General features: G+C 37.7%; 2 protein-coding genes and 1 long non-coding RNA gene across 3 annotated transcripts; 2 read left to right on the top strand and 1 right to left on the bottom strand.

The window, feature by feature from the left end:
• The first annotated feature begins 10439 nt into the window (after positions 1 to 10439).
• Positions 10440 to 53346, top strand: LOC105042803 (cold-responsive protein kinase 1). Its single transcript, XM_019850082.3, has 8 exons — positions 10440 to 10592; positions 17718 to 17865; positions 28253 to 28348; positions 28451 to 28566; positions 32275 to 32485; positions 32573 to 32810; positions 50151 to 50301; positions 52525 to 53346. Exons 2-8 carry the CDS (start codon positions 17793 to 17795, stop codon positions 52840 to 52842), a joined length of 1203 nt encoding a protein of 400 aa, XP_019705641.1. The 5' UTR covers positions 10440 to 10592; positions 17718 to 17792; the 3' UTR covers positions 52843 to 53346.
• On the top strand, positions 18864 to 24322 carry LOC109505782 (uncharacterized). Its single transcript, XR_002164548.3, has 3 exons — positions 18864 to 19504; positions 19860 to 19912; positions 24261 to 24322. It is a non-coding gene; the product is annotated as an uncharacterized lncRNA (long non-coding RNA).
• Positions 53347 to 60943: 7597 nt separating the features above from the next.
• On the bottom strand, positions 60944 to 65417 carry LOC105042804 (clathrin light chain 2). Its single transcript, XM_010920127.4, has 3 exons — positions 64919 to 65417; positions 61751 to 61904; positions 60944 to 61642 (listed from the first exon to the last, which is right to left on the bottom strand). The coding sequence occupies exons 1-3, from the start codon at positions 65320 to 65322 to the stop codon at positions 61205 to 61207; spliced, it is 996 nt and encodes a 331-aa protein (XP_010918429.1). The 5' UTR covers positions 65323 to 65417; the 3' UTR covers positions 60944 to 61204.
• Positions 65418 to 70353: the final 4936 nt, after the last annotated feature.

Genomic DNA, 70353 nt, shown 5'->3' on the forward strand with positions numbered 1-70353 from the left:
CAAATTGCACAAAGGTTTGGATGTCAGTCCTCAACTTGGCAATCTTAGCAGGTGGAAAGAATTTTGCCAAAAATTTTTGTGCTAAGTCATTCCAAGTGGTGATCGAGCCAGCAGGAAGAGACTGTAACCATGCTTTAGCCTTGTCTCTAAGTGAAAACGGGAACAATCTTAACCGAATTGTATCATCTGACACTCCATTATGCTTAAGGGTATCACATATCTCCAAGAAGTTTGCAATGTGCGCATTAGGGTCATCATTGGGCAATCCTCCAAACTGAACTGCTGTCTAGATCATTTGGATTAAAGCAGGCTTGATCTCAAAGTTGTTTGCTTGCACAGGTGGTCTTGTGATGCTAGATGAAGCTCCATTCATGGTAGGCATGGCATAATCCCGCAGTGCCCTGGGGTTTGCCTCTCTAGCAACCTCATTATTTCCTACTAGGATTACTTCTCTCCTTGAATCTTCAGCCATTTTTGGATCTACTTTTGCCTCAGATTTCTTCCCTTCTCTGACTGCTTTAATATTTTGTTTACAAGTGCGTTCAATTTCTTGACTTGAAATGGGGTTTGATTCAATTCTCACAAGTCGACCCGATTCTCTTTTCCAAGTTGTAATTTTGAAAGATTATTATCTTTTTTTTTTTTTAAGAAGAGAGAAGAGGAAAGAGAGAGAAAAGAGTTCTAGAGATGAGTCCTAAGGAGTCCTAAATCTAGAGATGAAAGAGAAGAGTGTTTTAATTAGGTTTAAATTTTAATGGCAAACAAGGTAGTACAAAATAGACTTTCTATCCTAGGGTTAACCTAGATCTAGACAGCTCCTAACTGTTCCAAGATCGTCTTTAAGCACTCCAAGCCCAAAACTGACTAACTATCTCAGCCAGATAAGTGTAAGATGTGGGAGGTTCCCTGCTTGTTGCTTTCCTTAGACACCAACTGAGTTGGCCAGGTCAGACAACGGAACCAATTGAAAACTACCTTCTTAAACCACTTGCCTTAGACACTGAACAATTAATCAATTCGAACCCGATCTAACTTTAGGGCTTTCTTGTCCTATTGAGCTCGAATATCCTAGGGCCAACGTTTAATTGATTTTAGATTAAGGTCTAGATTATGCAGGATGAAGGATGTGATTTTTTGGGCTAAGGAAGGGTGATCAAATCCCCACCTTATCTGATTAATGGGTTAAGTGCCCTTAAAGTTAATTATGGAGATGCAATGCAAAGAAACAAGATGTCCAATCAAGTTTGATTTTTTTTTTTATATATTTTTGGTTATACTATATTAGTTAAGCATTATGAAATGTCAGTGATTTTTTTTTAAAAATATCTAAGAAATAAAATATCTAGATTACTAGAAAATCAACTATTCTTGATATTAAAGCATCAGTCCCCGACAATGATGCCAAAAACTTGATAGCCTATTTCGCAAGTGCACGAAATCACTCAAGTAATATAATGATAAATAAGAGATCATTTTCACGAGGACTGAGTTTAATTACCAAAAATAAATGCTAATTTTACTAATATCTAAACGATCGAAACTGAATGATAATGAAAAATAAAATTAACTCTGAAGAACTCAATGAAAGCTGAATCAAAATTTGATTGATAAAGCACTAGGGTATATCTGATTTCACTTGGACCAATTATCAATTCCAGCTATTCCGATTAATAATCTAAATTTAATTATTAATGCAAGGATAAATAATCTTAAATTATTTAATAATCTCTCTCAAGTCTTATTAAATATACTAATTAAAACTTATAATCTATCTTTCAATAATAAAATAGATTTTAATTAGTTCAATAAGCACAGTGATTATTTTCAAAATCCCACAGGTCAAATCTTCTGCTCCCGCTCCAATTATTATTCCTATGATGTTTGTTATTAACTCCAATTTATAATCTTCCTTCCCAGTACCAATTATAAATCGAAATCAATCAAGTACCAAAGATAATAATACTTAAAAATATTAAATATAAATAATAAATAATTGCATTAACAAAAAAATTAATACAAGATTCTGGAATTGAAATTAAATCCAAGCTACATCAGGTACCCTAGCTAAAAATTTAGCTTTTCATCATATCAAAATCAAACTCAAGTTTACTTGAATAAAACTCCAAAATCATCCTAACAATGAGTTCTAGAAAATAAATTCAAAGTAAACAAGAGAAAGAATTAAAAATTCTAAAGGAATTGCAGAGCCGAATGAATCCTCTCTTCAAATCTTTCAGATACTCCAAACTCTCCTTGTTTGATTTCTAGCTTTCAAAGATGATTCTCCTCCCCTTCCTGCTAGTATTTTAGGATCCTTAAATAGGGTTAGGGCTAGGGTTAAGGTGGTATTTTTTCCATGATTTTATTCTATATATCATTCTTTTTATTTGGTATAGAATCTCTCCTCCTTTGGATAGGCTTTAAGCAACCACCAGCCATCTACTCCTTATGCTGTCCAAATTTTTTGATTTTATTATGATTTCCATAGTAAAAGAAGGAAAGGAGGCATGGTTAATTAGAGGAGAAGAATTTCTTCCTTTCTGGGTCCACAAAATCTGCAAAACAAAGTAAGATTTCGGCTGCCCAAATCAAATTTTTCAAGAATTGGTTTCAATTCTTTCTCAGTTTGCTCCTCATGCAGAATTAGTTTGGACTCTGATTTTCTTTCATTTAATTTTTTTCAAGATAGCTCTTTGCCACCCAAAATTGGTTGCCATATCAGATCTTTGTGCCAAGAAACACTAAGAAGAATCTGGGTGTATCGGGTGTTTCTTGTTGTGTCCAACATTGTTACCAACTTCAACCTACTGTAGCCACCTCATCTGGAATCCAAATTCAATTCTGTAAATTATGTTCCTTTCTTGCTTCTCTCAAAATTTTGTAGGATCTAATCTTGCTCAATTTGAAGTCCTGTAGCTTGTCTTTTAGGGGTCCTCACACCAAAATATCCAGAATTTAGATTGGTTGACTAGATGGGAGAGATTAACTGCTTGATTTATTTTCTGCACCTCTAGTTTCTTTTCTGACTGATGTTGCCAAAAAGGATAAGATGTGGGGTCCATTGATATCTTGATTTGGTTATTCTGCTTTGAGATGGACTCTGATTTTGATGCAAGACCTGATGACTCCGGATGACAAACCCTGCTGAATCGGACTCAACCAATTTCACTTAATTTGACCTTTAAAACATGGTTAAGCCCAATTAGGTGTGACCTGACTCAATTACCTACAATTAACATAAAACATATCAGGTTCTTATATTTATTTAGTTAATTATTATACCAATTTCATCAAAATCATTAAAAACTAATAATAATAATTACTATAAAAATGCAATACATCATGATCTCCTCTTATAAATTTTTTTTTCTCTTAGTGAAGCTTGCATGTCTCGTGGAAGCGAGCCTTTTGACGGATCCACGTATTTCATTATATTCTTATTTTATTTTTTTTTCTTCCGGCTACAACATGTGGTATCGGATCCTGCACAATAAGTAGTATCAGAACAAATGATATCACAACAGTTAATTCAAAGGCTCAATTGTGTCTATGTGTGTGTGTGTGTATGAGCTAGACAGCCTTACTAAATATTTAAAAAGGGATTTAACAACTCAAAATGAATGGCATAGTATCAAGACTAAAAATATAAACCATTGAATTGTTGATCTTTAGGATCAAATTAAAAATTTTTAAAAACTAAAATTCACTTATTGTAGATTAAATTGCCAGATTTATTGTCGAGCACTCTGGAGGAGCTCTATGAATGGTTGCTGCTACCTTGCCCCTCCCCATTCTTTTATTTTTTGATCTTGTAGATTGTATTCATATTTATGTGGTGTGAGTACTCCATCCTATCCAAAAAAAAAAAAACATAAACATGAAGCGAGTAAGAAAGTGAAAGGTTCTAATATTATGATATCATATTTTATCATGATCTGATAGTCAAACCCTAATGAACTTAATATATCCATATTTTAATATATGCAAATCATGATCATTGAAGTGAATTTTTAATTTATGTACCTTACTATATTAGTATATTGGTGTATTTGATACCATCCATCTTTGGGGTGCGGGTTATATCTTTCGCACGAAAAAATACTTGATCTTTTTTTGCTATGTCAATCACTGGATTGCATCTTGCACATATTTTAAAGTACTCTAATTCTTCTTCCATCCACCTACATAGATTTTGAAGTAGGCATTGGATGATTCAGTGATTAATAGTGCAAAAGAAGATGAATCATTCTTTCGTACGAAAGATACAACCCGGACCCTCATCTTTGCACCCACTTGATGCATTAATTAGAGACCACTAAAATAATTCAAGTTGGATTTTTAGACATATTTTATAGTATAGATCTACTTCAATAATATGGATTTTCGATTTGGATGATCAATCACTAATTTTAATATCATTAATCTTCTATTAAGATTTAACATAAAACATGTTCTCCAACTCTCAATCTGTACATGTAGTATATAGATACATAACTATATATATAACAATTATATATAAGAATATAATTATTATTTAACATCAATATTACTTATTGAATACTTATTTTTAAGAACAAAAATAGAGATATTTATGTAAATAGACACATAGATAATTTATTGTTAACATGCAACAAATATATTAATTTAATAATCAAAATAAGAAACTAAAGTATTGTAATTGTTGGAGTTTTAGAGAGAATTGAAAATTCAAAATTTCCTCCTATCAATTCTAACAAATCTCAATTTTTTGTTTTGTTTAATCCCACATTTTATTCTTTTTAAATAATTATTAGTACTATCCTTAGTAGATACTATATTTTAATGATTAATATTTTGTCCATTGGTTTTCTAGCCGTTAGACCAATTAATGCTTTTATACCTGTTAATATATGTTTAATGTATTTTAATGCTGCATTAGAAGCCCAAACGGGCCGGCTAGTCCTTAGGCCTATAAATTAGGCCGATGGTGGAGGGGTTGAGTATGCAAAAAAATACTCTCCCTTCTAATCTAAGATCTTCCTCTATTCTAAATCTTCTTTTTTAATCCTCTTCCAAGTTTTGTAATCTATTTCTTTGATCATTCATCTGCTACGTTGAAGCTCCATCATCTTCTCTACGGTCATGGCTGTAGGAGAGATTACTAGTTATATCTTGGGATAGAGTTTTTGAGTGTGATCTCACACGAGGGTCAAGAATCATCTTAGGACAATGCATTGTATATCTTTGATCTGTAAATTTTTAGATTAATTTTAATATTAATTTTATAATAATATTTGATTGTTAGTTCAACAAGATTGCAATCGGCTCTCGTGGAAGATGAAATTCATCAAATATTCCTAACAATCTAAGGTGATTCATTTGGATTGTGATTAAAAAGACAATCTTATGCATACTGCCTTTAGATTAGCAACGCTAACTGTCTATTTCCAATCCTATGTTTTTGATGGTATTATTGCAAATTTTTCTATTTGTGCAAGAATATTTTTGTTTTACATGTTTTATCTTGGTGGTTTATTAATACTGTTTGCAGCATGCCTCACCTCGTAGGGATATTTAATGTTGAAAATGCCTGATTCTCTTTATGGGGTTTATATTTATTAGTTATAGCAATTTTGTACATTTTTCTGTAACATTTATCTCTGCTCTTCTATTCTCTTCATGTTTTTGTGTGGTTCTTACATATGCACTTATTGTTGCATGCATGCACAGATGGACAGATGCTGCAAACACATGTGATGGCAATGATTCTCACATATTAACATCACATTTGTAATAATAAAAAAAAATCTTCTTATATGTGCATGAAGAAAGTAAAAGAAGACAATTTAGCATCAATTTCTTCTTATATACTCATTGTTTCAATGATTATTGTATCTACCTGTGCGCACGTGTGCATGCTATAGGTCCATTGAGAACACGGTAACTAATTCTGATTGTTCAATTATATGTACAATATTTCACTGGTTGTCATTGTTAAAAAAAAAAAAAAGGAAATACTTTAGTTGTTAGAAGGTTAACGGTGTAAATAAAATGAAGAAAGGAACTGAATACACATGCATATATTCCGACTATTTTAAGAGATGAAAGTGATCTTACAATAATGCACCTGAAACTTTATGTAGTTTATTTGCAGATATCTGACATCATTAGCTTATGATTAACCAGCAGCAAGAACTTTTGTTTTTGCAGATAACAGAAAAACAGTTCTTAGTCACTGTATAATTTATAATCAGATGTATAATGTTATGTAGATTTTGGTTTTGTATTGTCTTAAATATCCAATAAAACTCTTATCCTTTATTCATAGTAGGAAATAATCTTGATAGAGATATCTCCATTATAATTATTATTATAATTGCTTAAAAATCTCTAATGCAATGCTACTCTCACCGTTTAGAATATTCTTAATTTTATTTCCTGTGGATCTAGAGCTGTAAGTTATGCCCACTAGATTGTCATGCAAGCAATTAGCTGGAATAGGATGTTTTGAGTGGATATTTAGTTAAAGAACAATTTAGATCAGTTCAGAATCCCCATAAGTTTTTTCTTTTAATATTAAAATTCATATTAAATAATCCTATCATTCTATTTTATATGGTGTTAACATTTCAAATAATGTATATTACTGCAATATATTTCTGTTCCGACCAAAAAAGATGGATTTCCGTTGCATTGTAAATATTTTAGATTTGCTGTATTTTTGCACCGCTGCTTTTGTTGCTATAGACAACCACTTCTATGTTAATCGTCTCAGTCATTGTATGTTGAAATGGCAAAGCATGAAGAGATATCTTTTAAGTTTTTAAATTTTTGGGTAGTTTCTTTGCTACTTATTGATTATGTAAGCATGAGGGGGAGCAATATTTAGTACTGTGCATTGTCATGTTAATAAGAATTTTCAGATATAAAACTCCTACACAAAAGAGCATATATTCAAGTCAATCATTGTAGTAGCAGTTATTTCCTAATGTATGATGAAAATTTCAGCCATATAATCTATATCATGTGGCTTATGCATAATTTTTATTGGATCATGGGGGAAGAGATCCAGAAAACAATCTTCTGCACATCTATCAAGTGTCAAAATGTCCTAATTTTAACACTTCAACATTGGAAATACTTAACATGAAGACATATACATACATGCATGCGTCCATATGAATTGCTTGCACTTTGTTGGGTAGGTAGTTGTGTTTTGCATTAGAAAGGCAACAGTTAAAATAAATTGACTTGCAGGCAGTCCATTATGTGTGACCAACTAGTTCCCATCTTGTATGTTCCCACATGATTTTTCGGCCTGATCTTTTAGCTCTCCACAAGACCAAACTTTTACATCCTCATGCAACCGTGCTTGGCACTCTTCTGAATTTTGTATTGACTGTCAGAATGATTTAAATAAATAAATAAAAAAATAAAAATAAAAATAAAAAAATCTTAATAATAAATTCACACCGGTATCATGCTGTTGTCTATGATCAGTATCATATCTATGCTGAAATTTGTGGATCATTCACGGCAGAAATTTAATAAAGAATAATTTGTTGCAACTAACCTTTATTTTATAGGCTGCCTTACAAAAAATTTAAATGGAACTAATGTCTTAGAGTCGTCAAAGGAGATGGAGCTTAATTTATAAAGGATCTTCTAGTAGTGGAAACCCAACATTTGTGATAGGAGATCTTTTGAAGGAGATTGGTTGATCAGGGACTCTAGCCCATACTTATTGTGAATAATGCTCCTATATAGTGGTTAGGAAGGATTTATCTTTAATGAGATTCAAGAAATATTTCTCGAGATGTGATACTACACATATCCCTAGAGGGACTTACCTATGTGAGAGTATTCGTACTTGATCTCGATTAGAAACGTAGACAATCTCTAGAAACTCTCATAAAATAATTAAGATATTTACACACGGCCATTAATGCATAAACCTGTAATATGAGCTTCTGTATTGCATGTGTAACAGTAGAAATCTAAGTCAAAGGAATGTAATTCAAAATCTGATTCACTCCGCTTCCTTCAGTTTGATACTATTAATACTAAGTAAAGTTAAGTCATGAAAGATACTTCACCTATTGCATAGTATATATATCCAATAGAAAATTATTTATATTATTGAATTTTTAAGTTTTAGTTGTTTTGAAAATTTTGAATGTTGAGGGAGATTATTGGAGTTTTAGAGGAAATTGAAAACTCAAAATTTCCTCCAACTAATTCTAACCAAAATCCAAATTTTTTATTTTGTTTAGTCCCATATTTTATTCATTTTAAATAATTATTATCGTTTTCCTTAATAAATATCATATTGTAATGATTAATGTTTTGTCCGTTGGTTTTCTAGCCGTTAGATCAATTAATGCTTTTATATCTGTTACGTGCTTAATATGTTTTAATGCTGCATTAGGAGCCCAAACGGCTAGTCTTTAGATCTATAAATTGGGCTCATGATGGAGGGGTTGAGTGAGTAAAAAAAATATTCTCTCCCTTCTAATCTAAGATCTTCCTTTATTCTAAATCTTCTTCTTTCAATCATCTTTTAAGTTTTGTAATATGTTACTTTGATATTCATTTCTTGAGTTGAAGGTCCATCGTCCTCTCAACAATTATGTCTGCAAGAGAGGTTATCGATTGTATCTTGGGCAGAATTCTCAAGTCTGATTCCGTTCGAGGATCGTGAATCACCATAGAATAGTACACTGCACGTCTGTGTCGGTAAGTTTATAGATTAATTTTAATATAAATTTTATAATAATATTTGATTATTAGTTCAATTAGATTACAATCGACTCTAGTAAAAAATGAAATTCATCAACTATTCCTGATAGTAATAGCTATTTATTATGTTATTAGTTTTTATTTGTACGTGGCATTGAAGCTAATTGGAGAAGGCCAACCAAATCGAAGTATGATTGTTGTTGGGAACAATGGGGCTGTGGGGATGGTTGAGAGAATTGAGAACAAACATGTGGGATTTTGGGGTGGATGAGGAATGGAATCCCCAAGTCTTTAGATTCTATTCATGTATATTTTTAAATATACAAAAAGACATCTTCAATAATTTGCTTTGGAAGAAAATCAGGAAAAAATATCAAAATAGACTATAGCTAGTGTTTAAGACTCTATCAAAATTGACTATAGCTAGTGTTTAAGACTCAACGAGCTAGGCAAGTCAAGACTGATGCAACATACAAGTTTTAAACAAATCCAAATCTCTTACTATTCATCTCTAAAATATGCGCAGTTGAGCTTACCTGGCCAAGTTCCGAGCCGACACAATGAGTTTCCAAACTTTACAACATTGTATGGAAGCTTATCTGAGCTCAGCTTGACAAAAGCTCGAATAAAAATTTCCGTTAGTCAAGCTCGAACACTTGAAGTCAAGCTCGAACGCTTGCAGTCAAGCTTGACTCGAGCGGGAGCAACCAAAGTCTATAATCGAGCTGGAAAGTAGTCTAATACTCTCCTTTATACCCAAGAGTACCATACTTGTGCACATGATCCATGATGTAAACTCAGCAGTCAGCACATAACATCAGTAATCTTTGGGCAAAGGATTGATAAAGTTGACATTTTTTTTTTTTTTTTTCGGTACAAGTAAAGTTGACATCCTTGACTGGTAAAACTAGAACAGAGTATCGATAGCTTGGTCCGGTAGAGTAACAATTGTGGCGGTGGTTTGATAAAGTTGACGCATAAAAGCAACGATGTTGTCATCCACCACTAGCAATTTTGGCTCACATGGCATGTAATTATTGATTCAAGATTTGTTTCTTGGACTATATTCGCAAGAAAGAAGCGTGGAGGAGGTAGCGTAAAATGACAAAATGGGCTGATGGCGATGTTTTTTTTATTTTTTTTATTTTTGTTGGCACAATGGCGATGATGTGTTTAAGCTACGTAATTTGCCTACGGGTTTGGGTTACCGAGTGACCGTAAATATTTTAGGTAGCAAAAGCCACGTCTAAATGTTTAGCATTGGATCCATTTTCTCTCCTTGAATTTGTTCCAGAATTTATTCCTCCATTTATGTAACGTCCATTAATGTACCATATATGCAGGGAATCACAGCCGCTGATTTCCATGATGATGCATCACGATGCGCTGATGAACGAGGCCCACAGAAACCAGCCGCCGGTATTGGGCTCGTGCATGGCCGCTGTTGCATGCAGTGCGGGTAATGATTTCCCAAATTTGTGACTGCAAATTTGCTATACGGTCAGCTTCGGTGGCTGACCATGTTACCCGAAATAAAAAGCCTTAAATGCCGATGCCAACTGCCCCAGCTACGGATGAGCGGCTTCCAGATCGGCCGTGCATCAAAATGGACGGCAGATATTCGCCGCCGGATTCACACGCTCACGCCTCATTTGACTGCAACACAGACCATCAGCGACCGCTTGTTCTCTCGCCACCTGCATACCGTCAATTTCAGGAACATGGTGGAGACGGTGGCATTTATGTGGCCGCCGTGACGCCTCCAAGTTTCACTTCCTTCAGTCATCACCAGCAAGAGGGAATAAGAAGGGGGAGGGCATGGCTGTTGGTGTCCTTCGTCGGTGAAAAAACTCTGCAAAATATTTCTTTCATAGGTATGGTCTCTATCTCTCTCACACACATCCGCCCTTGCCTGTCTTCTTGTTTGGAAGTATTCCTTTTTGTTTTTATTTGAGCAAGAATATGTTGAAGGGTGGATATGTTATCGGATGAAACTGCTTCATCTGGGCTGCATGCAGAAAGAAAGAAGGAAATAGGAGGGTCAAATAGTTGTGGTTTCATGTCTAGCATCAAATTTCCATCTCCTTCATCTTTTCTTGATATGGATGCGAAGTTTCAGGCAATTTGCAACTACGAAATGCTGGACAAGCATTATGTATGGGGTTATAAATTTAGATTTTTATTTTTTTTGCTTTGCATGTATAGCCTTGTAAACATTTGAACTTGTGTATATACTGTTGCAGATTTTCTATTTATATGTATATATCCTTATAGATTATTTATTTTTACATGTATAATTGACTCAATCACGTGGATGTGCAAAAAGAAATAATATATGAGGGTATACATATATAAATAGTAAATTTTAATAGTATACATGCAAAAAGAAATTATTTATGAGGGTATATGTGCAAATAGTAAATTTGTAAGGGTGTATGTAAAATTTCAGATATTTATAAGGGTACATCTAAAAAATAATTATAAGGGTGAATATATATATATATATATATATATATGTGTGTGTGTGTGTGTGTGTGTGTGTGTAAATAGTAAATTTATGAGGGTATATATGTAATTTCAGATATTGATAAGAGTTCGCATGTTAAAAAAAAACTTCATAATTTTTCTGCACTTTTCATGTTATGTTTACAATTGATTTATTGTTGCCCAATGTAATGGAGGAAGAGGAGAAAATACTAATAATATTTAATTAATAATTTGAGAATAACAATGGTGTCCAAAAGGGTGGCTGTTGAGGCTCGATATTAGTTATGTTAGAGAACCAAGCATTCCCCTTCTATGAAATAGATCAAGGTGATAGTGGAAGCAAACCAATAAATAAAACAAGAACAACCAAGAGGAAGGCATAACCTCAACAAGGGAAAAATGGACTCTATGTTAGTCAAGCTTCGTCCACTATCTAGAATAATGGGATAAATATTTGCTCTAGCCAACACTAAAGGCATACATACTTCAAGGGATGCTTTTGGTTAACAATAATTTTTCACAAAAGATTTGGTTTACCATGCTTGCAGGAGAACCCTTTGAAAAGCATGTTGACTAACTAATTGAACACAAAAGCTTAAGCTTATTCGGAAAGATCAATAATGTATATCAAGCTTAACACCCCCCTCTTGTGGAACATAGAACACGCACATGGAGACTAGGCTGGGAGCAAAATAATAACTCAGAAAATTATTTCAATAAGTGGCATGGAGATGGTTTGAACCTGTGACCTCCTAAAAACCGAGCTTTAATATTATGTTGATTAACTAATTAACACCAAAAGCTTAAGCTTAGAGGGAAAGAGTCAATGTATATCAGGCTTAATAGAGCACAAGAGAACTTGGATAGGTAGATTTGATGACGAACCCAATGAAAATTCTTTTTACAAAGAGAGCAAGAACTTCTTCAAAGGCTTCCATATTCTTCTACCCTTATTCTCCAAGCAAGAGAAGAAACCCTTATCCCTTTCCATGCTTTCTCTTCTCTAGGATTTGTATTCACCTTCTCTCTAGAGAGATATCATAGAGATGAGATCATATATATAAATCTCAGGACGGAGGTGTCTTAGTTTCTCCATGGAATGGGACACCCCATTATCCTGTTCCATCCTGACAATTGTCCGATCATGCATCCCGATAGATATTTTTCATCTCTCTCTCCCTTCTTTTTTCCTTTCATTCTTTTTTTTCTTTCTTTCCTTCTTTTTTTTCTTTTTCTTCTACCTTCCTTTCTCTCCTTTCCTATTTCTTTCTTTTACTATTCCTTCCTTTCTTTCTTTTTTTCCATTTCCTTCTTCTTTCTCTTTCCTTTCTTTCTTCTTTCATTGCTTTCTTTTTCTTTTCCCTTCCTTTCTTTCTTTTATTTTTCTTTTTCTTCTTGCTTTTCACTTTTTTCTTTTCTTCATCTTTCCTTCCTTCCTTTCTTTCTCTTTTTTCTTCTCTCCCTATGTTGATGGGTTTTGGAGTTCTGATCCTGTTTGGATCCGATTTTCTCATAGGAACAAGACAAGATAACTGGGATACACCTTATCCTATCAGGATGTAAAACCTTGCTATAGATATCGTTGTTCTACTTATAACAATGTAGGACCGCGAGTGGGGGTATCAATGGGTTGGGTCAGGCTAGGATGGGATTAGACCTGAAGCAAGGCCGAAATTTTACACCCCAAGCATGAGCCCGGCTTGGACTAGTCTTAGGGGTGTCAAGCTTGAGCCCAACTGGGCTTAAAATGGGCTGCATTTTTTTAATTAAATTCACAGTCCGAGTTGAGCACTGAAATTATTTAGGTCTTTGTTTGTAGGATTGAGCCTGGCCAATGGCCTAGTTTTTTCAAGGTTAGTTCTTTGGGTTATTCAAGCTAGCCTGGTCCATGGACAACTCTACGAGGGACATGCCTATTTTTTAGGAGATGTGGAAGCTAGATAATGGTAGTTGTATTATTGGTGATAGAGTGATACTTAGATTCAATAATCAAGTAACACTTTGCTTCTTTGATGTGAAGAGAAAATCTAAAGAAAACGATAACAATTAGTATGAGATAGGGGTTTGTAACTTCAATAGCTAAATTGTCATAAGAATGTGCTTGGAGCTCAAGTGAAGCAGTGGGCAGAAGCAATAAAGAACATGAAATGGTTTTTGATGAAGGAAGTGTACTGATGCCACTGGTCACATCTCGATAACTACATGATCTAAGAATCTAAGGTGAATAGGTATATCATAGGACCCAAGGGTTGATATTTCTGACATGTACTTGCTACCTCACTTGGATAGAGGTCTTTCAATAAATAAGTTGTATTTGTGGATTTTTTCTTTGCTCTTATTTGAGTTGGATCTAACTTGATTCTGCTCTTTTGAACTTGATTAGAGTTAGCAATTTTTGATCCATATCCTCTAACCTACTTGAGCTTGCTTGAAATAGATGGGTTTGGTCAAATATTTTTATATAACTGAGTTGGACTTGGGTATTTCTTATTTTAATTTGATAATAATGAGAGATATTTTTGGTTGAGTTTTCTTTTTTGACCCAACACGTGATTTAAGTGCAACCCTCACATATCACCTCATTGTTAGCCTTGTCTTGAGGAGCTGCATATTATGGAAAGTGGAAACAATCTTGAAAGGACCATAATTGAGTTGGCCTAAAGCTTGGTAGAAAGGGTCATAGTGGATGTGGTAGGAGAATGAGGTGCATGCTTGGTTGTGTAAAAACATAATCACAAAAGAAGTGGTGTTGCTCTTGATGTCACTTCTTGGTAATGCCGTGGAAAACAGTTGACAACATGGCAACTCTTGTAAGTGGTTATGACACTAGAAGAGAATCACTAGAGGAGGGAGCAAGGTCTACAAAATGGTAGACAACAACAGCACCGTTGGTGGATGAATATCTCTTAATAGTGAAGTGGATGAAGGTGCATCTCCTTCCGATTTTACTTTGGATGCTAGGTGGCAATGAACTTAGAGGATGTCATTACATATACCCTCAAAGTCTTAGGCAGTTGCATTAGAAAGTAAAGGTGTTTCTATAGGTTAGGGTACCTTCATTGGCAACTGCATATTCAATGCAAAAGACATTGCGATGAGCTTAAAAGTATAGAGTTGTGATCAGCAAACTCATGGCTACTTCCATCTTCCTTCTGAGAGCAATAATTTTAAGTGAGGTAATGTTGGGAAAATAGGTATTGAAATAGAGTGGAAAGAATGAAAGAAGAAAGACATTAAGAGGAATGAATTTGGTGAGGCAAGATATTGATTTCTCCATGCCTAACAATTTTAAAATTTCTGAGGGCCACACTCAATAAGGATAGTGGGAACTAAAGCACCCAACTTGAAATGAGAAAGGAGAAAGATTAACTTGAAGTAGAAGAGAATCATGGTGGCTGGCTTGTGAAGAAGGGAAGAGAGTTTTTCTGTATGTGTACACTCTCTCACATAATACAACTCAATTTATAGATAACAAAGGATTGTGATCAAGATTTGCAATCTCGGTATTCCGTACCGTATCGATACCTTGTCGATATAGTACAGTACAATACCATACTCATCTTGTACCAAAATAGCTTTGTAAAAATTTTTCTAATTTTTCTCTTATTACATCTCAATATTGATCAGTACGCAATTTGGTACACCTCGATATAGGTCGATATGCCTCGGTATGGGATGGTATGGGGTTTGTACCAACTTGATGTTGAGTTGTATACTAGTTTCCTCCTAGCACGGTATGGTACACTCCGCACCGGATGGTTGGGGCGGTATGGCAAACCATGTTTGTGAGAGATATTTGTGCACTACCCAATAGGCACAACTCTACAAAAAGAAGTAATGGTTAAGCCAAAATTTGCATTCATATAAATTTTATTATTTGAAAATAATTCAAAGCAAGTGACTATTTGAAGTTTTATAGTTTCACAATATTTTATTTTAACTTTATTTTCAAAACCTTGAAACTACTTTTGACCAAAGATCAAAAGTAGAGACAAGAGGCCAAGCTTTGGAACCAAAAGATGGTTCCGATGATCAAAATTTTTGAAAGTAGATGGTAGCCATTGGGAAGCGGCCCTTGTTTGGTCCCAACGGTCATATTATTTTTTAATGAAAAATACCCTAGCAGCTGATACTCAAAATTATGGCTAGGTTGGGTGAGCGTGCTATAAAGATGATCTCATAGGACTTCCACAGAAAGAAGGTAGCAAGATAGTGGTGCATATAAAGAATAAGTGTTTTGTTGAGAACAACGTTGGAAGAAGTTTTATGAATTGCTATCTCTTGCTCAGAGCCTTTGCATCATCTCCTTCACTATCTGGAACAAAGAGTTGCATCGATACAGCCCCAAGCATCTCTTAGTAATTGGTCCTATCGAACTTCTCATAAACTCTGTTAAGAAATGCAAAGAAGCTTTAAAAAAATTTTTGCAACAAGACAAGCAAAAGAAAATGAAAATATGCCAAGTAACTGAGTCTTAGGAGTAGGGAGAATATATGACAGGAAAGGATGAACAAGAGATGGAAAAGGCTACAAAAGGAATATGAATGAAAAAAGGGAGAGAAAATGAAGGTGTTTTTCCAGTAAAGGAAAAATACAAAGGAAATAAGAAGAAAGATGGATAGGATAGGCAAATGCAGTTGTCTATAGCTTTTGATGGCTATGCACCGCCAACCTGAAATGGAGGTGAAGAAAAGAGACACAAGGGAAGAAATGGAGGGAAAGGGAATAAATTATGGGAGAGGATGAAGAGAAACTAGAGAAGATGGAATGGATCCACCTGGAATGTTTTGGAGCAATATTGGTCAAACTTGGACTAATTTGGGTTTGTTGGTGCACACAAGTGACTATGGGGATGAGATGTTTCTGGAAAAATAGTAGGAAGAAAAACATGGTGAGAAAGATAAGGAAAGGAAGGGCATGATAAATTTGAACAAACAAACCTTATTTGAGCCCATAAAGTTTGAGAGACCATGGAGGGCACTTCGAACAATAAGGGTCTGTTTGGATGTCTGGGCCCAAAACCCCATGGGATATGTGGGTACACCCAGACAACCAGCTAAATAAGACTGGCTTAGACCCATAATTATAAGAACCTAAAAAACTACTAGAGCAGGCCGGCCTGAATCACATAGGGAGAGAAAAAAAGACCTCAGCAGGTCCTAAGGATTTTTTTAGTGCCAAAGTCTGGAGATAGACAATAAACCTTTCAAATAACTGAACAAGGAATTCTCCAAAAGTCAAAATATATCCCAACTTGCCCTTGAAGAATGCATACAACCCTAAGGTTTTTCCTTGGTCCATGCTTAGTTCATCAGATTTGAGGATGCTCCTAGGAGAGCATTCTAGGGGGACATTCAGAAGGAAAACCTTTGCTTTATAGTTTAGTCCAACAAATCAGATGAAGATTCTTTGCAATTATAGACAATGCTCTCCTCAAGTTTTCGTGTGGAAGTTCCATTCTCTGGGCTTTCACAATACCTCTGTGAGGGTGTTGAGAATCCAATGTATGTCTTGTTTGGGGCTTTTTGAGTTTTGAAAATCTAATGTCCTTTTAGGGGCCTCAAGGCACAAGCTCAAACCCAAAAATATTATGTATATAGGAGGTGTTGTTGCCATATAGTGAGCATAAAACATGATCAAGAAATAATGTATGTAACGTGGACTCCATGCACATAGAAACCAGGCTCTGATGAAAATGATGCTTGTGATGATGCATATAATTGCAATATATGTCTCAATAAGTTGCAGGCCAAAAAATGTAAAGATAAGTATAATATATGTATTATGGAAGAGTACCAGTTGATGGATGAATTATAAAATGTAATGTGTATATTTATGAAGGCACCGTGCATGTAAAAAAACATTTTAAAACTTAGGATGTCAAGATCATACTACTGTGGTCTTGTTGAAAGGAGTATTGAATGAGTAGGAAACATGGAAGTGTCTCCAGAGGATAGAGTTGTCTATATCTGTGGTTAGGCAATTACCATGTTGATACTTACATGGAAGTGAATCACTCCACAAGACAACTATTTCTTTAAAGGCACCAATTCTGGATAAATTGTAAGCTGAAAATTGGATTTTTTGAGTTGTCGCTTAATCTGCTGCATTATGCTTCCTGAAGAGAAGTTCTTGGTTGATGGGGTTTGGTCAGTAAGGAGAGTGCCAAGACACTTTCAGTCCTTTTATCTAAAGAATTCTTGTTATATTTTATGATCCTTGGTGGTTTCTCTTGAAATATCTAAGGCACTAGTTATTTCCAATTCTTCATACACCTAACCATTAGTTTTCTATCTGAACATTAAGCTTGAAATTAGCATTTGCATATTTGAGCATGCGTGATGTCTGACAAGACTGGTCTGTCAAGCTTGTTGTTGTGGTTTCAATATTTGTATTTTGTGTCTTATGTACATAAAGGTCTTATTTCTTCATTTAATATTATTATGCTAAGCATTCATAGTGTTTTCATTTTTATAAAGCTTCTCATGAGAAAATGATGTATGCGATTACAGGTCGCATCCTTATTGTAGACTAAAGGCTGTGTGTGTAGCTGTTTAGAAGATTGAAGGTCCATTACATGAGTGGATATGAGTTGGTGTTGTTTTGATGCCCCGTTGGTGACAGAAAATGATCTTTCTAATCCTCAACAAGACTTAGGCAGTAAGGAATGCTTTTATTTCTCAACTTCTTTCACACTTATTGTTACAATAACAATAGTTGAGGTGCTTTATTCCTTAAAGATGACCCTCCTTTGACACTCATTATGTATTGTTGACAAGGATTTAAATGCCACTTGTTTAATGTGGTATTACCAGTACCATAGCATTTTGATGAGAAAATAGGATTGTGAAAGATGTGGGGCATTGCTTCTCTCTCGAACTGGTCTGTATTGATGAACCAGTTGTGCATCAACGGTTGGGACAAATTGGGACTATCAGGACAGACTGTTATGCATCATTAGTTTTTATTCTTGTTAATACTGATCGTTTTGGTTTGTCTCAACCATACTGTAATGGTTCAAACCTGGTACTTGACCTCGACCAGTTTTTTCACCTTGGTTGTTGATATATTAAAGTAAAATATTTCTTAATAGTTCAGTTAGGTTGATGTGCCATAGGGTTGCTGATAATCTATTATGATTGGCAAGCCAGGTAGACGTCATTGCTTTGGCCAGCTATGTATCATGGCATTGATCTCTGGAAAGCATATGATTAGTCTCTATTTCTTCCAAAGAAAATGCCATGTAACTTATGGTAAAAGCCAGGTATGTATGTATGTATGTATGAAGTATGTTGAAGACTTCTGGAGTCGCTGCATTGTCATGCTTCTCAATTTTCTTTCTGCTGTTTGTTTCAATTATAAGAAGTAAGAAATCATACCCACTAGAAAAAGTCATGTGTTGTCTCCTAAAAGTTTTAGAAGAGCAGATATTTGTGTTGAGTGCCAGCTGGATAATTTGTGATGAAGTTCATTGGAGATTTATACAGACTGTTGGAGAAAGGCAAGTAGAGAAGATGTGCAGATAACTTTTGTTATCTACAGGGTTGACTTTTAAGGCAGTACATTTGATTGGCTGATATCAGATCAAGATCAATATTGTTATTATTATGACTTTGTGAGGCCCGGCCCAAGAGGCCCTTTTTCCTTTGCCACGCGGGGCGTGGGGGGTCGTGGACCCATGGCTTCTCGTGGAGGTGACTGCGTGCACCCCATCAAAGAAGGAAAAAAGAAAAAGAAAAGAAAGATCGAGAACAGGGGAGGGATTTCTCCTATTCTCCTAAACCTTCCTCTCTTCTCTCCTCCGCACCTCTCTCCCTCCCATCAGTCCACTCTCCTCCGCACCGTCTCCCTCTCCTACTCGCTCTCTCCCTCTTTCTCTCTCATGCTCTCTGTCTCCCCTCCCATCCTCTCTCGCTCTCTCTCGTGCCGTCTCCCTCTCTTGCTCTCTTTCTCTCTCTCTCTCCCGTGTTCCCCTCTCTCTCCCGCACTCTCTCACGCTTTCACTCTTCCTTTTTCCCCCTTTCCCTATGCCCAGCCCTCTCTCTCTCTCTCTCTCTCCCCCCGTGTTTCCCTCTCTCTCTCACGTGTGGGTATGTGTGTGTGTGTTCGTGGGGTGAGTGGGTGAGGAAATAGAGAGAAGGAAAGGAGAAAAGAAAAAAGAAAAAAGGTATATTGGAACCCTTTTCCTCGCTTTTGCTCTCCTTTCCCCCTCCTTCTTTCCCTTTCTTTCTTCTTCTTTCTCTTCTTTCTTGTTGCTGCTGTGGGTTGTGGTCGTTGTCGTCGGTGAATTCTTGAGCAAGTAAGAATATTAAGTGCCTCGTTTGTATTATTTGGCCTATTTTCAGTTAAGGATTAATGAGTAGGTATTGGAATTCCTAGTATGCGGTTAATTTCTGTTAAAAAATTTAAATATTAGATGGTAGAACTCTTGTATATAGTGGATTTCTGTTATGAGTTAATTAGTGGAGGGTGAAATGAATAGTGGGGGAAAGATTGAAGGAGAGGTTGTAGCATCCTCTTTTCATCTTCTTTCTTTTTCTCAGAATAATGAAATTCTGAGGCTTAAAAGCCTCAAGAAGGTTGAGGATGCTGTTAGAAAGTTATTCAAAATATTGTTATGGTTGGTTATCTTAGCCATGATTGTGGATTATCAGGTTCTGAGAAACTGTGGTAGGGTGGTTACTTGTTTGGCTATCGATATTTTGAGGTAAGTAATAATTACATTTTATAATCAATTGAAATTAAATGGTTAATTATATCATCTCTGGATATGATATGAATTATTGTTAGTAACACTTATATTTTATGATTAATCAGAATTAAATGAATATTTAGATCATCTTTTGATACGTCATCAGTCATTATAAGTAATATCTATATTCTATACTTGATCTGAATTAAATGGATCTTTATGTTATCTTTTGATATGATACCAATTATTGTAAGCACCCTTGATATGTTATCATGATCAACTTAAATCAAGTGGGAATCATTATATTCAGTTAAAATGATACCAACTATTATAGAGACATTGAGATCTGACTATGCATGATATTGTTATATATCATCTTTATAACATGATATTAATTATAATAAACGATACCTACATTTTATCATGATCCATCTGAATCAAGTGACAATCATTTCATTCAACTGGAATGATTCAGACTATTATAAATACAATCAGGTCCAATTATGAATGAAATTATTGTGTACCACCACCTTGACATGATGTGAATCATTTTAATTTATTTTTGATTTAATTTTTCTTGGAATATATATATACCATGAAACATTGATTATTGAATTGAGGCATATGAGTTGAACTGAATGGTTTTTATATATTATGATCAAATCAGGCTTGACAAATTATGATTATAGCCTGTTAGAATACATGTATCATAGCTGTATCAAGTTATATTGAAGCCGTATAAAAGACGTATTGAAAAGAAAAGAAATTTTTGACTTATATATAGTTATTGATATATATATCATCTGACTTTCAGCCTACTGTGTAGAATGTCCGGATTTGAGATGCCCACCATGGGGTGTAAGTGTGGATTTGAGATGCCTACCATGGAGCATAAATGTAGACTTAAGATGCCCACCACGGGGTGTAAGCATGAATTTGAGATGCCCACCATGGAGTGCTAGCGTGGATTTTTCTAAAATGTCCTATTATGGGGGCAATTGTGGTACCACAGTAAGGGCTGAGAGCGAAAAGAAGTGAATACTCATACTTAAGTATGGTGTTATAGAACTAAGTATATATATACATTAGATTTTTGTACTATTTACTGATTTTCATATTATAGCAAAATTGACATGAGACTGTATCTCAAATATCATTAATTTCATAACTTTGATCTTAATCAGATTGATATTGCATCCTTATGATGTATTTGAATTATATATCATTATGATATAGATCTGTTTTATAAATATATCTGTTACTTACTGAGACGTGAAGCTCATAAATTTTCACCTATGGTTTTCAAATTTAGAAATTATTTTTACGGATCAGACCTTGGCATTTTGGGATTTGTGTGTGGAAGCGAGGCCGGTTTATAAAAAATGATTATTTTTGGGATAGTTGTGCTTAATGATGTTGTGTAAAACTGATATGGATTACTGTAAAGTTAAAGTTAAAATTGAGATAGGAAATGGTTAGTCGTTATGTTATTATCACTGTCTTGAGTATACCATTTTGGATATTATATTAGAATTTTGCCTGGTTGGAAGCCTTGCATGCCTATAGGGATGCTATTTTGTAGGTATGCGGCGGTTATTCACGTCTTCAAATTTTATTTTAATTTAAATTCGGGGTCGGGGGCATGACAATTAAAGTGATATCACAGCATAGGTTTAGTTTATAGGAATGTATTAGAATCAAGATATGTGTTGAGTGTTAGTGGGATGGTTATTAAACAATAAGATGATTTAGATATATGAGAGTATGATTTAGGATTGCAATAAAGAAGATCAGATGAATTCAAATGTCTATAGTGATCTAAAGAGGTGCAAGTAGAGTACTTGGGAATTGGAATAGATTAGAATAATATAGCAAGTGGTGGGTGGTAACTCACAGGTTAGGTGAAGATTTTTCGTATATGATTATATGAGGAACAATTTTAGAAAGAAATAGTCAATTGTATGATTATCATTTAGTAGATTTTATTTTTGATAAGAATTATTTCATATAGGCGATTAATTTTATGATATTAATTATAGATAATGGAGATAATTGATATATCCCAGAAGGTAATATTAGTTGAGGTAACAAGGAAGTTGGGACTGCCAGACTCAGTATATGGGGCAAAAATGAATGAAAGACAATTTGTTAAATCCTTGTTGACATCATTGTTGGTAGGGGAGATCAATCCCATGAAGCAATAAGAATTGTAGGTCCTTCTGGAGTAGAGCAACTGAGGTCGGAAGAGTAGGCAGCAATCTATGCTTTTAATATCCTAAAGCATCGATTCCACTGCAAAGTGCTAGATATTAAATTTTCAGATAAAGAGTATTATAAATATTCTTTTCAAAGGGTAAGAATCGAGTATATTGGTATAAGAGCGGAACTGCAGTAGTTGAGGTGGGACTGCAATAGAATGAGAGATATAAATTAGAAACATATCAACGAATGTTCTGTCCTACGGCATCAAGTGACTAGACTGAGACAAGGAATCCCTCTAGATTTTGAATCATCATTTGGAGAAAATTGTGAAAGAATAGTATCTTGCAAGCCAATCACATGGATGATGCGATAGAACTTTTCTGTAATATCTTCGTACTCATGTACATGATATTTATTAAATATTAATAATATGAGGTATTATATTTTGTCATATGCTGTATCTTTTATTTCACCATGACTTAATTAAGATTATGATGAACACACAGATTAGGACAGTAGTTTTAGGGCTACGATGAAATCATGCCAGTAAGATCTAAAATCATGATAGCCCCAGTCTTAAATGTTCACAATCATAGGATCATCGGATCGGAGATCAATGATATCGGTAAGACTGGCACGTCCTTTGTATGCTCGATGGAGAGAGTGATTGATCTTACAATCATTTGTGTAGGAACATTAATACAAGCATGTGGGTGCTCATTAGAAAAATGTATTCACTGAATTGATCCAGAAGGAGAATATCTTATGGAGCCTTACCAGCATGTCAAAGATGGTTCTCCAGTGGGAGTGGTGCAAGTGATCTTTAGATCTGAGATCTCCATGGTATCTTGTGTATATGGATCTGTACTTTGGTTCATATCCTAGCATGATTCTCTGAGACGTTTAGGATGCTCTGGATATGGTGAAGTGTGCTGGAGGTTGTGAGTGGTCAATAAGGAATTAGTTACTCCTTATAAGAGGAGAGAACATCCTATGTGATCTCACAGGATAATGACTTCGTGAGTCTCTGATTAGAGCAGGATGAACATTAGAAAGAGTTTCTAATGATTTATCAATTGAGTCATCATCATTAGATCGAGATACATATAGATAGGTATTTATGCTTGACATGATTCCGTGCTTATAATCTGTCTGGGATATTGTGTGATCGAAAGATTGAATTGCACGGTAACTCACTACGGAAGGATATTTTGGTATTTCGTCAAATTCCACATTCTTTTGGGTAGTCATGAATGTTGCTAGACATCAATCTTGACTTGTAGGTTTTATTGAATTAAAGAGTTTAATTCAGTAATTAAATTAGAAGAGTTTTAATTAATTGTAACGCATGTGCTGAATATGTCTTGAACCTAATCAGATTAAGTTGACTTAAGCTTGAGCCTACTGCTGGTTAGATATGGAACCTAATGGGTTACACACAAAAAGAAATTGGTTTTGGACTTTTGATTAGGCTTAAGAAGTCCTAAATCAATAAGGATTTAGGTCTTATGCTAGTATATGATTAAATCCATGAATCTCCATCCATAAGGATTCCTAATTGGATGAGAAATTAGTTGTGATAATTGGTTGGCACCTAACTAACTCTCTCCCTCTCTTTCCTTTCTTATGAAGGAATCCTTGTTGGACAAGGATCCCTCCACACCCCCTATTCCACACGCCTAAGTGTTGAGCATTGGGTTTATGATGGAGTCCTAAAAGGACTCTAAGGATGACTCATATGGGATGCCCAAGAGTTGGGTCCCATATGGATACTTGTCTATAAAAAGGGCTGATTTTTCACATGCCTAAGAGAGAAGAAAAGAGAAAGAAGTCATAAGCCAAAGGTTGGTGGCGCAAGGAGAAGAGGAAGAAAGACGTGTGCTGAATTCTTTAGAAGAAATTCAGCAAAACTAGATTGGGGAAAGTCCTTGATCGAGACTCATGTAGATCACCATTGGAGGGCATGTACGTGTGTGCCTCAAGGAAGACAATCAGCAATCAAATCAGATTGATTAGAAGGTATATCAATTCCTCTTGCTCCTTTGATAACTATATGTTTCATGTTTGATGAGAATCATCAAGGTGATTATGGGATTGGGGTTCGGATGCATGATTAAAATTTTTAAAATCTATTTTTCACTACATATCCGAATCTCAACAGATTCTGAATCATCATCTGAAGAAAATTGATATAGTGGAGGAAAGAGGAAAGGATAAAAAAAGATATGATTTATTATTGCATGGGGTGAGTTTATGCTTTAATTGATATTCTGATATGAATTTATTCAAATTTTGCTTTATATTGGATGATTCTGTAGTGATTAATTTTGATTATATTATTAAAAAAATTTCAGAATTAGCTAAATGGCTTGATGTGTTTTGAAAAAGGATTCAAGATAATGTTCAAGAATTCAAACAATTGGTAGAATGTTCTTAAGGGACGTAGAAAGGAATCAAAGATTTGGAATGAATTAGAAATGACATACTAAGCTTAAGTTAAATTCTACCATATATATATAATTCTTTGCATAAGTCATACTATAAATATGCAAGTATTTATAAAAGACTAAAATCATCTTGATAAGAATTTCTTCTATAGGCATATAGGTTGAATAATAAGTGTTTAAAACTTTGATTACAACTAGTGATACAAGCAAAAGGATTGAAGGTCTAGCATTAAGATATGTGGTGACAAAACTTAAAAATTGATTAGATCCAATATTATTACTTATTTGGAAATTTGGAAATCAGTAATTAGTGGATCATGAAGGAGGTATGTAGTAAGTAAGAACTAAGTCTTTATTTTTGGAAGGAGCTAAGTATATGTTGATAATGGTAGTGTTATAAAAACAGAAGATATGATTGTCATCAAAATTGCAAGCATGTCAGTAGAGGGAGGCGCTCTAATCCAGTGGAATAAATGTTGATACAGATGATTAAAGAAAAAAAGAAGGAAAGAATCAGTAGGCTTTAGAAAATTTGATATTAGAACGGAGCGTTAGAATTGGAATTAGGATAGTTAAGGGAGGAAAACTACAGTGATATAAGTACTAAAATGATCAAGATGATCTAAGTTGATATATTAGAGTGATTGCTATCTAGCACCTCAATTGCAAAAAATTTGAAGAATGCTTAAGACTAGGTTATAGCAAAGACTATGTGTCAATGTTTAATGATTTTGATATTGAGTTTTATGTGTTTATTAAGTCTTGTTCTTTAAGGATTGATATGAAGTTTGGTAAAAGTCAATTATCTATGTGTATATTTGAAAATTTGTAAGGATTATAATAAACTTGAAGATTATCCTCACCATTAAGATTTTAGCTATAGACTAGTATGTGAACAATGTTAATGGAATTTGTCGGTAGAGCTTGTGATCAATAATGTGGATTTAGCAATGATGATTCGAGTTTGAATATGCAAATTTTGAAGATGAAATTTATTTAAGAAGGGAGAAATGTCAGGCCCGACCCAAGAGGCCCTTTTTCATGTGCCATGCGGGATGTAGGGGGTCGCAGACCCATGGCTTCTTGCAAAGGTGACCGCATGCACCCCATCGAAGAAGAATAAAAAGAAATGAAAGATAGGGACTTCTTCTGTTCTCCTGAACCTTTCCCTCTTCTCTCCTCCGTGCTTCTCTCCCTCCCGTCCGTCCTCTCTCCTCTGCACCATCTCCCTCTCCTGCTCTCTCTTTCTCTCGTGCTCTCTCTCCCCCTCCTGTCCTCTCTCTCTCTTGTGCCCTCTCCCTCTCCCACTCTCTTTCTCTCCCGTGTTCCCTCTGTCTTGCACTCTCTCGCGCTTTCACTCCCTCTATCTTCTTCCCATTTCCATATCCCCAGCCCTCTCTCTCTCTCCCATGTTTCCCTCTCTCTCTCTCTCTCTCATGTGTGTGTGTGTGTGTTTGGTGTTGGGTGTGGGTGGAAAACAGAAAAGAAAAGAAAAAAAAAGGGAAGAAGAAAAGAGAGAGAGAGAGAGAGGTGAGGCTTCTGCCTCTCAACCCATTTTTTTCTATTTCTCTGTGTGTGTGTGTCCGTGTGGGTGAGTGGGCGAGGAAATAGAGAGAAGGAAAGAAGAAAAAAAAAGAAAGAAAGAATATCGGAACCCTCTTCCTCTCTTTTTCTCTCTCCTTTCCCTCTCCTTCTTTCCCCTTCTTTCTCTTCTTCTTTCTCGTCACTGCTGTGGGTTGTGGTCGCTGTCGCCGGTGAATTCTTGAGCAGGTAAGAATATTAAGTGCCTCGTTTGTATTATTTGGCCTGTTTTTAGTCAAAGATTAATGAGTAGGTATTAGAATTCCTAGTATGCGGTTAATTTCTGTTAAAAAATTTAAATATTAGATGGTAGAACTCTTATATGTAGTGGATTTCTGTTATGAGTTAGTGGAGGGTGAAATGAATAGTGGGGGAAAAGATTGAAGGAGAGGTTGTAGCATTCTCTTTTCACCTTCTTTCTTTTTTCCAGAATAGTAAAATTCTGAGGATTAGAAGCCTTAAGAAGATTGAGAATATTGTTAGAAAGTAGTTCAAAATGTTGTTATGGTTGGTTATCTTAACCGTGGTTGTGGATTATCAGGTTTCAAGAAACCATGATAGGGTGGTTAATTGTTTGGCTATCGACATTTTGAGGTAAGTAGCAGAACATTTTATAATCAATCAAAATTAAATGGACAATTATATCATCTCTGGATATGGTATGAATTATTGTAAGTAACACTTACATTTAATGATTAATTGGAATTAAATGAACATTTAGATCATTTTTTGATACATCATTTGTTATTATAAGTAACCTCTATATTCTATACTTGATCTGAATTAAATGGATCTTCATGTCATCTTTTGATATGATACCAATTATTGTAAGTACCCCTGACATGTTATCATGATCAACTTGAATCAAGCAGGAATCATCATATTCAGTTAAAATGATACCAACTATTATAAAGATATTGAGATCTGATTATGCATGATATTGTTATATATCATCTCTATGACATGATATAAATTATAATAAACGACACTTACATTTTATCATGATACATTTGAATCAAGTGACCATCATTTATTCATCTAGAATGATATAGACTATTGTAAATACAATCAGATCCAATTATGCATGAAACTACTGTGTATCACGCCCTTGACATGATGTGAATCATTTTAATTGATTCCCAATTTAATTTTTTCTAGAATATATATACTATGAAACATTGATTATTGAATTGAGGCATATGAGTTGAATTGAATGATTTTTACATGCTGTGATCAAATCAGACTTGACAAATTATGATTATAGTGTGTTGGAATACATGTATCATAGCTGTATCAAGTTATATCAAGTTTATTGAAATCGTATAAAAGATGCATCGAAAAGAGAAGAAATTTTTGACTTATATGTAGTTATTGATATATGTATCATCTGACTCTTAGCCTATTGTGTATGATGTTCGGACTTGAGATGACCATGATGGGATATAAGCATGGATTTGAGATGCCCACCATAAGGCGTAAGCGTGGACTTGAGATGCCCACCATGGGATGTAAGTGTGGATTTGAGATGCCTATCACAGGATGTAAGCGTGGATCTTTTTTGAGATCCCTTATTACGGGGGCAATCGTGGCACCACAATAAGGGCTGAGAGTGAAAAGAAGTGGATATCCATGCTTAAGTATAGTGCTATGGAACTGGATATATATATATATATTGAACTTTTGTACTATTTACTAATTTCTATATTATAGCAAAGCTGATATGAGACTATCTCAGATATCTTTAATTTCATAATTTTGATCTTAATCAGATTGATATTGCATCCTTATGATGTATTTGAATTACATATCATTATGATTTAGATTTATTTTATAAATGTATCTGTTATTTACTGAGCTGTGAAGCTCATAAATTTTTACTTATGGTTTTCAGATTCAGGGACTATTTTTAGGGATCAGATCTTGGCATTTTAGGATGTGTATAGAGGCGAGGCCGATCTGTAAAAGATGGTTATTTTTGGGATAGTTATGCTTCATGATATTGTGTAAAACTAATATGGATTATTGTAAAGTTAAATTTAAAATTGAGATAGGAAATGGTTAGTTGTTCTGTTATTACCACTGTCTGGAGTATGCCATTTTGGATATTATATTGGAATTTTGCCAGGTTGGAAGCCTTACATGCCTATAGGGACGGTACTCTATAGATATGCGGCGGCTGTTCATATCCCCAAATTTTATTTTAATTTAAATTTGGGGTCGGGTGCGTGACAGACTTTGACCATCAAGTCATGTGAAAGGACTACTTGCATGTTCTTGTAAACCATATGTAATTGTTAGATTTTGTTTCCCTTTTTCTGGACAGGGTTGTCATCCGGTGAGAACATCAAGCTTTTCTCCTACAGTGAGCTGAAAGCAGCAACAAACAATTTTGATCCATGCAATAAATTAGGACAAGGTGGTTTTGGAACAGTCTACAAGGTATTCATAATGTTTTAATATGTTGCCTTTGTTCACTTTAATCATATTGTAACTATGGTTGTCAATATTTCTTAGTTCTTATGCTTGGATTCATCTACCTTGTTAACTTGTGACCGATATTCTGAGCATGGTACACCATACCTGTATATTACGCCCTGTTCCAAGCATATTGTAGCATATTGGCCTGAGACTTGGTACGGATGTGCACCGAGTCTTGGTACACTGAACCAACCCTTGCATCGACACTATATCACCATAGTTCTAGTACAGTTTATTATCATGCTAGTGTAGTTCATCATTTTATATAACTACTGAGAAAAAAGAAAAGAAATCCTGAAAGAGTGTGTGTATAAAGTGCCTTTTGCCTAGTTTGTCACATTAGACAGATAAATGACAGTTGACACCCTAGGAACAACGGCATATAACATACAAGATCAATGCTTAATTCATTAATTGTTGGTGGGTAAGATCTCCTTAGTGCATTCAAAGTGTCACCCACTTGCAAAGCACCTTTGTTGGTCAATTGGGAGTAGTTATTCTCCATTGCACAATTACATTTTGCACATTTTCTCATTCCCTTTTTTGATCAGATAGGGCCAAGCTGATCGCCGTAGAAGAACCTCGATGTTTCATTTACTAGATGTTGGTAAATGTTCATTTCACTTTCATGTATGCAGGCTGCAGCTGAGTTTAAAACCTTTTTTATTTACCTTGAATGTGCCTCTATATGATGCCAATATGTATCAAGAATTTGGAAGGGAAAGCACTGAGGCATGTTTTCTCTTATTGTGTTAATTTTGAAGGTATTTGATTCTTAATTGAGAAAAAAATCTTAGAGCATTAAAATACACTAAAAAAATCCTGACCAATGTAGAGTTCAGACTCATTTTCAGATTCCATCCGAACAACAACTTTATGCTGGGCTAAGTGTCATGTACACGTTCATGCCAAATTCATTTACCAACAGCAATAAAAATAATGATGGATTTGAACTCATTGGGGATTTCCCCTTCTTAATCTGCTCAAACGACTTATATTGTAGTATGAAAAAGGCCCTTGTGTATCATCAGTACTATTGCCTTGGAAAATCCAGTGTTGCTTGTATCGAAAATATATTTTCTCGATTTGGAAAAAAAAAAAAAAAAGACATTCCAACAGTAGCTTAATGTCTCTAAATTCCTTGGACAATTCAAAAGTCTATCTTGAATTGTGCAGCCATAGTCCCTCATGGCTTCCTAAACTGTATCTCTCTAAAACCTATCCTCCTACTTTTATCACTCTTTCTATTTTCTAGGCTTTGCGAAACTATTAAAAGATAATACATTTTGTGATGACCATAGGGCGAGGGCCAAGGAGTTTAGGTTCTGAGATTATATCCGAGAAAATATTCTGAGAACATGAAAACGAATATCTAAACTGCTACTTTTCTATGATAGTTCAGAGTCTTGATGACTATAAATTTTGAGCTTCAAATTTTTGGATGTTTTTCCAGCCTAATCATGCAAATATTGTATACTATTTAGTTTAGATGGACCTGTAATTGCTTTTTGCATCTATATGCAAGTTACCAACTTGATAAAAATTTAAACTTGCAAGAAATCATAAAATTTTCTACCATAGGAGCACCATACAACTATTGAATGTTTTGATATGCTATTTATATCATCATTATCATGTCTAATTCTTTTATGATGATAGTTTTTGGTATATACATTCCTTGAAAAATTATAATCATAGTATAAGTATTCCCAGGAGAGACAGACCTCAAAGAAAATCCTTAAGGGATAAATGTCTTGGGAAATATAGTTGTAGGAAGAAAATTCCTGGAACATGATGCTCGAGTGACAATGTCTTAGAAGGAAACATTTGGGAAAACAAATCCTTGATAAACAACCTTCAAGAGACATAATTATTGAATTTCAAAATTTCAAGATTGAATAGCCACTTCTCCTGTTTCTGAAAAATGAAACAGGTTAGTTGTTTGGTAGTGGAGATCATGTCACATTTCTGAAAATTGTGAACAGAAAGACAAGTTTGGAACAACAGAAGAAAACTTCCAATACATATTTCAATGTCAACTAGTTTACTACGCCTATACATTTTTTAGCTCAATGAAAGAAAAGACTTCTTCTGCAAACTATAGAAACGCGAACAGTTTAGATTAAGATGGGACACGAGAAGAAGCGGTCTATCTCCTTGAGGGTAAAGGGTTTAAGGCGCACTTGTAGTATCTTGGAACAAAGTGAACAAGAGTCATTTTCTATTGAAAAAACATACATTCTATCCTTGCATATACATTCTTTTCAATCAACATTCACATTTTGAATTTAGAAGCAGTTTCTTAGATCCTTTTTACTAATTGTATTCAGGATTCTGCAGCCCTCAGGCCCCTCACCTTTCTTGGCCCAAATCCTCCATGTAGTCTTAACTTCTGTATCAAGGCCAATCTTTTCCTTTTGTTGCAAATGAAAAAAATAGTATGTTCTCTATAATCTGATTACCAATTAATGTGGCTTGTTGAGTTCCATTAACATACACGTTCACAAATATATTCTTTCACCCTGTTGTTGTAGGTTACTGTACTGGTGTTACCAACAGAGTCACTATTAAATACTCACCTTTATTATGATCCTTGTGTGCTTGAAATTGCAATGTTGTTTTTCAGTTTTGACTTCTCTCCGTGAAACTATTGAGGTTGTTATCAAGCATAATTTCAAAGTTTGTATGACCTTAATATCATACTTGGAAGGAAGGATGGTTCAAGATAAGGTTCCAAGACATTATTAAATTTTGGTAGCCCAAGATGCTGGAGTAAGTAGTAGTTTAAAATTATCATTATGTTCTGCAACCACTAATACCAGTAGAGGATCACAAATATAGAATCCAGTACCAAAAGAGCCATTTCTTGGGGATGTTAAGGTCCACGCATAGATTGAGTTGTTTTGGGTTTTGTGGAGGGCTGAGAAAAGCACCCACCCTCCGCCCTCACCCCACCATACTTTCTCGGTGCGATGGCATCATCAACTGCATCAGTTCTTGGTTTGTTGGCACCACCAATTCAATATCTTCGGTCAACATTGGTAGCACAATAGCCTTCTTCCCAATCATTGGCTCCAACTGCTCTAGATTTTTGTTATGTGCACCCTTTTCAATGTCATTGATTGGTTAACCAGTAACAATTACTTTGTAAAGTTATAGTAATTTCCTTGACACATTAAAAAATTTGTTTGAGAAAGTGTTGAAGTTAGTTTAGAATTTAAGAAAAGATGCAAAGCTTCTGATTCCTTGTTGAATTAAGTTTGACTGTTTTCGGTGATGATTAAACTATCCCCTGAGCTCAATTGTAGTGCTAAATGCACTCATTTAAACTCCCTCCAAATAGGCATGCTTCTTGGGGAGATTTTCAAAATTCCTGTTTTGAAATATATTTGCTTTACATCTGGTGAATGCAGATAAGATTGAATAAGTTCTCATTCCAGGATAGCAGTGTCTAGAAGATGAAACCAATTTGAGAATAAAAAGTTTAGCCACCTCCTTGATGTTGGGTTGGATATTACTTATTGCTTTATTTGCTCTCTCTATATGGTTCTAACTTCTAAGCATGTAAATTCTCATGCTTCTCCAAGATTTAATAGTTTCCTGGATATATTATAGACACTTAAGATTATTGGTACACTTTAATATCAATTTCTGTTATATCTACACTAGGGAACTCTTAGGAATGGAGCTCCTGTTGCCACAAAGGTTCTCTCTGCAGAATCGAGGCAAGGGGTTCATGAGTTTCTGACTGAGATCAAAATTTTAGCAAATGTCAAGCATCCAAATCTTGTTGGGCTAATTGGCTGCTGTATTCAAGGAACTAATCGAATATTGATCTATGAATATGTGGAGAACAATAGTCTTGATCGTGCATTACGAGGTAATAATAACAAATTCTGAGGATTGATTAGGCAGATGAGGCACTTGATCCACATATTAACACATTAATGTTTCTTTCATCTTGTAGGGTCCGATGGTGAAATAGGTAAGCTAAATTGGGGCATAAGATCTTCAATTTGTATGGGCACTGCCAGGGGTCTTGCATTTCTTCATGAAGAACTTGACCCACAAATTGTGCATAGAGACATCAAAGCTAGTAATATTCTTCTGGATAGAAACTTCACTCCAAAAATTGGAGATTTTGGTTTAGCCAGGCTGTTTCCTGATGATACAACTCACATCAGCACACGTGTAGCTGGAACAACGTAAGTGATCTTATGGACTTGGGGCTGTAACATCTGCTGTCTTGTTTTTGCTTGGCTAGTTAACTACTTGAATCCTTATTGTACCTGGTGATTTGCAGGGAAAATATACTGGACATTGAACTTAAACCAAACACTTATAGTCTTTTTTCAGTTATATTTTAATGTCCTAAACTGCTTTCTACAAGGTTCCAAGAATTGCATGTAAATTCTGTACTTAGCTACTCAATATAGTAATTAATGCTTTTCTTCCTTTGGCATTGGAAGCATATGATTCGTGGCAATAGTTTTGTAAGAAATGTTCATGAATGTTGACGCCTGACTGATTTCTTGTCACTCATAATTATAAGTGCCTGATTGATTGCTTAGATGGTCAGGCCTTTATTTTGCTAGTTTGTATGCCCTACAACTATTGTTATTTGTAATTCTTTAGCATTCTCCTTTCAATACCGCATAAAGTGGTAACTTTTGTAGTCTAAAAGTTAAGAATTTGCACTTAGAAGATTTGTTCGGGTGCAATTTTGGTGTGGAGTAGCAAGTTATATAGTCTATCATCTTGAAATAGTCTTGCTAATGAAAGAAAGGAGATGAAGATAGGTTGTTTAAAAAACTACAAAATGTTTAACTGTTGGATCTAAAGATTATCTATAAATATTGTATACTTGAGAAAAAGCAAGAAAATACAAGATTGAGAAGCAGGAAACTATAGATGTCGTTAACTGCACTACCTAAAGAATATAGTATCATACAATTATATGAAGATGGTGTGTAATCATGTTACTGTATGTGTACCACTTAGGAGTTAATTTATTGAAAATATAATTTAGAGCCATATAGGATCTAGTCCTCAGTTGCCCCTTTCCAGTTTCCATTATCATGTTAAGATGTTATTTCATGGGATCATGATATTCCGTACTGGCCCAAACCGGTCGGTACATCCCGTACCAAACCGTATCGATGGGGAGTCGGTCCGGTTTAAGCCAGATTTTCGAAAAATGGGCTGAACCGGATCGAACCGATTGGTTCGGTATGGTATCGACCCGAACTGTCCGATACCGGACCGTTTGGTTCGGTTCAGGGTCGGTTCGGTCTGGTTCAGCCCTTTTTTTTTTAAGTGCCTGTGGGTAGGATGTTTTTTGGTTTGTTATTATCGATATGGTACCAGCCAGCAATCGGCACGGATTTCGGTACCGAATCCGCGAACCTTGCATGGGACATTAATTATGTTGCCTTGCTAGAAAGTTGTTAGCTGACATGGTGCCTATACCATGGATAATTTTACCAAATGGAATAACTTATATATTAAGGCACAATGTCATACTGAGAAATTTAGTGAGCTATTTTGATACCTTTCTCCCTGTTATAGAGCTGAACATTGAATATGTTATAGAGCTGAACATTAAATAGGTGATCATTTTTGTTATTTTAAATGAGGGAGGATGATTCTTGTGAAAAGCACCTTTTTCCAAGGTTATTACAAGAATAGGTGCATAACCTAGATTAATTGCTCAATTTTCGAGTCGAGAGAAAGTATGTAGAAAGTAGAAGGTAATTTATAGATTGGAACATATTTCTCAGGCTAATTTTGATAAATTCAGCAAAATGCTTGTTGCATGCGTGCCAACAGAGATAAAGTAAGATCCAGTAATGACTATTGTAGTAAAGTTGATATTGTTGTCTTCAATGGACACAAAAAGGGCATAGAGAAAATGAAGGAAAACATTAAGTAAAGTTTTGGCACCATAGAATTGATTTAGAGTCCTCAGTGAAAATATGGGATTTAGTTTCTTATGAGGAAGTTTTTGTGATGACTTTATAATAGGATGAATGCTTGTGGAAAAGTCGGTACAGATGTTGGAAAACGTAGACGATTTCATGCATGTATTTCAAAAATTTTTGAAATAAAATACAGCAGAAGATAACTAGATTAATCATATTAATCTAACATGCATATGATCTAATCATCAGATCAACCTACTCTAGGATCTCTGACATGATATGTTGCATATAAAATCTGAAATAATCACATGATAAAATCTGCATGCATGGATGTAAGCAGTAGATCAAATCTATATCTACTTGAGTTCAAAACTCGATACCTGAGCACAGGTCGACGATCGCCGCTGCTGAGAGACGTGGTAAAGATGATCCTTCCTGGTTGCACGCAGCCGCACACGTGTCCGGTCTCTACGGAAAGTTCACTTAAAGCTCCGATCTAATCGGTCTTCTCGGGAGTGCTAGCTCGCGCGAAGACCTTCTTCTTGACTGATCTAGATCCTTTCTTTAAATCTCTGAAACCTTTTCAGAGGTTTAAAATGGACTTCTGAAGGAGATGAAGAGGTGGAAGAAAGATGGAGAGGAGACAATCTTCTCTTTTCTTTTCCTCTCTTCCCAAATTCTTAGGACCAAAATCCTAGAAACTAGGTTTTGCGCACACCCAAAGAGAGGACTCTCCTCTTTTTCACGCCAAGAACCAACGCCCAAAGCCCCTTCACGTGAAGAGCTATTCCTCTGGTCTCTTACACGTACAAGAATGAAATAAAACTCCTTTTATTTCAACGTGTAAGGAGGTAGAGTTGGAAGAGTCCATAAGGACTCTTTAAGAATTGTCGCCTCACAATTTCCATGCCTAAAAGAAATATGGGATGCCCCAATTCCTATTTTTCCACAGTAAATCAGATCCTTATTTGATTTCCCACAGTGAGAAACCTCCATATTGTCGCACAAAATAAAGGAATAAAAAGCATGGGCGGCAAGGTCTTATAGATAATGTCAAACATTATCTATATGATATCTAATTTCAAATCACATTTGAACATATCAAATAATACCAAGTCTTATCCAAATTTGGACGTGAGAAAGGAGGGCGAGAGGGCTCTTTTGTGTGAAGAAATCTCATGCAAAAAATATTTGTGCGTGGGCATGAAGAAGAATGGCGTCCAAAGTGGGTAAGCGCAAGGGAGAAGAGTCCAATGCTATATGGACTCTTAATTTTTTTATTTGACTCCAAACCAAATCACATTTGATTTAGCCCAAATAAATAGATGAAATCCAATCTAATTAGGTTCATAAATTCTTAATCAAATCTCAATTAAATTAGAAATTGATTGAACCAAAATTTCGATCAAATCAGGAATAATTCTTCTTTAGCGATTAGGTCATCTCATAACCTAATCGGGTCAAATCTAATTGAATCTAATTGAATTAGATTTTAACAAATCTTTTTTGCTCAATCAAATTGAGCTAATCAGCAATCTAATTGCTAATTAATCTTTCATTAATTCACTAATACTTGGTGAATAAATTCATTACAATTTTTGCATAAGATTAACCATCAATCGAATTGACGATTAAATTTTTGAACGATTCTTAATCGTTGATCAGCCATATGATCAGTCAGAAACTTCTTTTGAGTGTAATCCCGTGAGTTCGAACCTAAGTCAGTAGCATAGGAACAAATTTCTGAACCAATCGATGTAACTATCTAGCAATGGGACCCGACGTTCGGATAGGTTGAATGATGGCGAAGCAACATTCAAGAACCTACTGGGTATGGTTATCATATAATTCATTCCTTTGATCCTAATGCTCAAGGAGACCTAAAGTTTAACTGTAAAACCCAGATAAGTCATCCATATTGTATTTCAATCTTTCAAATTCATCATATGGATTATTCGAGTCCAGGTTTTGCTAAATTGAAATGCATTGATACATAACTTCTACTACTTTGGAGGGATCAATTCCATCTTGACTCACGTACCGATTTGACGAGTACTTGACTGCACTCAGCAATCTTCCATCACTGAATTAGAAATTCAGATAGTCCGGCACCAAAGTACAGTGAGTTGCTTGCAAGTCACCGTGGTGATCTCAGATCGGAGGGACATTTACACCCATACCCTTCGCGAGCAACTCTTGACAGCAGAGTGCTCCGCAGTTGGTCATGTTCAGTGACGATGTACTCTTACATCTCACCTGCATGCCATATTAGTGTCTCCACATCATTTGGTTATAAGAACAACCAACGCATATGGCACACAATGACCTACACTTGATATCGCTATCGTCCTAATAATAGCATGTCGTTTGGTCGCGAACTAATTTAAGGACTACGCGATAAATCCTATCAAAGTAGTCCTAAAGACTTCATCATAATATAGGAGTTTGTTAGAAGATGTAATCTTGTGATAAAAAAAGCCAAATAACTTTTATTATTGATCAATTCATATACATTTATAATTACGACAATTGTTAAACGATTGGCTTTATGACATATTTTTCAACAATTTCCACTTGGACTAAAGCCAATCAGTACAGTATCATATACCCATCTTCGATTTATCATCTCAGAACTCCTAGATATCGAGGCATTAGTAAATGGGTTGGTCAAGTTCTCCTTTCCGTCGATCTTCTAAAGTTCAATGTCACCTTAACAGAATTTCCGATTAAGGTGATAGCGATGCAAAATGCTAGGTAAGTTAATGGGATTTCGGTTCCTTGGCATGAGCTATGGCTCCGGTGCTGTACAATACAGCAGAACCATTATCAAAGGGTGCCACTCCTAGCTTGCCAGTGAACCTGTACAATCACATAGCTTTCTTGCAAGCATCGGATACTGCAATGCATTCTGTCTCACAAATTGAATTTGGCTATAATTTTCTGCTTAAAATTTTTCCAGCAGATTGCTTCATTATTTAGGATAAAGATGTATTCCGATACGTTCTTGCTATTATTATGTCCAACTAAAAACTGGAGTCATACTCTACAAGTTTTAAGTCAGATTCTCCATAACCGAATCATCGATTTTTAGTATTTCTTAAATACTCAAGGATGACCTTCCAGTGATTCTCATCCGGATCTTATAAGTATCCATTCACTATCCTAGTGAGTATACCATATCTTATCTCGTACATGATGTATATGATAGAACAAATTTTGCTCATAAACACTCTATGTACGTAGACTGAGATAACCTAAGCAGCCTCTTAGATCTATCTCTATATATCTTCATCCCTAGGATAAGGGATGCTTTTTCCAAGTTCTTTATGGAGAACAATGATAATAGCGAAATATTTATTTCCTGTAATATAAGGAATGTATTCCTGATTAAGAAAATTTTATTCACATACAAAACAAAAAATATACTCACAGAACTATTAACCCATTTGTATTTACAGGATTCTTCTTCGTTCTCAACGAAGCCATGCATTTTGATCAAAATGCATGTTCCAACTCTGAAATATTTAGTATTGCCACAAAAAAATTGTCTCGTTATGGTCACTACCATAATGTTGACAATATCTTTAGGCAACCAGACGAGCTTTGTAGGTCTTCATCTTCTCGTCTGCGCCCTCGATCCTATTGAAGATCTACTTACACCCTATGGGCTCTACCCCTTCGAGTGGATCAATGAGTGTCCATACATCGTTGATCTTCATGGACTTCATTTCGGACTTTATGGCTTCAAGCCACTAATCGAAGTCAGACCCTTGCATGGCATCCATGTAGGTGATCAGATCCTTGTTGTTCTCATCGAGTTCAACAGGATCATGTCCTGAAACTAGATACCGAAGTATCTATCCGACGGATGCAGTACTCTATCGGATTTCCTTAATGGTACCGCTACAACGGATTTCGGATTTGATCTAATCAAATCCGATTCTATGGGTTTATTAGATTGTGTCTGTTCTTTTACCTGTCGAACTTCATAAATTTCATATTAAAGGCATCAGTTCCTTCACCAAGATACTTTTCTAAAAGGAATGCCGAACAACTCTTGTTTTTTAGCAAGGTAGAAGTAATATCCTCTAGATTCTTTGGGGTACCCTACAAAATAATATTTATAAGATCGGGATCCAAGCTAATTGGTCTGCAAATACTTTGACATAAATCAAACACTCCCAAACCCTAAGGTAAGTGAGTATCGGCTTACGCCAAGTCCATATCTCATATGGTGTCTTTGTGACTGATTAGTTCGAAATTCAGTTGAGAAGATAACAAGTAGTCTCAAGAGCATAACCCTAAAAGGAGGCTGGCAGATTTGTAAACTCCATCATGGATCAAACTATGTCTAACAAAGTCGATTCCAATAAGAGAGAATCTTATTCTCTACTAGATATGTCAAAAAACTTATTGAAAAGGTATTTATGACATTATCTACTCTAAGGAGTTTGTTTGTTGTGTACAGTACATTATCAGGCTGTGACTATTCATAAATGCCATTTCTCAGTTGTCCACACATGATTTTGATATCATCTGTAATGATATCACAAAAATCATTCTATATTGACAGTATAAATCCATCCTTGGCTAGAAGGTCTATGAAAATTACATTCGTCAAAATGGACAATAGTGACAATCACCGAAACAACATTATTAGATTTGAAAATAGTCTCGACGATTTCTAAAATCAGGATTGGAACATAACTTCCATCTCAGGAATCTCTTGCGATTTTCAAACTTTCTACTAATCTGAAGTCGTTGCAATAATTTGTATGGACTTTCGATATCCAATATGCAGGTAGTAGTATTACAGATAGAGAAATCACAAGGTATTATCATATAAGTACCTTGTCCAGCAATCATTTGCTGATTTCTCTTTCTTAGCCTGTTCGGATCAATGGACTCTGCCAGACTAGGTTAATCTTAGACTCTTTTGTCAGTTCGTACTCATCAGCCCAAGTACGATTCTTTTGCACTTTTTTTTCTCAAAGAATTGTTGCCCTACTGAAGACATCTTCAGAGGTGCAAAAGAACTCCTTCAACATTTGAAGAATTTTATCCTGCTGAGCAATATCGAATTTACAACTAAATTCGTGTTCTTCACTGCTCTCAAAAATACCACACGATGATACAATCATTTGGCCATTTCTGATAAGTGCCTTTGATCGCATCATGTGTATTGAATATAGAAACATTAGGTGCTGGATCTATAATCATATATAGGATCTATTCATGCTTTAGAACTATTTACAACTTTCGATACCATCTATCGAAGTTGGATCCTATAAATAAGTCACTGTCAAACAGTGAACGGAGCAATGGACATCTAGCTATAACCGAAAGAAAAATATAAGACCTCTATGTTTATGAATTGATTGAGCCTAAAGATTTGGACTTTAGTCTAAAGGTTCTTCCACTATCTTATACAAATTGGTAGTCTCTATCTCCAATTCAAAGAATTACCTTAATTCCTTAGCGGATATTAGAATCCACACAGACTGCATACAGGTCGGAATATGGCTCGACCAACCCATATGCATCTATGGATAGGTTCTCAATCAATTATTTTTTCAAACAATTTTTAGTAATTAATTTCGTCTTAGGTTTCATTTCAGTAGGCGATGGGCCTCTATTGAAAGTTTCGATTAGGTCAAACCATTAACATGAACCTACCCAGTGATTCTAACTAATGAATGATCAGGTTCGAGGATGGCTCGGTCAATCCAACCATTCAATAGATAGTACAACAGAGTCATCATATGATGAATGATAATTCCATCATTCAGAGAAACACCAGACGGATGGCGCGTGCAATGTCAATCAGAAATAATGGATCCATTATCATTCACCTTAATGGGAGGCTATGATCTAGTTATCCCCATAACTAGCTTATTTTTATGGACCTAATAATTTAGAAGATTTGGTTTATGAATCAAGAGAAGAGAAGAGGTCAACCAGTAAACCACAATCTTCCCACTGACTTCATCAAGTCATTGAATTGGATTAGGATCATGCTGGTTGAAATGGCACTTAGATCAGTCATATTGATCAACCTTAATGACATGGGTCAATTCGAATCATTTAGCAGTCTAATCAAGACATAATCCATCAAATTGGTCAGGTAAGTAAGATCGATGGGAGGGTATGCTAAGCTTGTCTTAGGCACCATCAAAATGGTTAGGTAAGCCGCTCCCAATTAAAAATCACTAGTCAAAATACCAAACTTACCTTAGACACCAATTGGTTAATTAGTTTCGATTTGACTAGCCTAATGATTCGGGTTCAACCACTGAGCCACAATCAAGGTTCATTGGTCTAATCAAAGATATGGACTTGACCATCTACAACTATTGTATTGGTTCTAGAGAAATCTTGATTTAATCTAATTCAACATTTGGTTAGATTTAATCAATTTCTCTATATGGTCCATTAATTCTTTGATTCTAACTTTAGGTCTAACCCAATTAAGGGGATCTGATTTTGAGCTAACCCATGTTCCATGTTTTATGTGAATGTCATTAGATCTTAAATTACAATTCTAGATCTAATCGATTCTACACTTAATTCTGAATTAAGTTTCAGCATCAACACGGGTTTAGGTTTAGGTTTGAACAATTTCAACTTTTCATTTGGTAAATGATTTACAACAAATTTTATGCAAGAACTTTTTATTCTGAAATTGATCGACTCAATCAACATCGAGCCAGTTACACAAGGGGACTGGGTCAATTCAGTTCAAAACTAGGTCGGCTCAGTAATTGTGCGAGCACGTTTCAAAATTTCAGATCTGAAAAATCTTGCATAATCCTAAAATAAAATCAATCATAAACATCTTTTAGATCATATCTAAACTTTTTATGATTCGAGATTTTATTTTTTCATGATTAAAATAATTTTAATCATATAGATTAGATGTTTTACTTTTTATACAATTTTGTATCATATACAACAAATTTAGGGTTTCAAGATCTAAAATTTTGCAGAAAAATAAGTTCTTTTTTTCGTGTTCTTTTTCATGGGATTTAATCACATGCCACCCTTACACGCTATAAGAGCACCCCATCGAATGGAAAGAGGGCTTTTAAAGTTTAAACCCTTCTTGCTCTTATGATCGGACGGTCTGGTAATCAATCCAATTCAAGTACTTATTAATCGGATCATCTAATCTAATCACATATTATATATGCTCGAATTTAGATCTAATCTAAATTACATCAGATTTGATCATAATCTTAGATCACATCTAAATCAGATTATAAACATCATATGCAACATATAAAATTAGATTTTATTAAAGATTAGCACAAACTAGGACAACCTGTTCACTGTAAGGGATAAACCTTACAGTAGGACAATCTTATTTCAGTTTATGCGATCAACCATTAATTAAATTCAGATTTAAGATATCACATATCAGATCTAAATAAAATTAAATTTTAGATTTAATAAGCATACATAACATGTCACGCCCCGAATCCGGGACATAACACGGCCATGCCACCGAGGGATGGGCCCACGATAATACGAAGCCAAAATTCATCTTCTTAAATATAATAACAGGTGCATCATAAATAAATGTAATAATAAAGTTCAATTCAAATATTTAATTAAACCAAAACTGGTTCAGAACATCTAAATTCAAAGATGAAATAATCCAAGCCTCAAAATTCATAATAGCTACAATCTATAAACTGAATTTCTAGTACAAAATTTTCAAGCTTGCTTTGCTGATTCCCAAGTCTGGATTCTCTTTTCACCAGTCCTAGCCTTATTTCTCTGTACATGGAAAAGAAAACAAAAAGAATATGAGCTACACTAGCTCAGTAAGTACACTTCCGCTTCCTTACCGGATCAAGCATAAGTTTTCTATGATAATGCATCATTTAGCAAATAACAATTATTGTAAAAATAAATATTTCATAGAGCGTATAAAAAAATAAGTTATAAGCTTATCATGCATGCATAAATCATGTATATTTCACAATCATGAATCATAAATCATTTCTGTCATGTATTTGTATCATGTTTCAAAAATATTGCTCACAGATGTTCGTGCTAAGGTCACTATTATACCCATGACAGGGCCATGTTTTTTAATCGACAGAGTTCTTAATTCATGTGCCAACTTTATACCCGCTGGCAGGGCCATGTTTCGTGTGGATGTTAGCTCCGGATGTCGACCTTCCCGAAGAAATTCATTCATAGCTATCTGAGAGCTTTTGAAATCTTTATATCTTTTTCTAAAACCATACATATACATAGAATAAAATCTCATGCTTCATAATCATGCAACTTTTATAAAATACACTCATGCAATCAATGCTCATAATAAAACATGCTTTTTCATATCACATATGCTCCTGATTTTATGAAAAATATGACTTCATCAATAAGAGATCATATGCATAAAAATTATGAAGATTTAAAAATAAATAAGAAGCGTAAGATCTACATACCTCCATCGTCCTGGACCTTTTAATCTTCCTTAAAGGAATCGGACAGTCCTATTTAAAATATTAAATCATCAATAAATTTTATTTCATATATTTAATAAAATTACATAATATAAAGAGATGACCGATTTGATGATCAGTCTAATAAATTTCTCCTTCGGCTCTAAATCGATTTAAGATCATAAGTCCCTAAGAGTGGAGAAGATGGCCTAATAGGAGATCCATAGGGCTTCTTAGAGAGACAAATTTTTTTAGAGAGAGAAAATAGAGAGAGAAAGTCCAATTCTAGAGAGAGAAAGATTTAAGAGAGAGATGAGAGAAACTTTCTCTTATGTGTATTATTTATTATTATTATTATTATTATTATATATATATATATATTTCTTTTCTTTTCTTTTCTTTTTCTTTTTCTTTTTCCTTTTATAATAATAATAATAATTATTATTATTATTATATATATATATATATATTTTCTTTTCTTTTCTTTTTCTTTTTCTTTTTTCTTTTATTATTATTATTATATATATATATTTTTTTCTTTTCTTTTTCTTTTTCTCGTGGCCTTCTTTGGTCGAAACAGGGGACCTAGAGGTCCCCTTGTCTTTGACCGATCGTTCACGATCGTACCTTGCCCGACGGTGGCCGGCGGCAAGGGGCGATCCTCCCGAGTTCGGAGAGGCCAGAGCCGGCGGTCGGTGGTGACCGTTGGCACCTTAAAAACCAGAAAAAGGGAGAGGCTGAACAGGGTTTCCTTTTCCGACGAAATTCGACGACTCCTGTCACCGGCAGTCATGCCCACCGGCACGGAAAAGAAGGGAGGGAAGAGAGGAAGAGGAGGAAGGACTTACCACAGCCTCCGATGACTCCCACCGACGTGAAATTGCAACGAGCACGAGTCGAGGGGCTGCGGCTTCAATTGGGAAAATCGGAGAGGAACTCCGGCGATCGTCGGTGATTGTTATGTCCTCTCTTAAAGGAGAGGAGGGGGGGTTCTTATAGGGCTCGTCCTAGGGTCCTTTAATGACCCTAGGACTCTGATTCCTGATCGGAATCGGGGAAGGAGAAGACTCCGATCGGGAGTCTTCTCCCCCCCCCTTTTTTTTTTTATCTGGGTGGGCTTAGTGGGCTTTAGGCCCAACGGGCCGGGTTATCACATAACATGTCATAATGAACCTAGGCTCTGATACTACTGTTGGAAAACGTAGGTAATTTCATGCATGTATTTCAAAAATTTTCGAAATAAAATACAGTGGAAGACAACTAGATTAATCATATTAATCTAACATGCATATGATCTAATCATCAAATCAACCTATTTAGGATCTATGACATGATATGTTGCATATAAAATCTGAAATAATCACATGATAAAATCTGCATATATGGATGTAAGCAGTAGATCAAATCTACATCTATCTGAGTTCAGAACTCGATACCTGAGCGTGGGTTGACGATTACCGCTACTGAGAGACGTGGTAAAGATGATCTTTGCTAGTTGCTCATAGCCGTACACGTGTCCGACCTCTATGGGAAGTCCACTCGAAGTCCCGATCTGATCGATCTTCTCGATAGTGCTAGCTCGCGCAAAGATCTTCTTCTTGGCTGATCTGGATCCTTTCTTTAAATCTTTGAAATCTTTTCAGAGGTTGAAGATGGACTTCTGGAGGAGATGAAGAGATGGAAAAAAGATGGAAAGGAGACTATTTTCTCTTTTCTTTTTCTCTCTTCCCAAACCCTTAGGACCAAAATCTTAGAAACTAGGTTTTGCGCACATCCAAAGAGAGAGGACTCTCCTCTTTTCACGCCAAGAACCCATGCCCAAAGCCCCTTCACGTGAAGAGCTATTCCTCTGGTCTCTTACACGCACAAGAATGAAATAAAACTCTTTTTATTTCAACATGTAAGGAGGTAGGGTTGGAAGAGTCCATAAGAAGGACTCTTCAAGAATTGTCGCCTCCTCATAATTTCCATGCCCAAAAGAAATATGGGATGCCCCAATTCCTATTTTTCCACGGTAAATTAGATCCTTATTTGATTTCCCACGGTGAGAAACCTCCATATTGTCGCACAAAATAAAGGAATAAAAGGCATGGGCGGCAAGGTCTTATAGATAATGTCAAACATTATCTATATGGTATTCAATTTCAAATCACATTTGAACATACCAAATAATACCAGATCTTGTCCAAATTTGGACGTGAGAAAGGAGGGCGAGAGGGCTCTTTTGAGTGAAAAAATCTCACGCAAAAAACATTTGTGCCTGAAGAAGAATGGCATCCAAAGTGGGTTGGTACAAGGGAGGAGTCCAATGCTATATGGACTCTTAATTTTTTTATTTAACTCCAAACCAAATCACATCTGGCTTAGCCCAAATAAATAGATGAAACCCAATCTAATTAGGTTCATAAATTCTTAATCAAATTCTAATTAAATTAGAAATTGATTGAACCAAAGTTCTGATCAAATCAGGGACAATTCTCTCTTAATGATTAGGTCATCTCATAACCTAATCGGATCAAACCTAATTGAATCTAATTCAATTAGATTTTAACAAATCCTCTTTGCTCAATCAAATTGAGTTAATCAGCAATTTAATTATTAATTAATCTTTCATTAATTCACTAATACTTGATGAATAAATTTATTGCAATTTTTGCATAAGATTAACCATTAATCGAATTGACGATTTAACCTTTGAACGATTTTTAATCATTGATCAGCCACATGATCAGTCAGAAATTTTTTTTGAGTGTGACCCTGTAGATTCGAATTTAAGTTGGTAGCACAGGAACAAATTTTTGAACCAATCGATGTAACTATCTAGCAATGGAATCCGACATCCAGATAGGTCGAATAATGGCGAAGCAATATTCAAGAACCTACTGGCGTATGGTTACCATATAATTCATCTCTTTGATCCTAATGCTCAAGGAGATTTAGGGTTTAACTGTTAAACTCAGATAAGTCATCCACATTGTATTTCAATCTTTCAAATCCATCACATGGATTACTCGAGCTCAGGCTTTGCTAAATTGAAATACATTGATACATAACTCCTAATTTGGAGAGGCCAATCTCATTTTGACTTACGCACTGACTTGACAAGTATTTGACTGCACCCAGCAATCTTCCATCACTGATTAGAAATTTAGATAGTCTGGCATCAAAGTACAGTGAGTTGCTTGCAAGTCATCGTGGTGATCTCAGGTCAGAGGGACACTTATACCTATACCCTTCGTGAGCAATTCTTGACAGCAGAGTGCTCCGCAGTTGGTCACGTTCGATGACGATGTACTCCTACATCTCACCTACATACCATATCAGTGTCTCCATACCATTTGGTTACAAGAACAATTAACGCATATGGTATACAGCGACCTACACTAGATTTCGCTATCGTCCTAATAACAGCGTATCGTTTGGTCGCGAAACAGTTTAAGGACTATGCGATAAATCCTTCTTTATCGATCAAAGTAGTCCTAAGGACTTCATCACAACATAGGAGTTTGTTAGAAGATGTAATCTTGTGATGAAAAAGGTCAAATAATTTTTATTATTAATCAATTTATATACATTTATAATTAGCACAATCGTCAAACGATTAGCTTTAGGATACATTTTCCAACAACAAACACCTAAGTATCCTCAGATGGAAGTCATTGCAAATTTAACAGTTTTGCTTTATGATTTCAAAGTTTGCACAGCTTGTGAATATATTTATACCTTATGCAAAGAAAAGGAATTGAAGGTGAGCCTCTGCGCAATGGTAAGGTTGCTTGCTCCATTATGACTTGGAGATTTTGGATTCAAAACATGGAAACAGCCCCTCCGCATGCAAAGTTGAGGCTGTGTACATCTAAACCTGCCTAGACCCACAATGGTGGGAGCCTTCTGTATTGGGCCACCCTTCATGTGAAGAAAGGAATTGGTTTGACAAATGCTCTTGGACATTCAGTATCAATCCATATGAGTTGGCCACATGTGAGATACCTATGCTTCTGCTTCTGATCAGTGTCATACATGTGTTTTAGACAAATTACTGTTGTGCAAACCTATTGATATCCACTTCTTTTTTTCTCCTGATAGACTTTTCTTGTCTTTATTGCTTGTCTGATAATTATTAACTAAATTATAGGAACAGGCACTGGGATGTGAAATAAACAAACGGAAGTCACCCTTTGCAAAAGAGTCTAGTGTCAAATAGAATCTGTCATTTTATGTGAAACTAATGAAACGAGGGTATATTGACTTAATACATATTTTGGAACCCTTTTTCCTGGTAGGTACATAATATTCTGAAAAATTTCACCTCACATATTTATTCAATATAAATTTTAAAACCATGCTCAAACATCTAATAGAATCTTTGGGGCTTAAGATTTTATATGGTTCACATGTCATGATTATAAAAAGCTGATAACAATCTATGTCACATTGCTTAAGATTCACAGAGTTTGTGACCTGTCACTTCTACATAACGTGCATCAGCACCTTATCTCTTGGTTGCTTTTGAACCAGTTTCTTGTTTCAATCTCCTTGCAGTGATGTTTGTTGGTAATTGTTTATCTTCATCAAGTGGTGCTTGAGATTTTTTGTCTCAATAGCTCACTTTATATAGCTATCTACATGTCAGCTTCGCTAGGTAGACCACTGCTGTTGTTTGACACTGTCATTAGTTTACATTGTCTGAGTCTTTCTTTCTCAACCCCAATTTATGGAGCCTCACTTTATGACTGCACCATGTTTTAGGTTCAAATGGTCATTGATAATGATGGACGAGGTTTTGTTTAAAAATTGGACCATGCATGTAGGCATTGTTATCTAATCAACCTTTTAGTTATCCTTTATTGGTATGATGATGAGTTAACCTTATCCAGATTCTCTTAATAAACATTGGCCTGCATGTGTAGATGTCACCATCATCACACCTTTATTGAGTCTACTCATCTACTGAATCGATAATTCTTAAGGTTTTCCTATTCTGGAAACAAAAAACAAGAACATGAAACTGGAACTTGGTCTTCTCATTTTTAAGTAACAATTTCAAATTTTTTAGTAGTAAATAAGTTCTTCATCCAAAATTTTCTTTTCTGTTTACCATTTGCAGAACTGCCACCTCCATCACTGCCATAACATCACCGCATCCACCCCTGCTATTGCAGACATCATCATTGCTAGTTTGCTACCACAGTACCACCTAATCACCAACTAAATCACCACAAGTCCATCTTCACCACTGGTCTTATGACTTTATTGCCACTGGGGTCATCATTCCTACTCTCATCTCCATTGCCATCATCCCCCTCCTTCCGCCAGTATAGCTACAGGCAGGGCCACTGCCACTGGCACCACCACTGGAGCCACCATGACCACCACTGCCCGCTCACCACTTCTATTGTTGCTAGCATTGCTGCTGCCATAGTCACCATTCCATTACCATCACTTCCACCACCGGACATGTTTTGCTGTGTCATCAGATATGCAAGACAATTGTCATTACCAAATATATTTCCTCCTAGAAAATGGGAAACAAAACGGAAAGAAACTAGCCTGTTTTCAATTTCTGCAAATTAGAAAACAGCAATGATGCCAAGTGCAACACTAGTTAATGATAGAGTACCTCTTGGGAATGGCCTACAATCCTACAATAGCAAGAGAGGTCTTCAAAGGTGACACAAATTCGGTAATAAATCAACCCGTTACCTTGCTGTTGTGTCACAGAAAACATGGCTGCACTGGTTTTTTTTCTAATTTTGGAATAAGATTGGATGTAGTATGTACTTTAATAACTGTCATGAGAAATGTCTAGTTAAGTACTTAAGTTGTTGTGCAATGTTAAACTGCTCAAGTGCTATTTGTTTTATCTATAAGTGGCCATCTAGTCTATTAAACTGATTGTCCACCTAACTGTTAATTCATGACCTTGTAACTAATATAAAAACTTAAAAGTTTTACAATATTTAATTTTATGTGTTATTAAATCAAATTACTAAATTTACAGTCTGAGAAACTAGCTGAGAAGTCAATGTTACTTGGGTCCACCTACTGGCACTTCTGTTCTTAATCAATGCACTTAGAAACTTGGAAAAACGGCCATTACTCTCCACTTACACCCCAAAAGAAAAGAACAACATTGTTAGCTAACATGATATTGTGATAAGATTTTTTATTTGTTAAATTCTAATCAATATATGATATTTGCAACATTGAATATGCTACACATAAGTAGAACTTAGTATGCTAGGAAGAAACAGAAGTGCTTCTTCCCCACACTCACTTAGCAAGCTTTCTACTATGGTTAACACTCCAATCTGTTGGCCATATCAAAAAAGGCTCCTTTCCTTTGTCCTATTCCATGACTAAGTCTTAGGCAAGCTTTAGAAGCCTTATATTCGTAGCTAACTTAAGTGAAAAAAGTATATAAGGATTCAAGGTGCATGGTAATTGGTTTCTGTTTGAATTTCACAATTACATCATAAAGATTTTGCAATCATCTCCATTTTCTGATCACTACTGCAAATGTGCATATTTTTGATCCTTTATTCTCTTAAATTTCAGATTTAGTCCTGTGTGTTGCTTCTTGGTGACTATAAGATAAAGTAATAGTAGTGGAAGAAGAGTCATTGGAATGCATAGTTTCCCAATGATCAAAGTCTCTCTCTAACAATATAAGTTCAGTCAAGCTCAAAAGATACATGGTTTATGTCCAATTGTATCTATGTGACCATTTAAACCAGCTCTACCCTTCAACCAATATCAGTTTGTGCATCATATATCAGTCTGTCAAAATTATGTCACAACATGAGTAAGCTGGTAATCTTAAATTGCACCAAGGTGCTGCATGCACCAGTTATTTAACAGAATAACATTTTGCACATTATAATGTTGTTCTAGGTGCTAGAATTAAGCAACCATACGTGCCAGTTTTCTTAATGCTTGTGTGAATTAGGCATCAGTTCATGTTAGTGCAGTTTGGTAAAATAATTCATAGTGACAAAAAACGTCATTCTTGTTTTCCTCTTTCATCTAGGATTTATGGTGCTAAATTTGTAATGGCATGACAAGTTACAACTTGCAAATTTCTCTGTTAGGGTTTCACTAGCCTATCCTCATGCTAACATTGTAGAATCCATTTTTCATACTTCAATTTTGGAACAATCATATGCAGTGGTTATATGGCACCGGAGTATGCAATACATGGCCACCTAACTAAAAAGGCTGATGTATATAGTTTTGGGATGCTTGCACTGGAAATAATTAGTGGCAGGAGTATTTCAAAGGGATATTGGTCAGAGAAGGAGAAATTTCTTTTGGATTGGGTCAGTTCTTTATCTAACTCTTCCCTTGCAGATCTTGCTTTGCTTACATGTTATTTGCTAATTTTGGGTTTCATCTTTTATTTTATATTAGCAAGAATGATATCTGATTCTATCTGAAGTATCAGTATGCCAGGTTTTACATGAACAAGAATGATATCTGATTCTATTTGAAGTACTAATATGTCAAGTTTTACCTCCTAGCGGGATGGGGGGCATCCTGTCTGTCCCGTTCTGTTCCTACGAGAAAACGAGACCGAAATGTGGTTGAGACTCTGAAACCCATCTATACAGGAAGAGGAGGAAAGAAAGGAAGATGAAGAAAGGAAAAAGGTGAAAGGAAAGAAGAAGAAAAAAAATGAAAGAAAAAAAAGGAAGGGAGGAAAAAAAAGAAAGGATGGAAAGAAGGAAGAAAAGAAAGAGAAAGGAGAAGAAAAAAAGAAAAAAAAAGGAAAGAAACGAAGGCAAAAGAAAAAGAAAAAAGGGAAAGGAAAGAAAAGAAAAGAATATAGAAGAAAAAGAAAACAAATAGGAAGGAAAGAAGAAGAAGGGGAGAGAGACAGTGGATATCTACTAGGATGGATGACTGGGACCACTGTCAGGAGACTCAGGATGGAACGGGACAGCATGGCATCTCATTTTATGGAAATACCGGGATATCTCCATCTCATGGAATTTAAAACTTTGCTAATATATGCTTGGAAAAAGGATCAGTCTGACACTACTATACTATTTTTCACTACATGACCATATGGAGCACACATGATAATTAGAATCAATATATACTTGTGTCATGTTTTGCCGCTTTATAAAATAACCCCATGGAGAAGATTGCAAAGTTTAACAAAGTCACATTAAAGGATGCTTGATTGAAGAGAATGATACTGGTTCTAAACTTACGTGTTTGACCACTTTTTTCTGTTTTAGGCAATTAGTCTTAAAGTTGTTTACAGCTAAAACTGGCTTAAACTCCACCCTAACTTTGTTTCAATCCAAATAGCTGACCACATTTGCAAGAACTCCTAAGGCCAGTCAACCTATCAGTAACTTCACCATTGACCTATTATCCGGCTGAAAACCTGAATGATCCTAACAAAACTAAGATGTGCAATAACTCCTCCATTGAATAGGCAACTCCTCCATCAGCTCAGCACCTTTGATGTATGTATCAGATTCAATAATGAATCTCCAACACCCCCTCAGTGTTTTGACTAGGTTGTCACACGAAGATGCCATCAAACATGTAGTTGCTATTATTGAATATCCAGCTGCCTGCAAGGTTTTAGACATCAAGGACTGGGACCTAATACGTAGTCAGTATAGTGCATGATATACCATGTCATGTGCTGTATAAGGCTAGTTCAAATGAACAGACAAACAAACAAACAAACAAATAGATAGATAATAATAAATGTTTGGGGTGGTACAAGTTCAGGTTTGTACCAAACCCTTGTATAGATTGGATTGAGTTGCATGTTTACCTATTTGGGGAAGAAGTCTAGGTGTTCTAATTAATTAAGGGGTCTGTTTTTAGTAGATTTATGTTGTTTCTAGCTATAAAAGAATGGAAGATGGTCTGAACTAATTGCAACTTAAGTTTTAATAATACCAGTTGATAATATACCCATAGATATGTACTTTATTGACCCCTTGGTGGTACAAGAGGCATCTATTTGGGTAAATTCCACCCAAGTTGCATCTAAAAACCAAGCCTGAACTGCCCTCGAACCAATCATTACTGCCTTGTACCACTGGAGATGATTCAAACAGCCCCTTTTGCAAGCATTCTGCACCACTTGAATGTGGGGAAAAAGTGAGGTAGAAGGGAAGACTGCTTAGGGAGATTGACTAGTAGAATAACCATCATTAAGAACCATACAGGGTTGGGGCCTCTGCTGAATTGCCAACCATCTATTTAATGTGATAGGCCGGACCCACTTGAATTTAGCCTGCAGGCATTTTCTGGAAGTGTTGTTTTTCTGTTTTTGTTTTTGTTTAAGAAAAGAGTTGTTCTGATGTTTTCAAAACAGCATTCAGCACTTGGCTTCACTATTCTGTTCTCTACTCTTATCACTCCCCTTGGAGGAACTTCCTTGACTGGTTTTGTCTTAAAAATCCATTAATTTGAAGCAATTGATCTATTAGCATCTTTAATTTTCATGGTCTTGGAACTTATAGCCTGTAAATCTGTTGATATTCTGTTAACTTAAAGATGCTGCGCTACAGGCATGGCAGCTTTATGTAGAAGGGAATCTGATAGAGCTCGTGGATCCAAATCTTAAAGAATATCTGGAGGAAGAAGTACTAAGATACATCAAAGTTGCCCTTTTCTGTACACAGGCAGTAGCCAGGCAAAGACCCACCATGCCTCAAGTTGTCGAGATGTTGTCCAAGCAGATACGGCTGAATGAGAAGGAACTGACATCCCCTCATTTCATCCAAGACTCGAGACATACTAGTGGAGGCTGGAAAGGAGGAGAGTCTACCAATGTTCCTCCGCTCAGCACTGCTCCTGTAACCTATTCTGAACTGGTTCCTAGATGAAAGCAGTTATGCAGTAAAGATAAAAGGCATGCTAGACAGGAAGCTTACCATGCAGAGATGTCTTTTCCATCAATTGCATGAATTGAAGTAACTGCATTACATGCATCAACAAGAGCAGAATGTAGGTTTTCATTTCTTTACCTCATCCAGCCATATGCGCTAATGACTTTGTGACGGGTTTGCCAACGATATGATTTTCTGTTTAGGCCTACTTTATATACATACAGAGTTCACCTGCAAGTGGCATGAACCATGAAAAACACCTCTCTGTAAGTGGCTCCTGCATCACATATAAGAGGGGAGCATACCGAGGGATCCTTGTGCAGTTCATGTCTTGTATGTTTAATGTTGCCCCTTGTAAGAATAAGTCCTGTTTTCTATGTTTTTTTTTTGCCCCTCTGACTTAACAACCTGCAGCATTGTGTAACATTCCACTTCAAGAGAGTAATCTTGATGTCTTAAAACAGTTGTGTGCTGTATAAAAAAATGGGGGTTTCTTGAGAATCTTGGGACGCTGTGATTTGCTGATTCAGAAAAACCTTAGGTTGCATTTGGTAGTTGGTAATTTATCTAGATTGCAGGCAATTTAAAATGGATCAAAATGGATCTATGAGATTGTTGTGGTTGGTATACTTTTTGAGTGGTTCGAATTATTTTGGTAATCTATATTGCCTTCTATGGGGCAATTTAGATAGTAAAGATGGCTATTCAGATTATCATTTTTTTATAATATTACAATAAAAATTTTAGATAATATTATCTCTCAAATAAATTACACAAAATTTCTTGTCCAACTCTCCCCTCTCCTCTGGCATCACGACACCATCTGCGGCTCTGCATGCACCCCTCACCCACGGCTTCATCTCTCTTCATCTGTCTATGGTTCTTTCACCTCACCATTTGTTCGTAGTTTCTCCATCTCTCCTTTCTTGTGGCCCACGGTGGGGCTGTCATTGTCAGTAGAGGAGGAGATAAAACTTCTTTGGAGATAGTATCATAGGAGCCGACAGCAATGGGGTCAAGGTAGTAGGTAGTAGCGAATCTGTTGCCACCACCGATGGAGACAGAGATGATTTTGATGCCGTCGGTGATGGTACGATCGAAGTCGATGAGGATATTCAAGTTGAAGCCAACGAGGATGTCCGAGTTGAAGCCGGTATTCTTCCAGCAAACCTTAGAGGCCACGATTCGGACCTTGGGGGTGACGCCCTCAGTGACACTAGCAACGTAATGCTAGCACGGAAGGCATGGTGGTCGAAGCAATGTGGGTCCCAAGGCTATCGGTGTCATAGGGAGAGTGGAACTTGGTGGTCTCGTTGATGTTGGCACCATCGATGGTGGTGTTGGAGTCATGGTCTTTGGAGATGAAGCGGGCATCGACGAGCTTACGATTATAGAGGGAGGCAGGGAAGCCAAGTCCGGTCTCGTAGGCACCGCACTAGCAAGAGGGGACAGGGCCTAGTCGGAGAAGCTTTGATGCTCGAGCTAGACACCTATGTCGAGGATGCTGACGATGACATCAGAGTCGTAGTCAGAGTTGGATCAAGGCCAACCTGAATGCAGAGTCTAAGGAACTGAAGAGAGTGGGTGGTGTAGAGGCAGCGAAGGCGGTCCTTGAAGATGGTGAGGACAGTTGGATGGTGGGCAAGTTCGGTGGCGCAATTGAGGTAAAGGAAAGCAGAGAAGTCGTTGAAGATGGTGTCGTAGATGTGGAGTGGGAGAGGGTCACCATCACTCGTGAACGCTAGAGAGGCGTACCAATAGGAAGGGGTGGGGAAAATGGACAGCTTAGATCGGCGGTCCACACGAAAGACGTATGTCTTCCTCTTCTCAAAAGAAGTGACGACAATTATGGATTTTTGTCCTCCTGTCTCTCCACCCCACCACCACACCCACACTACTCCTGCCACTTCTCATAAGGGAGAAAGAAGAGTATTGTTGCTGCCAATCCCCTCATCATCTGTTCATCGAGAACGAGCACCTACAAAATAAAGTTCGCACTGACTGGAATTATCTCCGATGGGGATCCTCCGATGCCTAAGTTAGAGGAGAAGACTGGACAACAGTAGTATGAGAATGGAGATAGAGCTCAGCGTATCAAAATTAGCTTACCGAACTGTTGCTTTACCTCATTTTTATAAAGTAGATGGTCGTAATTGTCGAATATGGTCATGCATTTAGCGACGTAGAATCATAGGATGGTAATCTCACAATGGGTTATTAGTTTCCATGGATTACGCTACGATATCAGTGGAGTAACCATCCGTGACGGTTATGATATATTTGAATAAGTCGGTCGACTATGCGTCGGGGGTCGGTTGTCGGTTAGTAACTCTGAAATATCGATGATCGAAGTAGTTTGTTGTCTATAGACTCCGAACATCGATCGCTTACCGATCTGGGTCGACAAAGGGGGTTCGATCGATCGGTTGAAAATAGTGTCAGCCTGCTCAACCGACATATAGTCGGTAGTCGCTTTCAGGGTCGTCCGTTTATTTGGTGGGTCAGAGTCGGGTGTCGGTTGGACTGTTCTAGAGATTGGTCGGCAAATAGAGGCCAGTCGATTTTCCCCAATAGTTGCCCCCCCACTTCTGAGTTCAAATGGCAAGTCATTGTGTGCATAGCTACGTGGTGGATCACTTTGGACGAAAAGAGTGGTTATCCATCATGTCGAGTCTTGATTTTGTCGCCACATTCTCCGGAATACGATCGATCATCCCCTTTGTTATCCTTGAACTATCGTATAGGCAGAGAGATCTGGTGTCAGGTGTCGTTTGCGAAAGGTGAGCCGGTGCCAGTCGTTATATCGAGAAGGCGAACCGACGTCGCATGATTCAACTCTGACTTGTAGATTTCTGCCATGTGTCGGGGCGTCATTGGGTCGGAGTTGTTCACGCGGATGGAGGTGATGTGGTTTAATCTGGTGCAAGTGCGTTGAACCATCGGGTTGGTGATGGGCTCAGATGTTGCCACGCATCGTCATCTGGCATGGCTTCGGTTTAGCCGCTTTCTTTCGATCCGTCAGGCATTCCTTTATATAAAGGGACTCTGTCAGTCAGGTACTCATCCATCATTTTGCCTTTTCTGGAAAGAGGACTCTGTTAGAGAGCAGCTTTTGAGTGAAAATCACCTCTTGTCGCTTTCCTCAGTCCAGATTCTTTGAGTATTTTCGATGAGTGAGGTAGTCACAGGGGGTGGTCGATCGTGGATTCTGGCCGACGACTCCCTGTCGGACTCGGAGACTTTTTCGTTATGGGGTCTAACCATTAGTCGGTTTTGGAAGTGGCATCGTGCTTCAGGCTGATATCAACTTTTTACTCCTGGTGCCGATGGTGGGGTCGACGATCCGTTTCTGTGTATCCCGCATCCCCGTCTCAGCTGCATGATCAAAGTCATTTTCGTCGGTGGACGAAAATCTGAAACTCGCCCCTAGCTCCTCTTCCGAGGAGGGTGCAGTCGCTACCCGGGTTTTGTCGAGGATGGTTCGGTCGTTGGTCGTACTCTGAAATCTTTTTCTAACTCCAGTTTTTGGTTGGACTCCAACCAGGAGGGTGCGGTCGTTAACCGCATTCTCCATGTAAAAGTGAATCAGGCTGCTGATGTGGTTGGCCAGGCTGCATGATCAACCAACCATCTTCGCGATCTAACCCGATGCGTAGCTCCCAAGCTGGAAGGCAAAATTTATCAGAGATGTCGATCTAAAACGGACCTGCCAGTTCTTCAGTGGAATGAAGATTGATCGGTGCTTTTGATTTTTCTTTTGTATGATCGAACTCCGATCCAATTTTGTAACTCCTCTTTTTGATAATGAAAGTTCTTTTCTGAAATACTTTTCTATGTTGTCAAATTTGTAGCATTTGCTTGTTGATCCATCTCTGAAAGTAGATTGTAGATCCAACTATTTCGCAGATTTTATGGAATCTGCTAGTCGAGCGGTGTCCGACGTATTTGGTTAGGATAACGATGGTAAGTCGAATATCCGTCGCCCGGATCTTGGTCGGGCTCATACATCGCATTGTCTGATAAACGGTGGCAAGCCGAATATCTCTCGTCTGGCCGTAGTCATGTCGGTATAATTCCAATCTGACCTTGATCGTTTTGGCATTTTGCCTTTCTTAGTTGATGCTAAGTCGGCAAATTGGCCAGCTATTTGGATCGCGAGCTAACTATGGGGGAGCACGGATTTTGCAGAGGAGATCTTTGTTGCCGGTGTTGGCCTCCCGTTGATGTTGATAACCCCTCGACCAGCTGTGGTCGTGTCGGTGTAGTTCCAATCCCACCTTGGTCGTCTTGGTATTTTGCCTTTCTTAGTTGATACTAAGTCGGCAAATTAGCCAGTTGCTTCAATGGAGAGCTGACTATGGGGGCAGCACGGCTTTTGTAGAGAGGATCTGTGTCACCGGTGCTGGCCTCCAGTTGAAGTTGATAGATCGATTTTTTGGGAGAACCGGTATGTTGTCGGTGTCGAGATAGTCGATCCTCTGACTTTTACAGTGAAAGCCAAAGTATATTCGGTGTCGAGATCGTCGATCTTTTAACTTTTACAGTAAAAGCCGAAGTATATTCAGTGTCGAGATCGTCGATCTTCTGGCTTTTACAGTGAAAGCCGAAGTATATTTGTTGTCACTTTAAAATCGCAGTCGAGATGTCAGTTTTTGCAATAAGACTGAAATATAATCGATACCGAAGCAGTTGACTCTCCAAGTGGTTGCATTCAGAAAGAAGTCTTATTAGCTAATTATCGAAGCAACAACAGTATCGTAGTGAGGAGTTTGAATTCCTCGAACATCATCTTCCAAGAGAGTTATTACATTATGGAGCTGCAGTCGCTTCGTCGACTCCTCGTCGGAAGTTGCCCCCCGATCCAGCCATCTGGAGATCATGTTGATGACTCCCGCAGTAGGCTGGTTATTTACAGTTTCTTCAGTCGGCTGGAGTCATCGATCGGTAGGAGGTTGAGTCAGTGGATCCCTCCGATATTTCTCGAGGTAGCCTCGTCGAATTAGGATCTCTATCTCGTCCTTGAGCTGGATGCATTGTTCAGTATCATGACCATGATCATGATGGAACCGACAGTACTTCTTCCGATTGCGGCCCCTCGACAGCGCTCTCATCGATGGAGGGTATCGTAGGTATTCTGCTCCTTCGATCTCCATAAGAATCTGCGCACGAAGAGCAGAGAGAGGAGTGTAGGAGTCATACCTATCATAGTTCGACCTCGGACTCCATCGTCGAGGTGAAGTTCATTCATCTGTAGGTAGCTGACTTGATTCAGCCGGAGCTTCTTCTTTCTTCTGTTTCTTCTTCTTCTGACCCTTGCCTTTTATCTGGCGTTGGTCAAAAGCTCCTTCATCTGTGTGCATGTATTTGTACATGCGCTCCAAGAATTCAGCATACGTCTGAGGGAAGATCTTATCCAGTGAGTACGTGAATCGGGACCCCCTCAAACCTCTTTTCATAGCCGATATGACCATATCTTTGTTGAAGTCCCTGATCTCAAGTACTGTCTCTCCTTGTTTGATCGAAAAGAGACTATCCGAGGTTCATGGCGGCCTCCGGCTAGTGCTGAAATGGGCTACGAAAGAATGTTCCAACTGTTCGAAGGAGTGGATACTTTCCGACCGAAGCCCAGAGTACTAGGCCCGAGAAGCTTTCCGAAGTGTAGTCGAGAAGCCGATGCACAGGAGGGCGTCGGTTGCTTTTTGGATTGTCATGAGGGCCTTGTAACTCTCGAGGTGATCAATTGGATCGGTGGAACCGTCATAGGGCTCCATATGCGGCATCTTGAACCGAGTCGGGATCGATTCGTTCAAAATAAGTCGGGAGAGAGACTAGGCGGTATAGAAATCGAAGTTGTTTGACGATTTCTGACCGTCTGTCTGGAGCTGGATGAGTCGGTGATCGATTTCTTCGAACTTACGTTCGTAGTTTTCAAGCCGTTAGTGGTGGGAGACTCTGGGGGTTGATTCTCCCGATGAATTAGAGGTAGATGGTGTTCGCGGTCGCTTTTCCTTCCTTGCTCGATCTAACTGGGAATGAGAGGGGCGTCGTGAATGGTGGGTGGCACGTCGAGAGTGCCACGAGTGCCGCTGCTCATCTTGTTGAGAGAGCCGAGATTGTCGCTCTAGTGGAGGAGATGGAGATCGTCGTGGATGACGGTGGCTATGCTTGGAAGGTGCTGAATGCCCCATTGATTGCTCCGTCGGCGGTTGTGGTGGCTGGATTTGCTGCTGTTGGAGGTTTTTGACTGCCTCTGCAAGGACGTTCATTTGTTGCATGATCACAGCAATTTGAGTGTCTGTGGTAACCACAGGGCGTGGAGAACTGGGCTCTGCTACTAGAGGCAGGGGAGGGGCCTCTTCCCAATGGGAAGAGTGTCTTGCCGAGCCGGTTGTCGTTGATCGTTGAGCTCTGGTTCTCATCATTGCGAGTTCCTTCTTGCCGCTGTCTTCCCTCTTCCTGGCGCGTCAATCTGTTGATACCAATCCTCTCGTCGTCTGTTCGTCGAAAACGAGTACCTGCAAAATGAAGTCCACACTGACCAGAGTTGTCTCCGATGGGAACCCTCCGATCCCTAAGTTAGAGGGAGAGACTGAGCAACAGTAGTATGAGAATGGATACAGAGCTTAGTGTATCAAAATTAGTTTACCGAAATTGTTGACTTACCCCCTTTTTATAAAGTAGATGGTCGTAACTATCGGATATGGTCCCGTATTTAGCGGCGTAGAATTACAGGACGATAATCTTGCAATGAGTTATTAGTCTCCATGGATTACGTCGCAATATCAGTGGAGTAACCGTCCGTGACGGTTATGATATATTTGAATGAGTCAGCTGACTATGCATCGAGGGTCAGTTGTCGGTTAGTAACTCTAAAATACCGACGGTCGAAATAGTCTGTTGTCTGTAGAGTTCGAACATCAATCGCTTATCGATCTGAATCAGCAAAGGAGATTCGATCGGTCGGTTGAAAGCAGTGTCGGCCTGCTCAGCCGATATATAGTCGGTAGTCACTTTCAGGGTTGTCTGTTTATTTGATGGGTCAAAGTCGGGTATCGGTTGGACTGTTCCGGAGATTGATCGGTAAATGGGGGCCAATCAATTTTTTCCAACAAGTATCAAGATAAAATTATTGAAGATATTTTAAAATTTTAATTTCATATTATCGATAATTTAATTGTTATATCAAACATGTCAATCAAGATTCTCAATAATTTTTACAACATTATCTATGTGTACCAAACACAATAATCAATATTATTGATAATTTAATGATGACAATCTATCTTAAAGATAATCTATATTATTTTTTAAAATTCTGATGATGTATCAAATGCAACTTTAATTATATTTATGGCTGTTCCTAAAAATTGGCTGGTTAGAGTTGATGATTCAGGTGGATGTTGGTTCCTAAATCCCCAGCTATCAATATGGTGTTACTTTTCACGTCAGAAAATAATTCTAAGCTGAGGGAGAATCCATCTCTCATTTTCATTCAGAATTATGTCGAAATAGTTATAGGGTGAGCAAAGAAATTTCTAGTTTCATTTTATCCTTGCTGTTTGATCATCCTCCCATTAAGGCAAATCTGCTATCGCAGTCTGGCCATCTTAACGTTCAATTTTAAGGCATGTGCAGTTAAGACCATACAATTCCTTCATTGGTACATCAACATTCAACAACTACTCGGTTCCTGCCAGTACCCTTCAACTTTCAATAAGCTCATACATATGAACGAGGTTTTCCGCCTGGGATATTAGAGAAAAGCCAGCAAAAGCCATCAGCCAAGGACTCCAGCCTACCAAGCTCACACACTTCCACCTAGCAACCTCACTGCAGTAAATGACACCAATAATCTGCTTCCAAACAACCTGCAAAACCTTATTAACTGCTAAGAGCTCAACCTCATAAACTCATATCTTCTATAGGATAATCACTTCATCAAAATTCAACTAAATACAGCTCAAACTCTGCTTAAACTGTCCAATTTGAAACACAAGACACAGCTCCTCCTGCATGTGTGCACCCACATGCACACGTGCACACACGTGCGCACGTGCACACACACCGCACAGAGAGAGAGAGAGAGAGAGAGAAGCAATGGCTAAATGTGGTTCCTCAGGCCAAGATTTTCAGATAGACAAAAAAGTATAGAATCCAATCTTCTACAGGGAAAAAAAAATCTCAAAAAGAATAGCTTTCTATCATAATAAACAATCTCCACAAATCCAGTCAAGGAAAGCGAACAACTCAAACAAATGCTCTATTCTGCTGCCAGACTGATGCAAATCTTTTATTCTCAATAACAAACGGAGTGCGATGTCACTAACAAATAGGGGTTCGCCAATGCAATTCTCAGCAATCAAGCAGTGGTAGGTGGCTCGGGCACCTTGGCTTCTTTCCCTTCTGCTGCAGAAGGGGCCTCTCCCTTGGGTGAGGCAGTGGTACCATTAGCTGTGGTTTCTTTGGCAGGTGATGCTGGTTTCTTTCCAGTGGCTGGAGCACCATCTTTAGCATCTTTGGCATCCTTGTCTGCTGCCGGGGCAGGTGGCGGTGGAGGTTTCATGTGGGGTGGGGGATTATGCTTTAGCTTCACCAAAATCTGACGCATCCTTGTAAGATCAGTTGGTTTTCCAGGCTTTGGTCCCTGAATTACCATGATGGATGGCTTCTTCTCCTGTTCTTTCTTCCCTCTCTTCTTCTCAATGCTTGGTAACTCATGAGGGATGAGTTCCGCAATGGCTTGCCAGTACTGTTTATCTGCATTAGCATGGAACTTCTCCTGGTTGGCCAGAAATAGCTGACCAGAAAACAAGAAAATGCTACTTAGAGCAAAGACTTGAGCAGAACTATAAACAGATAACCAAGCAAGCAGATAGCATGAGTTTGAAGCATCAGAACTTTCTACCTTCTCTCTTTCTCTGTTGTGGGTCTTGTTTGTTTCACAGTTCAATTTCCTTTTCTCATAGAAAGCTCGCTTGTATTCATCTGCTTCAGCAATTATTTCATTCCTCCGCTCCTTTTCCTTTCTCTCTTTCTCCTCAAGAAGGATGGCATTTTGGCTGCAAGCGTGCAAGAAAACCATAACATTTTTAAGGAGAACTACACATAAAATCCACTGAAGCAGCAGTGGAGAAAGTCAATTAACATGAACTGCAAAAAATAATGGTCTTTACACTATCTTGAATTCAACAGAACAATTTCAACTAAGTGATGATTTAAGCAAGATATTAAGAAGTAAAAACAGTGAGTTTTATACTATCCCATCTGTAATCCAGGGTTCAAACCGAACATGAAGGCGGGTGAAAAGAAAAACTGTTTCAGATAATTGTACCCCCAAATATTCACCCCAAAAATGTAAATCTATAACTTGTCATACTCGGTAAAAGTTAGATTAAAAAGAAAAGGCACCAATTTGGATACGAAACCAAAACAACTTGGTCATCCAATAGAGCCAAATCACATGCATTTATAATATCTCATATCCATATGATCTTATTTTTCTATCTGTGGAAAATTCTACCCATGAAAAGAAAAGACAATCAGTAAATGTTTGACAAATATGTCATACTGATGGACAACCAAAATCACGGAGCAAAGGATCCTACAGTAATATTAATTAATCCTAGAGGATCCTACAGTAACATTAATTAATCCTAGTTTTAACTCTACCACAAAGTTGATAGAGAAACGTATCAACTTCATCTTGCAAGACAAAACTTAGTTTTTCTCATCATCAGCACACATGAAGCAAATTCATGTCTAATTGCTTGGAATATGTTTACTACCATGGTGAGTAAATGATAAAATACAGTGCATGGACATGTTTCCTTCTCAGAAAGAAAAGAGAAAGATCCTGCAGAAAACTGCTTGGCACCCTTTGCTACATGTAAACATCCAGAAAATCAAAGATGCACTAATTAAATGCTGGATTGGACAAACAACTTTATCTATATCAGTTAAATATTCTATCTCTTGATGAGGCTATCTGATATAAGGGACCCTATGATCTAAATGCAATCGAGATAAGGATGCATGCAGATGTATATACATACCAACATACACATATACTCAGATTCATACATACATAGATGAAATTTCATTAAATTAACTTAGTCTTCACTTCCCATTCAAATTACCCACAGGAGGGTAAATATGAGTTCAACTGAAGGTTGAGAACAGGGAAAAGATGGTCAAGGAGAAAGCAAAGCATCTTGGGCCTCTAATCCCAATAGGCATATAGAGAGACGCCGAGACAAAAATTTAACCCAATGCAACTGTTAACAGCATATCAAGGTACCGGATTTGATCAGGCTCGTCCAGTCTCCAAAGTCCAGGTTGTATTCAGTTCTGACTACAAACCCATCACAATGGTATGCATGAGACCTTCAGACATATTAGAGATTAAGGGCACAAAAAACTAGAAAACCTAAGCCATGCTACATGGTCTTCAATCATTCAATTATCCATTACTACAGCTCCAAAAGTCAAAGTGCTCTGGCCATTGGGAGAAGGAATGTCCGTAGGTGTTCTGATCAATTTATACAAATGGAAAAGCACAAAAAGCATTCCAAATGAGATCTTTTAGATTGCTGAAAAAAGAAAATGAAAGAATGAAAAGCAATATCACATTAGCATGGGAAAGAACCAAGGGGCCCATATGCAGACCTAGAGGATAAATGAAGTGCATCATCAAATAATGCCAAAATAGGTAATCTAATAAAAGTTTTAATAAAAGTGAAATTAATAACTAAATCTTTATTCTCCTCTCTCAACTTGCAACCTTCTAAGCAGACAAAAACTTGTTTGCAGATTGGTCCCCGTAGGATCTAAGCCCTAGATTCTCCAATCCAAATTCTAAGAATCTAGAAATACATGCTGTCAATATCATGGTACCATTCTTCCCTTTGGAATTGCAGTCTTGGAAGATTTGTGGTGGAGTAAGGCAGATGAGTCAATCCCAGTAGCACTGTAGCAGTGCTGTCAACAAACAGCAGCTTGAGAAGCCATAACGATCAAAGCTTTGTCCCAACTGTTTGGGCCAGCTTTATGCATACTCACCAGCCATTCCTATTTAGGGCTACCTGTGCAAGTATTTCAAATATTTTCCCATGTTTTCTCATGACATAACATTTCCAAACATCGAACAAAGGCATTCCCAAATGGCATGTTTTAGATGTCATTTATTTAGTTTGTCCCCAGAAATGACATGTTTGACGATGAGGCCATTATGTCAATTGTGCAGATCTTAAAGGAAAGCCATTACATAAAATGTCAAAAATAAAGGGCACATTCCTCCATCATCATCATCGTTGCCGTCATCATTATCTCATTCAACAATTTGGGTCAAATACTCATTCAACATGCACATCTCAAATTCTGAATCATGTAAACATTTTCGTCATGTTTTAATATTATACGCTAAACAGTCTTTTTCTTTGTGCCTGTTCATAGAGTTTTGAATCTCCTCTTTCTAAGAACCTACTAAAGAGGCCAATAGCGAAGGATCACCAAGCATATTTTCACAAGGCTCATATATTAACAGAACCCGTTTATGAAAAATGTGATAGTTTAGCTCTTTACATCTATCCTCCTCACAATTATCTGTCAGATCTTATATAAGTTGTAAACAAGAAGCAAAGATCAAAACTGAGCAATAAAATGTTAAAACAGTTGAACTCCGATAAACCTACAATATTAAATTTCAAAAATAAAAAACAAATCCAGAGAAGAATACACTTTGCTAGACAAACTCTCAGAAACTTGAAAATCTAGACAATGAGTGCATTTTGCACATCCAAAGCCATTTTCAGGAAACCGCAAACAAAATGTAAAATTCAAACCATTTCCAAAAAATTCTCCAATGCCGGTCAAAATTCAATCCCAAATAAACACGATTGCTAGTTTTTTTGGACCTCTCAGCAATAAAGATCAAAAGAAAAAGCCCAGATCCGTTCATCTTTTGACATTATAACTCCAACAAATCAAGGATCTTGAAGCATCGACACAATTCAAGAGAGATCTAAAAGAAATAATGCATCAGAGAAGCAGATCTCGAGATGAAAAGACCCCTCACCGTCGCCACTCCCGCAGAGCGAACCCCTCCTCCCGCATGTGCTCCGGGTCCGGCAAAACCGGCCCGTCGGAGACGAAGATCTCGCCGTTCTCTTCTTCATCGCCGTACGCCTTCCCATTGGAGTCCGGCATCCCGAAGGGAGAGGGCGCCGCGGCGTAGCCCTGCTGCGGATCTCCGTGGAAGCCGTAGCCCTCGGGGGAGTTGGGCATGCTGCCACCGTGGGCGTGGTGGATGGGGACGTCGTCCTCGACGGCTCCGCCGTCGAAGCCTCCGACGTCGCCGGGGAAGGCGGCCGGCGGGGGGGCATCGTCGACGAAGGTAGAGGAGTAGTCGTAGCTCTGTGAGTCGTAGGCCATGTAGCCGCCGTTCTCACCGTCGTTGCTGAAAGTATCGAACGACGACATCTCGGTATCGGGATCGGGTTTTCTTCTCTCGCTCTGAGATCTCTCCTGGCTTCGTTTCTTCTTCTGCTGTGTGGAAGGAGGTTGTTTGAACTGGCCGCAATAATTATTGCCTAATTTTTCGACGAGATGACGACACGGCCCTCGAACCACAACACGGTTCTCGCTTGTGATGGGAAACGAGCTAGAGGTGTCGGACAAGCATCTGAAAAATTATATGAGAGACACGTGGCTTTCTAATTTTGGATCAATGGGCAGAGTTACCCTGGGCGACATGTCTTCTCTTACCTTGTTCCCATCCAAGGTGACATGCATGCCACTAACTTCTGTGTAGAATATATGTAGATTTATTGGCTTTTTCTTCATGATCAGCATCAAAATATATATTCTAAGAATACACAATTTTGGTTTTGACCCAAACTATTTGAATATTATTAAATTATTCCCAACATTTTGAATTTAATCAAATAAAATGTGTTATCTTGATTATAAATTATTCAACCTAAAAAATCCAGTCAGTTACAGTTAAGCTCTCTCCTTTAGTTTTCTAATATATACAACATGGGAGTTGTTGTATTATTTCTAAATTATATTTTTTCATCTTTTTAAAAACTTTATTTCATAAAACTTGTCAACTTATCATAGTATGTATTATCAAAATAAAATAAGTCTCTAAGATTTTTCATTGATTTCAGATATTTGGATCAATTGTGCTAATCACATGTGCAAGCAAAAATTGTGTCACCGTAAAAGTTTGTGATTTAAATATCTCAGTACACATTCAATAATCTAAATACCATCTTTTTTTTTGGTAAATATCTAAATACCATCTTTGAAGATCCACATGAGTTTTGAATTCAAACTTGATAAAATTTAGCTTTGGTTTTAACAAATGCAAACAGGCCTAAGATATTTATTTAGTAATAATTGGAATTCATTTGGTAGAAATATTAGATAAAGGATATTTTGGGATCATTTAGGTTTTGTATTAGCTAAACTTAAAAATGATAGATAAATAAATAAATGCACATATTAAACTAGCAAGCAATAACTAATAAAGTTGGCCTTGGTTGTGGATAAGTTTGTGATGTTGTCTTTGAAGTGCTTTGAGTGTCTCGTGATGCATAATTTTTTTGTGCTCATCTACACCCAGATACAACCATGCGTATACAAGTATAGGCTATTGAACTTTGAACAGGTAGTCTGTTGTCATCCAAGAGATCTTGTAACACTTATCAAGACAAGGAAGAGGACGGACGGTAATGGAGAGGTGAAAAAAAATGGTCTACCATCTCTTTTGTACCTAATATATAGGAATTGGGAGGATGTCACACATCTATTGGATTCCGAACCCTATCAAAAAAGATACTGTTTTAATATATCCATTCATTCAAATAACTTAAAAGGTGCAACTAACTTAACCAAGTAGGGTCCCACTACCTAGTTAAAATTTGAAAGGCAATACGAAAAGAAGTCCAAAGAAATTTGAAAGAGTTCAGCGGTTATTAGAAGGTGTGTGGTGTAAAAAAAAAATATATTATTAGTCCTACATTAATTATGAATCAAAAAAAAATAACTTAGGTAGAAAGGGTCATTTTTTCTATGTGAGATATTTTTTGAAGACAAAATTATAAAGTTCATGGGTCAGAACGAACAATACTTTATATGTCGAGCCATGAGTCTTTAACCGCAATAGTGGCGTCCTAGACAGGGGCCCACCTCTATAATTGTAGAACTCCTCTTATCATACACCAGTTTGTGGTAAAAATAAACAGGAAGATACTTCCTATCCGTACACAGACTCTCTGTGATGTAGAAGAGAAGACATCATTAATTCCATATTGGTTGTGTCAAAGGAGATTCTATCTTATATAGAAAAGGACTATCCTTCTCATATGAGATATTTTTGAAGGATAAAACTATGAGACCCATAGGTCAGAGCGGACAATATCTCATGTGTTGAGTCATGAGCCCTTAATTACAGCAGTAGCACCCTAAGTAAGAGCCCACCCTTAACTGCGGGGTTCCTCTTGGCTATATACTAGTTTGTGGTAAAAATAAAGAGAAATATACCTTCTGTCCGTATACAGACTCCTCTTTGACTGATGGGCTATGTTGTAATGTAGAAGGGAGGACATCATTAGTCACATATTGATTGTGAGTCAAAGAGAACTTTAGCTTATATAGAAAGGAACGATCTTTTTTACATGAGGTATTTTTTGAAAAATAAAACTGTAAGATCCATAGGCTAGAACAGACAATACCTTATGTATCGAGTCATAAACCTTTAGCTACAACAAAATATTTTCATTCTTGAAAATTCTCCAACAATTAAGACAATATAACATTAACATTGATTTCAAAACCATCCGATGGTTAATAAAAATATTAAATTATTAAATTGATTACTCATGAATATTCAGCGGTCTCCAATCACTAAAGTATGGTATACTAAATATAATGATTTTTGACCATCGAAGATCAAATTATCCCGAAAAGTGCCCATGCTTGATCATCTTCGTATTTTTGATTAGCTGATGGTAAAGTAACAAAAACAATGATTGTATAGATGCCCTTCATTAGATAATATTTTTCCACTAGAGGTGGATTCCATCTCCACGTCATTGAATAACTTGAGTTACTCAATTTCTTCATGAAATCTGACTCGATCCATGAATTTTTTACAATCTGTTGGGATATACCGACCGACCCTAATACTGACTCACCAACGCCCACCACCAATGGGTCACGACGCCGACCCATCCTCGACGCCGACTCACCGATGGATCCCGATGCCGACCCATCCACGAGGACGGACCGACCGACTTCGCCTGACCGACGATGGGCAACACCAACAGTAACTGCCGATCGTGCCAGGCCGGGACGGATCGGCCTAACGGGCCAACGCCGCCTCCGATCGCCCGAAAGCCGACCCCGACGGACGACCCCGACGGACGACTCCGACCGACGACCCCGACGGACGACCCCGATGGATGACTCCGACCGACGGCTGCCGACAATATCCGACCGAATGTGTGTCGGCCGAACCGACCCATGCTGTTCCCGACCGACCGAGCGGCCGAACCCATATTGCCGACTCACTGTCGGGGGTGGCAGCCGACGTCCGACTTAAGCAAGACACCAGACCAGCCGACGGTGCCTCCGGGTCATCACCCGACGTCCCGACAGCCGAATACCGACCGACCCCACTCACGTCGACTCATCGTCGGGTATACATGACCGGCGCCCGACTCTGACAACCGACCGACGGCTGCTGTTACCGACCGACCGAGGATACGTCGGTCAGGCAGACCTTTTCCTCTCTCCCGACTGGCTGCACTATGGGGTCAGACGCCCGACTTTTGCAATGCGCCTGACTGACTGTCGGAGGGGCCCCAAGTTTCCACCCGACGCCCCTCAACTAGCCGCCGACCTACGGTCGGTCGGCTCCTTCAAACGCCGTACGACTGCTGGGAATTGTCAGTCCTGACAACGGCATGCGGCACTGCCGCCCAGGGGCATTATCCCACCTAAGGCGTGGGTCAATCCTAGTGATTTGACAGTCCCGCGGCGATTTGACACCCTCACGGCGGCTCTGACAGTCCTCAGTGAGTTGACAATACTTCAATTGTCCGCGTCATTAATGACGGTGCCATACCATGCTCCATTATATATATCGGGGAAGACAACAGTGCTAGAGGCCTTGGAAACTCACAGGCTTGCCCCCTCTCTCTTGTTGAGTTCTTTACTTTTTTCTCACTGTTGCCTAGTCTCCTCTCTGACTTGACCGTCGGAGGGTCTCCGTCGGAGCTGCCTCCGGTCAGTGCGGACTTTCTTTTGCAGGTGCTCGTTCCCGACGATCTGGCGACGAGGGGATTGGCCGCAACAGATTGGCGCGCCAGGTAGGGGTCGAACCTACGACAGCACCAGGGATTGTAACCCTCACGAAACTCGAAACATCCTTTCGAGATGGCAAGAACCAGAGCTCAGTGATCGAGGGTCACCGGGTCGGCGAAGCTCTCTTCCCGTCGGGAAGAGGCCTCCCCTCCACCCTCCATGGGGGAACCTAGTTCTCCGCACCCCGCGGTGACCACGGAGGTGTAGATCGCGGTGATTGTGCTGCAGAAGATCGTGCTGACGGACGCGGTCAAGAGCCTTCAACAGCAACCAACCCGGTTGTCGCACTCACCGGTGGAGCAACCGGCGACACACCCGATACCCTCCGGGAGCTTCCGACCGACGCCTGACCTAGGGCACGGGACGAAAAAAAAATGGAAGAAAGGTCGGGCCCCTGCTGAACCCAGCAGGCCCCCCACTGATAGACGGGTCTCGCTCCGACAATGGAGTCTGAGATCGACGCATCGCAGGTATGACTCCTACACCTCTCTCTCCGCTCCTCGTGCGCAGATTCTATGACGGAGATCGAAGGAGTGGAATATCTGCAACGGCCTCGGCCTCTGAAGACAAAGGCCTCGACCAACGTGCCCGATCGCCGAACCAACGGCTCGATCGTCGGTCGTCGAACCTACGGTTCAATCGTCGATCGCCGAACCAACGATCTCGACCTCTGAAGGCAAAGGCCTCGACCAACACGGCCCGATCGCCGAACCACGCTCGATCGTCGGTCGTCGAACCTACGGTTCGATCGTCGATCATCGAACCAACGGCCTCGGCCTCTGAAGGCAAAGGCCTCGACCAACACGGCCCGATTGCCGAACCAACGGCTCGATCGTCGATCGCGAACCTACGACTCGATCGTCGATCACCGAACCAACGGCCTCGGCCTCTGAAGGCAAAGGCCTCGACCAACGCGGCCCGATCGCCGAACCAACGGCTCGATCGTCGGTCGCCGAATCAACAGCTCGATCATCGATCGCCAAATCAACGGCTTGATCATCGATCGCCGAACCAACGGCCTCGGCCTCTGAAGGCAAAGGCCTCGACCAACGTGGCCCGATCGCCGAACCAACGGTTCGATCGTCGGTCGCCGAACCTACAGCTCGATCGTCGATCGTCGAACCAACGACCTCGGCC

This window comes from Elaeis guineensis, chromosome 4 (genome assembly GCF_000442705.2).
Source record: "Elaeis guineensis isolate ETL-2024a chromosome 4, EG11, whole genome shotgun sequence".
Taxonomy (NCBI): Eukaryota; Viridiplantae; Streptophyta; class Magnoliopsida; order Arecales; family Arecaceae; genus Elaeis; species Elaeis guineensis.

Bases quoted from the DNA above. Each gene is read 5' to 3' on its own strand.
- LOC105042803 (XM_019850082.3), top strand. From the start codon at position 17,793: ATGAGTTGGTGTTGTTTTGATGCCCCGTTGGTGACAGAAAATGATCTT. The intron at 32,811-50,150 runs GTAAGTGATCTT...AATCATATGCAG, and splicing joins ACACGTGTAGCTGGAACAAC to TGGTTATATGGCACCGGAGT. The intron at 50,302-52,524 runs GTCAGTTCTTTA...GCTGCGCTACAG, and splicing joins AGAAATTTCTTTTGGATTGG to GCATGGCAGCTTTATGTAGA.
- LOC105042804 (XM_010920127.4), bottom strand. From the start codon at position 65,322: ATGTCGTCGTTCGATACTTTCAGCAACGACGGTGAGAACGGCGGCTAC. The intron at 61,905-64,918 runs GTGAGGGGTCTT...GCACGCTTGCAG, and splicing joins GCTCTGCGGGAGTGGCGACG to CCAAAATGCCATCCTTCTTG. The intron at 61,643-61,750 runs GTAGAAAGTTCT...TTTTCTGGTCAG, and splicing joins ACAACAGAGAAAGAGAGAAG to CTATTTCTGGCCAACCAGGA.